The sequence below is a fragment of the Struthio camelus genome, chromosome 13, assembly GCF_040807025.1.
Source record: "Struthio camelus isolate bStrCam1 chromosome 13, bStrCam1.hap1, whole genome shotgun sequence".
Taxonomy (NCBI): domain Eukaryota; kingdom Metazoa; phylum Chordata; class Aves; order Struthioniformes; family Struthionidae; genus Struthio; species Struthio camelus.
The window spans coordinates 2,337,337-2,405,560 of NC_090954.1; the positions used below are offsets into that span (position 1 = coordinate 2,337,337).

The window sequence follows — 68,224 nt, forward strand, 5'->3', positions numbered from 1 at the left end:
CACTTGCAGATTTGCTTACTCGGCATCGTTAACTGCAGGCACCTGAAAGTCTGACGTGACGTAAGGCAAGAGCCAAAGAGGTCAGTTTTTGAGCGCTGTATGTCACCGGGGATTTTAACAGCCTTCCCACTTCTGGCAAGGGGAACGCCCGACCTCCGCACTGTCCGTGCTCGTGTTGTTCGTAACGAGCAAGGAAATCTTAAATATCTGATGAAAGAAGCTTTCATTTGGGAACGTTATTGAATTCTGAAAGAAAATTAATCAGATAACGGTTTGTTGTAGGTCGCTTTGAAAACTTCGGCTACTCTGCTGATTTGTAACACAGATGTTTTCCCCGGAAACGGGAAGCAAAAACAGGGAGGCAAGGGTTGCTGAAAAGCACCGCTTTTAACCCGCTGGGGCCAAGCCAGAAGCGTTGGTGCGCTGGTTCCTGTAGAAAAGCTCCAGCGCCGGGGTCGGTGCCCGGAGGGGGCCTGTGCTAGCAGGCAGGAGTCCTGGGGGGGGGGGGGGGCAGCAGGAAGGCTCCAGGTTTTACCGTTCCCGTTCCAGTGCTACTTCTTGCCCTCTGGCCCTTTTCTGGGAAGTCCTTCTGCACTGACTTCGTCTTTCAGACTGAAACCCCAATATAACGTATACTGCGAACGTTGACCACGCTGACCTGCAGAAGTTTTGAAAAGTAGGTTTGTTCATGGTTTTCAACAGGCGTTGTCCAGCTGCAGTGCAAGAAACTGCATACACAGGCTCAGAGACGGAGGTAAAGACGAGCTGCTGTGTGCACAGTAAGGTGGTACAAAGTTACAGCGTGTTAATGACTGTGTGTACAGTTTCTCTGCTAACAGTTTCATTGGCTCATGCAGCTGGTGAAGGTGTTCAAGATGGGGCATAAGAAAGGATGGGACGAAAACCAGAGCGACACATAACCTGCCGTCCTGCGAGGACCTTTGTGGGCATCAGCTTTCAGCTGGAGTCTTAAAGGAGCACGCTGAGAACACACGGACTGAGGTTACATTTTATTTAACGAAAACTACAAAAGACAACTTGCCTCCTCAGAAAATCAGGCAGTCAAGTCACAGCTTGTGATAGGAAAGGAAGGTGCCACACTGGAGGAGGGAAGAGCCCTACCACAAAATGAAAACCTTCCCTCCCGGACTTAGGCAGGATTAATAAATAGCATCCCAAGCACGCCACTGCCTGGCAGCGCGGATACCTTGTAAACCTCGTCTGGTCTGAACCAGCGCCGAGTCCTGCTCCCCGGCGCTCCGTGCGCGTGGCGCCGCGGCAGCGGCTCCCCCTCGCAGCACAGCATTCACAGTTTGCGGTAGCTCTGACTTTGCCTCACGGGACCTCCTTGGGTTTCAGCACTGATTCAGATCCCATCTGCTCACACCTGTAATTTGCACTTAAGTCTTTGATTTTTGGATGTTTCTTTTTGGAATACTTAAGCGCTGTCTTCTTTGCAGTTTAAAAAGAAAAGCATGGCTTTCTCCCTGCAGACATACAAAGCTCGCTCTTGTCTTGGTGCTGGGTCTGGCAACAGCTAGGTGTAATGCTTCGGGAAGTTGTCTCTGTTGACAGAGCTGCGCAGGACATCAGTCCTGCACAGCCCAAAGTTCAGGAATTGCTCTCCTATAAGGTAAGACAGCGAACTAGGAGAAGGAAGGCCCGTAACTTTCTTCCCGCGCTGATGTGTGCTGCTGTCTAGCAGAGCGAGGGTTAGGGGAGACCTTTATTAAAATGAGGCACTTTGGCATTTGAGTCCTTGCTCCTGTCTCCTCCCTGTCCTGTATTTATTTACCCTGTGTCATTAAGTGAGACGTCTGCTCAGCATTTAGCCTACGCAGTCTGTATGAAAACCTTTTCTGTTCTGTGACAGGACTTCCAGGTGTGGTGTTGTTACTCAGACAGTATTGTTTGGATTATACTGTCAAACTACTATCACAAAATTGCTTAAAAATGCCAGCTGTATTGTAAAAAAATATTCTTTTTAATTTAACCTTTATTTGAAAAAAAAATGTGAGGCTCATTTTAAAAGTGCAGTAGAGACTTTTTGTAGTCTGTAGAACTGTTTTGCTATGGAGATTAGCTGTTAACAAAAACTAATTTTGGGGGCAGGGGGAATTAGTTAAAGGCATTTTGCATGGTCCAATCTGGTAAGACGAAACAAAAAAACTGAACTGCACAAGCTGGTCTACGAGAGCCAGACAAAAAGGCTTTTCCCACAGCATGTAGGAATTTGTATTGGGTCTTTAATGGGTTAACCAGGAAGGAGCACAGCTCTCAGACCCTTGGACTCCAGGGTAAGGCCTTGAGAAAAACTGGAAGTTTTAGCTCCTGGTCTTTTCACTATTAAATCAAAACCTTGATCCCACCTGGGTCGTCTTTGTAGAACCAGCAGTGGGAGCTCCCCCTTCTTCGACGGCAGCGCCTCTTTCACTCTCCCATGAGTCAAGTCAGATTAGCTTTAATAGGAGAACAGTGGAATGAGCTGCATGAAATGCTGAATCTGTCACACTTCATCACAACTATTAAAAAAAAAAAAACACAACACCAACTCCAGGGCATTTGGTTCTCTCTGGTGCAGTGTGTAGCCCTCTGCTGAACTGATCCCTGAGTGGTAGGATTGTGAGTCCCTCCTCTCCCCAACTTTCTATACTTATATGATGTTAAAAACTGGGGCTTGCAAACACTATTTAGGAAGGATAGGAAAGATAACACCGTTTTGTCATTATCCTCTGAAAAACAAAGCCGTACTTTAGCTCTGTTGTGTCGGCTGTTCTGTTTGCTGGGGCGTCCTGGTCTGCAGTCGATGCTTGCAAGGCAGGAAGGCTTCCGCTAGTCCCTTTCAGGCGGCTGTAAGGCAGGACATGGGGAGCTGCCTTCGCCAGGCCTCAGATGAGGGCACACGCTACCCATGCTCACCCTCCCACTGTCTGCTCCCTCATCCTCACTGTACAGGTGCTTGAATCCATCATAGTATTCATCTGTCTCCATGGTGTCATCAGGAATTTGGGCTGCAGTAGGCGTGAAAACTGTTGAGACTGGCTGGCTTACAGAAACCCTCAGCCTCACTTGATGGGAATTCACCCATTCAGAAGAGTGACAGTAGGGTAACCTTGCCTTGGGGTGGGCCTGGATGGCTTGACTGATGGGATAAAAAATATAAACAGCATTGGATGGCTGCAAGCGCATTAGCTCTTGATCCACAAGCTCCTTGCAGTGGATGAATTTAGTGCTGTTAACCTGCAAGGAAAATACAGTTTCTTTGTAAGTTCATGATAAATTACTCTCTGTTCCGGCCAGTGCTCCCATGACTCTGCAACTGGAGGGAGGGGAGGGGCAGGCTATACTGGATTCAATAGCTCTGTCTTAGCCCTGATGCAAAACACTTCAGCAAGAGATCCTGAACTACTGCACAAAAGGTGGGCAAGCTCTCCCTCTCTTTTGATGATACTGTGACAGCCAGGAGTGATAGAGGAAGGCTCGGTTAAGACAAATTCAAGACCAGTAGATGAATCGATGGTAAGTGGGCAACCCAGGTCTTTTGCCTTCTAGGTATACAATCTATTAAAAAGCATGTGATTTATGAAACTGGAGAAAAGGTTAAAGAAACCAAGCTGACCTTTAAAATGTATATCATTAGAAGCCAAACTGATCACACTTTAAAGCAATGTAACTGCACTGAGAAGTCCTTGAAGTCCTCGGTGAGAACCTGAGGACAAAATGGGTGAGCAGATTTTTAGGTACTCTCAGACACTCCCATTGTGGAAGAACTCCTTCCTGTTTGGGAGACAGGGAGCCATCTGCGGCCATGCTCTTTTGGAAAACTCCCTTCCCTGCCAAAGGGAAGGCCCTTTCCTCAGTCCCAGCTCCTAACTGCAGTTTTATTCCCAACTGCAGCTTCATTCCCTCTTCTATTCGCACCAGCGAGGCCTGCAGCAAAGGCAGAACATGGACATGCTTCTCAGAAGTCAGCTAAAGTGCAATGTTGGTTGTAAATCCAGGTGCACTTTATTAATTTATCAATGTCCTGGCCTCAGATTTGTGATCAAAGGCCATTTTGACTCCTACCTGTGCTTTTTTTAGCAGATCAGTAATAACAGGAAACCAATCAGGAGTCAGCCTTTCCAACTCTAAGGTGATGATCACCAAAGCCAATGTGGAGCCCTTAAACTGCAATAGTTGGTGGCACGCCATACAGTGCTGTAGCTGTTTGGTCAAGAATGCAACATGGCGGGAAGGATTCATCTGAGGCAGCCCGTTTAGTAGATGGGGCCAGTTGGACATCACCATGGCATGGAACTGGAGAGAAGATAAACATTATATATATATATTTTAAAAAAGCAGAGGTCAGTGAACTTTGTATGTTTTCATATGTTGTCAACCAGAAGTACAGACTAATTTTGACTCATATCAGGAAGCCTAGAGGGTTTTCCCCCTCTTTTGTGTTTTGTGTTTGTACCTGCCCACCATTGAACTGTTTTTGAGCTTATAATGAATGTAAAAGGTCTGTGTTTCCTAACAATTTCTGAAGTTTCTACATTATCCAGATTGCTATCTAGAAGATTCAATTCAGGCCAGCAGATACAAATGGAGTAAACCCAATAATTATGATTGTACTCTGAATTTACTGAGGAAACAAGCACCTAAGAGAGGCAGTTCTCACAATCAGCAGCCTGAGATGGCTTAATATTTGCACATTACCATAGAAAGGGATCCAGGATGTGTTCATATCACATGATTTTTGCCTTACTAGCACATGATCGTTTCTCGAAGACGCAGTTTATTTCTATCAAATATTTAGCAACCGCAATGTGAACTAAGTGCCAGAATGGGATGGTCTAATTGCCTAAAACAAGGGCACTTTATTAGCGGGATGAAAAGGAAAATGGTTTTAAGACGACCTGTGTGTGAAATGTAGCAAAACTCTGACAGCTTTCTATGTACAGTATTAATAGAATGGAAAGAGTTAGAAATATTTTTGCAGTGTGTATTTAAAAAAAATGGCATATAGTTATGCGTTATGAGAACCTTTTTAACATCCACTTTAGTTGTCCTTTAAAAACGGGAGTAAATTTTTTGGAAAAAAAAAAGTTTTAAATATTAGTACATTTAAAGAAATTCACTGTAACATTCTTCAAAAGACTTGCAGATAGCTAAAAACAGGCAGCTTGCAAAGCATCTTGGGAAGAATGTGTATGTGCGTATGTGCTCACATCTATGTTTTCTAGTCTTATTTGATAAATGAGCTGTTTCTTTAAACAAAAAAATTAATTAAAACTTTGCAAAACTTAGTGCTTACAATGTTTAAGAAATCCATTGGTGTTGCTGTGTAAAGATCCCAGTGAAGCTTATCTAGTATAATTCTTTCCATTCTCAAGATCTCAGCTGGAGAGCGTTTACAACCACTCTGCGCTGCGAGCATCTTCACCGATGGTATTACCTGTATGAGAAAAAAAAAAAGAAAACCTTAAACAAAAATAAAGAAGACAACTTCCTACACAGTGCTGTGTGCGTTTATGTATTGCAAAGGGATCTAACAAGCCTGTATGTGTCCCAAAACGCTACGCAGAACGCTCATTCAGGAGTACCACTTTCCTAGGTAGCTCCCATCCTAACCAAAGATGGGCCACCCTCCTCAGGGCACCTGGCTGCAAACCTAGGCCCATGGGAAGAATGATGGCTGGTAGCTCCCAGGGTCACTGCGAGCCTCCGTAGCACTGCCTCTGTGATGCAGGTTCACCGCTAACAGTCTCGGTGCTTTTGCTTGTCTGACAAGCTGGGAGGAGGCTTCCTGTTGGCCTGTGTTACAGAGCTGTTCCTGCTTGTCTTGTTTCCTGTGGTCATTGTCTTAACTTCTCCTTTTTAGCAGAAGGGAAAAGAAGAATAACCTCAAGATAACACATCTTAAAAAAGGCTATGAAGAGCGTTTCACTGCAGCAGAAATTCAAGGAGAAATGCGTGTCTGACTCCAACTGGTTTCCAGCTGTTAACTCGCACCTCTTTTCTTTTTCAAAAAGGAATGAAGGAAAGAGGAGAAATGCAATCTGAAGTGCTTTTCAAGGGCTATTTGGCTCATGGAAGTCTATCAGTGCACTTCTGACACAAAGCTTTAGCTATAAGCACTGGATAATTATCCTATGCAATCTCACACTTACATGTGTAGTTGCTGATTCTACATGCTCACCTTGGAGGTGCAGACCTGAGTCATTTCCTCAACAGGTTCAGTAACAAGTCCTAACTGCAAGCAAACTCATCTATTTTTAAGCCTCCTCTGAAAAACCTCTGCTCTGTCTTCCCTACCTTACCCTCCCAGGACCTATCGCAACAGAATTACCAGTGCTGTGAGCACAAAGCTGTACGTGCACATCTTGACTCTACCCTCGGACGGAGCTTTACTGCAGCTGTGGATCCTGAAGAAGGGAAGGAAGAGGTGTAGGGGCAGAGGAGGGAAACAGATCCTCTACAGAAGTAGATACAAGTCTTTCATTCATACAAGTCACAGCTTTTCCAGACGATGATGAAAAGAGAACTGAAAATGTTGCTCTTATCCCCCTTAGGAATTACTTAGGGTAACCAAGTTCACATGTTCTCATTATGCCCAACTTGTTAAAATACTGGAACTACAAATAACTTGAAAACAACCAGAGATGAGTTTAGTGCATTTAAAATTAAACATACAGACCTCATCTTCTTCACTGGTTTTTGCTGCAAGGACAAGGCAGGAAATTGCTATGCACTCAAGATACTTTAATTGGGCCTGAAGGGAGAAGAAGAAAACACTGAGCAGAGAAGATAACAGTCTTGGGGGAAATAATTGTCATTCTACTACAGATACACAACTTTCAAACTTTCATTTAGGTTACAGTTACTTCTGAATTAGTTTAGCTGCATTGAGAGTCATTTGAAGCTGGAAACAGCAAGGAAATCCAAAGTGAAACAAAATAAATCCTCTTCTTGCTGCAAGTTTTATTGATGTACCCCACAGTTTGGACTATGCAATGCCAAATATCTACAATGCAGTATTATTCCTGCTAAGTAAGCTATTAACTAATATGCTTCTGCCAAATGCCAGTACAGATCTAAACAGAACTGAGCAGCAAGATTCAATTCTACTCGTAACTTTGCTGTCACTTCAATGGCAGAAAATGATGGGCCCACAGTTTGGGTAAAAACAGGGGTTTCAAAACTAAAATATTAAAAGCGGTAGTGAAAATGTTTTCTGTTTAGCAGAGACAACCAGGTTATAATGAGTTCTTTGTATTTATCACAGCATTTGGACTACATACAATTCATACAAACACCTCTACTAAGGACTGTAAATCAGTGGAACCTCAGCACACACTCGAGTCTGTGTGCTTAAAAGCTTCTCCAGTGAAGACCCTGACTGCTCCCTAAATCTGCTGCCAAACAGCAGTATGTGCTTTGGGTGTAAACAGATTACATATCTCTTATATGTCCAATCAGTAAGCTAGCCAGGAAAAAAAAAAAAAAAAAGCTGATAGAGATTTTCTACCTTTACTGATGCCAGTAACCGGTTAAGGATGCTGACAGCTAAGGCAAATGTTTCAGGGTAGAACTGGAACTGAGAGCTTATTTCTGCAATCCAGAGAACCGCTTTCTCGTAACACAACAGAGAGATATCGGTACCCTGAGGGGAAGAAACAAAGTTAAAAAAAAATACAGTGAGCCCTTTGATGATTTTGTTAACATATCTCCAAAGGAAGACTCAAATAATTAATTTTAAGTGCTGTAATTAACATTTCAGCTGTCTGGAGGCTTGGAATGAAGAAAGTTGTTGGCTGTGTGTACACAGCGAAGGAAAGACCAAGCTTCCGAGCAGTTTTAAACACTTGTCCGTGTTGTGCAGTCAGTCAGGCTCTAACTGTGCTGAGGACCGCCTAGGCACTGGAGGACTGGTCTGAGGTGCGCCCTGCCCTCCCCTTGCACAGTGTGACCGAACCACCAAACCGAGCTGTTATTCCCTAATAACAGCCCATGCTCATTACTTCCCCCTCCAGAAAAGATCGAAGCCTCTGCTGCAGCATGCGTTGCGTCCAGACAGCCTCGGTGGGGGGAGAAACTGGCATTAGGAGCAGATTTAGATTTGCTCTTTTAAGTTTGTTTTTTGTTTGCTTGTTTTTTACAGCCTTTGAAGTCAGGTTTATGACACCCCCCCCACCCCCGGCATAATGCAAAATATATTCAATTTTTTTATTTCTTATATCTTATTTGAAGATGCATTCAGGAGAGAGGAAAGACTTTAATCTTGCTGCCGTTACAATGCATAGATGTCCGTGGCATGCATTTGAACATTAATGTAGGAGTAGCTGAAAGGGCTGAGCACCTGCACAGAACAGCTAACATTTACCACTAGTTTGCTTAATGTTAGTTTTCACATTATGCATTTTGCTATTTTGCAAATAAAAATACCTTATAAAAATAGCATTTCTACACTACTGCGAAAAAGGGACAAGGCTTTCAGGGCAGTTTTGTGCCTTGTTCCATGGATCAGAAGCACCTTACAGAAGCAACTGAGCATCACCGTTTCCACTGTACATGGAAGAACCTTAAGTGTTGTAGCTTCCTACAGTAAGTGACTGACTCACTTGAACAGCCAGGAATGGGACTGGTTTCTGTTAGCCCTCAGTAAATTCTCTCTCCTGCCATTTGAACGCATGGAAAGATGGAGAGAAATACAAAGCAGTAGAGCACAATTAAGTATGATGTGACATTTTTATTTATGGCTAAAACCCTTGATTCAGAGCCTGCTCTTACCTGCCTGCTCCACCAGAGTTCCCAAAACTGGCTGAGTCAAAACAAAATGCAAAGCATCTCTAAATCATGGTTTAAACGGAGCATAAGATGTAAAATGAGACAAAGACAGACCCTCCCCGCTTCTGTTCCTTAAGCTCAGTCTACGTAAGATGACTTTTGCATTCAGGTGGACTAGATGGCAGGACTAGCACTGCATCCCGCACAGTCCCTTAGGTGCTTCCAAAGAGGATGAATACCTTCAGGAAGAGATCCTGGAAAACTGGCACTTTCCAAATCCTAGCCTCTCTGGCTATGGCGTTTTCCAGGAAGAGGGCAAGTCTCAGGCTCTCTGAAGGTCCAGGGCACTTCATAGCAACTCTGTGAGCCAGTTTCCCAGGTGGGAGCCGCTGTCAAAACCAAGAAAAGAATTATTAGGCAATGCTAATAACACTAGCGGAGCCCCCTGAGCTAGCTCCGATTTCCTGGCGCGGTGCCTCCCCGAGGCTGAGCGCGACACCCAGAACAGCCATGCTGCTGCTCGTCGGGTTGCAGAGGAGGAAAGCGCAGTTCTGTCATCCGCTTCCCCGGGCGGGGCGGGCGGGGGGGGGGGGGGAGAAAACATGTCAGAGGGCCGAACAGCAGCGCACTCCTTCCTCCGGGGCTGCGCGGAGCCACCCCCGCCGCGGCAGCCGCTGTCTCTCAGCTCACTTCGCTTCCGACCTTCCGCTGCCCCTTTGCAGAGCCGTTGCCCGTCCTTACCCGGGCATGGGGGGGGCCTGGCCCGACCCGGTCCGGTCTGGCCTGGCCCGGCTCGGTTCGGTTCGGCCCGATCGGCGGCTGCGCGCGGCGGGGCCCGCCCCGACGGCCGCTTCCCCCAGTGGTGGCGGAGGAGGGCGGCGTGGCGGCGCTGCCCGAGCCGTGCCGTGCTGTGCCGTGCCATGCCGTGCCGAGCCGTGCCGGGCCGAAACCCGCTGAGCCGGGCCAAAACCTGCTGAGCCGGGCCGGGCCGAAACCCACCGAGCCGTGCCAAGCCGAGCCGAGCTGTGCTGTGCCGTGCCGTGCCGAGCCTCGCCTCACTGCGCCCTGCCGTGCCGAGCTGTGCCCCACCGTGCTGTGCCGAGTCAAGCCGAGCCGAGCCCCGCTGAGCCCCACCGCCGGCCGGGGCAGGAGCTGCCTCCGGGCCTGCCCGCGGGACGCGACAAGCCTCAGCGCCCGAGCTCGGTGCCCTCGTAGGATTAAGTCGCCCCAGGGAAAAAAAAAAAAAGGCCCAAGCGGTGGAAAAGTCCGTTTCCGCTTTTCAGCCCCATCGGGGGCATAGGGCGTTGCGGCCTCCCACCGCCTAACACCGGCGCGCCTGCCCTGGGAAAGGCCGGCGTTGCCCGCTCTCGCTTCATATCGTAAGGAATGGTTTTACGGTATTCACAGCTTTCCGGGGCTAAGCTGTTTGGTACTTCCAGCATAAACGTTGTCTCGCCCCTGGGGGTTCATCTCACCCATGAACGGTTCAGAGATCCTCTGTCGGCCTGTTAGGCCAAGTGGTGCGCGCCCCGGGATCGGGCTGAAGGTCTCACACAGTGAAAACTGTGGTATCCTTCAGCATGTTCCCCAAATCCACCCCTTCCCTAGCGTCAATTATTGCCTTGGCAAAAAAAAAAAAAAAAAAAAACACACTGCCTCTTCCTGGTATGGCCCTAGCCAAAATACCATTTCGCTCCACCCACGCAGCACCCCCATACCTGCCAGGAGCGATTCCAGCTCCTAAAAGGGCGTCTTTGTTCCTGCTTTATAGAGCACATCCACCGCCACCCCCCTCCTACCTCCAGTTCTGCCAGAGTCTTTGCATTTTGTGCCATTTTTGTTTCCTATCAGGCCTCTCCATCTTTCGTGACTGCTCTCCTCAGCTCTCCCCTTCGTTGCTAGGATTTTTTCAGGCAGCATTTTCTACAGGGAGCTGGTTCCCGTGTTTTATGTTAAATCTTTTCTTATTCCTAGAGCTTAGTCTGCCCACACATAACTCCCTGTTCTCTTGTCAGGCCTTTGGGTTATACATTTTTGGTGCTAAATGACTCTCTTAGTCTAGGAATCTTTGCATACAGTAAAGCACTGAGTAACATTGTAGCAACATATAAATAGTAAAGCAGCTATATTTTGCTTAATACCTTGTCCTGGAGCTTTCTGACTCACTTGTTGACACTTCAGCTGGGGATGAGGAAACGGCAGTCCTGTCACGACCGGCATGTTCCCAGCCCTGCGGTACAGGATGGTGTGTTCCTTGTGTCATATTAGGAGCCCTTCTAAAACCTCACATCAATCCTGTCCACATTCTTACTTCCGCCCATAGCCCACCAGCTAAAATACACTGCAATTAAACTGTTACAACCTTCAGTTTATTTCTGTACTTGATGCTTATTGCTGATGATCGGTTTGGCTTTGGGATGCCAGCTCTCTGCGTTTGGACTAGAGGCAGTGTGGAGAGGAGAGGGACGTGAGCGAAGCCCTGTGCCCTGTCACGAGAAGGATTTGGGGGTGCAGAAATAGCTAAGGGGTAGTAAGAAATACATTACAGAAAGGAGAAAAAGATATGAATTCACCCCCCCAAGCCCCATCAGCCCCCCAAGGGACCTGTCAGCCCCCCGAGCCCCGTCACCTGCCCCCAAGCCCCATCACCTCCCCCAGAGCCCTGTCAGCTCCCCAAGGGACCCGTTAGCTCCCCCCAAGGGCCCCGTCAGCTCCCCCAGAGCCCCGTCAGCCCCCCAAGGGCCCCATCACCTGCCCCAGAGCCCTGTCAGCCCCCCAAGGGACCTGTCACCTGCCCCAGAGACCCATCAGCCCCTCAAGGGCCCCGCCACCTCCCCCAGAGCCCCGTCAGCCCCCCAAGCCCCATCACCTCCCCCAGAGCCCCGTCAGCTCCCCAAGCCCCATCACCTCCCCCAGAGCCCCGTCAGCTCCCCAAGGGACCCGTTAGCTCCCCCCAAGCCCCGTCAGCCCCCCAAGGGCCCCGTCACCTCTCCCAGAGCCCTGTCAGCCCCCCAAGCGCCCCATCACCTGCCCCTGAGCCCCGTCAGCCCCCCAAGGGACCTGTCACCTGCCCCCGAGCCCCGTCAGCCCCCCAAGGGTCCCGTCAGCTCCCCCGAGCCCCGTCAGCCCCCCAAGGGTCCCGTCAGCTCCCCCGAGCCCTGTGAGTTCCCCCGAGCCCTGGGACTCAGGGGCGAGCGGAGAGGGTGGCGGGGGCCGCTCCCCCGCCGCCCCCGAGAAACGCCAACGCGCCGCAATTAGCGCCAGTGACTAATCACCCCGCGCCCCCCCCGCGGTGCCCATGGCGACGCGACGCGCCCCGCCGCGCCCCGCCCCGCCGCGGCAGCCCGGTCCCTCCCGCCTCCGCCATTGGCTGGGCCGCGGCACCAATGGCGGCGAGCGGGCAGAGCGGGCCCCTCCTTTGCCCGCCATCCATTGGCTGCGCGGCCTCCGCAGAGCGCGGGGATTGGCTGCGCCGCCGGGGCCGCTCGGGAAGGGCGCGGGCGCAGGCGCGTTGCCGTTATTGTCCGGTTGTGCCGCCCGGCGGGTGCCTCGCGCCCCGCGCCGCTGCCGCCATGCCGGTGAGCCCCGCCGCGGGGAGGGGGGGGGGGAGCGGGCCCGACCCGGCCTGGCGCCGCCCCGGCGGGCGATGGCGGCGGCCCCGGAGCAGGCCGCGAGGGCTGGGCTCGCCTCACCTCACGGAGGGCCCCACCGTCATCCCAGAGCGGGGTTTTTTTTGGGGGGGGGGGGCAGTCCCGTTTGGGGGGCTGTCGAGGCGGGGGGGGGGGAGCCTCTGTCCGGCTCTGGCGGCCGCTCCCGCCCCTCCGCCGCGGCGGCCTCGGGCGGCGTCTCAGGGCCGCGCCGGTGCGGCCAGGCAGAGCGGGCCCCGCGGGCGGAGCGGGCGGCTCACCGTGACTCACCCGCTGCTTCGGGAACCTCGCTGGCTCCGGTGTGGAGGAGAGCGAGGGGCTGCGGGGTCCCCCCGCGGCGGCTCTCCGCCTCTGCCAGCCCGGAAACGCTTGGCTGTAGTGGCTGGGGCCAAAGGAGAGGTGTTTTAATAGTGTCTTGGGCTTCGCCAGGTGAAGTGCGTTGTGTGTGTGTTTAATCAGGAGAAACATCTGACATCAGACTAATTCATGGTGTCTTGGAGCTGATGTTTATAGCTACTTTGTGAAAGAATTTCACGGGTGAATTTCTTTGTGGAAGAACTTGATATATCCATATCTATCTCTCTAGATCTATATATGTATATAGAGAGAGATATATAGGTTTTTTTTTTAATTCACTGTTTGAATTTCCCAAGTGGTTAAACTTAAAATTCAACAAACACCCTAAAGCTTATAAGTTAATTGAATTACTTTCAGCCAATACTTATTGGCATCTTCCATCTTCTGAGGTGAGAGAACATGAACAGTATTAATCTAGAAGAATGGCACAAATGCACCTACTTCTAGCAAACTGCTTGCGGGTTGTTGGTGAGCAGGAAGTTATTCCCTGAAGAAATTCATAAATGTTCTTGAATGTGAAATTATAAAGCCTTATGTGATACTGTTTCCATGTTAATGGACAGAAGAAGGTTACATTAACTAAATAACCAAGCATTGTTCTCTCTGATTTAATTATAAACCAGTTCTGTTTTAAGTCCCTAAATCCATGATTTTTTAGGTGATGCGTGCGTCTACTTAGGTTGACCTAACGCTGTGTGTGCTTGAACACACAGGTAAGTCAAATGCAGTGCTAGGTGTGACTTTGTGTGTGTATGTTTTTAATAACTGTAGATCAACAAGCCTGAGAAGCTGGACAAGCCAGAGAGCTGTGATAACGTGAAGGTTGTTGTCCGATGCCGGCCTCTGAACGAACGAGAGAAAGCTACAGGCTACAAGATGGCAGTCAACGTAGATGAAATGAGAGGAACTATAACTGTTCATAAAACAGACTCATCCAATGAGCCTCCCAAGACGTTTACGTTTGACACTGTTTTTGGACCAGAGAGTAAACAGCTAGATGTCTATAACTTAACCGCAAGACCTATTATTGACTCTGTCCTAGAAGGATACAATGGTAAGTCCTGTGTTGTTTTAAGATGAAAATCCTGCCTTGTATTCTTTCTGTTATTAGTGTTCCTGCTGATCTTATTGGGAATTTCCCCATGCGAAGGCTGTAGCTCTGTGTTGTTTCTGTTATGGCCTCAGTAACTTAAAATAGCTTGACTGCTGAAGGTACTTGCAGGTCTGCGCCCACAGAGGTTGTACATGCTGTAATTGTTAACAGTGGGAGATCAGTGATGAGCGAGACTCGGCCAAGGTCAACTTGCTGTGTTTTTTCATTTTGTGTCTTCTGTTTGGAAAAGATACAGGTTTTATGTTTATTTTCAGTTTTCTCGGGGGCACTTCACTATTAAAATCTCAGTAGCCAAGCAGTTGCTGTTGTCATGCAATAACTAGGTATGCATGCCAGACTCGTACGTATAATTGATGCACGTTTTTCTCTAAGCTTTGCAGTTTTAAACTAAGATGACTAGATAGATACACCTGCTCTACCCCACAAATGATCAGTTGTTTATCACCACTGGGAAGAGTGTGACCGCTTTGTGTGTGTGTTTCGGTTTTGTATGTAAATGTACTTTCTAAGGGAAAGCAGATGATAAGGAAGTAAAATACTGCTTTTCATAACAGTATGCTATAAGCAACAATAAGTTACAAAATGTTTAAAGGTTTGTGTAAGATACATAATCTGCCCTTGTACTAGCATGCCCAGGTTTCAGCTGATGTAAAATTCAGCTTCTCTGAACCATAAATGCCTGTGCTTCATGAGCTGTATTTAAACTTGACACTCAAAAGAGAAATCTGCTTAGTTTTCAGCAGTGTTAGGCCAAATTTAAGAAGCAGTGTGTTGCTGGAGTACTTGGGCCTGGAATCTCAGTAGATTTCCTTAATGTCTTCCTACGCAGGTTGACTTTCTAGTCTGAATTGTAGCTGCACTTGCAGGTTCAGAACTGGTCTGCATTATAGAAGCCTCACATTGTGTCCACTGTGGCTTAATGTACTAGAAATAGTTGGCTTTGCAGTTGGCATATAAGGATCCTCCTCTAATTGAGTGTGTTATTAATTGGGCTTGCCTTAATTATGTGGGTGTAAAACCTAAGTGTACTTGCCCTCTATTCTTCAGTCACTCTGTACAGTTTTAAGAGGAGCAGACTTTGCTTCTTTCAAATGTCTTGCAGGCTGGAAAAGCAGTGACTCAGCCGTCTTTGCTGTGGTTGTCCAGCATTTTTTTTCTCCTAGCCTTTGTACGGTATCTACTAGAGAAGCTGCAAAGCTTTTAGCCCTATAAAACTAGAGGTTTAAGTGGTATCAGGCAAAGCAGTGATGAAGAAAAACAGCAAAATCAGCAGCCGCTAAGCGTTTTATATATACTTATATATATATATATATATATATATATATATTTTTTTTTTTTTGTATTTCAGGCACTATTTTTGCATATGGGCAGACTGGAACAGGCAAAACTTTCACCATGGAAGGGGTCCGAGCAGTTCCTGAGCTTAGAGGAATCATTCCCAATTCCTTTGCCCATATATTTGGTCACATTGCCAAGGCAGAGGGGGATACAAGGTAAATATTTTTCTCTTTACTGCTTCCATCTTTTGTTCATGCACCTGTGGCAGAATCCCTGACCATGACAACAGCAACTGAAACTTACTTCTGGCCCCAGCTGAAGGACCTCAGCGATTCTTGACTTGGTAGCATGACTAGATTGGTATACTGCTGCTTTTTCTTTGCACTATGTGTTTGTGTATGTTGGGCTTCAACAGCTGCTGAAGGTCTCCCACCCACCTATTTATCTTCAGGTTTTTGGTTCGTGTATCTTACCTGGAAATTTACAATGAAGAAGTGCGAGACCTGCTAGGAAAAGACCAGACACAGAGGTTAGAGGTGAGCCTGATGCTCTCGATCTCTGATGCTTGTCTGATTTAAGTCAGTGAGCAATATTACATTTTTAAAGACCAGAGACAGCCCTTGAAGGAAAAGGAGTAGGAGGTTGAGATCTTCAGAACTTTATTACTTTTTCAGAGATACAATAGCTGGATATCGCAATTGACTTCTCTGAATCCTTTCCCTTTCGTCAGTTGTATAGTGAGAAACTGTCTCTTTCATTTGAGTGAGCGTGGTGCATGCAGTTCCATCCCAGATGTCCCTGGCAATATTTCTAGAAAATAGAGGCTGAGATTTGAAGTCACTGTCTGCCACCAGGGGAAACCAGTGGAATATTGTCCTGCATGACTCTTCCTTAGCCACTCTGATTCAGAGCGCTGGCGTGTTATGTCCAAACCAGAACCTGGAGGAGTAAATTACTCTACTGTTACAGTGTCATTGAAAACTGCTATTCAGGGCTGTCCCAGGGATGTGCCATCTAAACTGTTTCTGTCTTAGGTTAAAGAGAGACCTGATGTGGGAGTTTATATCAAAGACCTATCAGCCTATGTCGTAAACAATGCAGATGATATGGACAGAATCATGACTCTGGGCCACAAAAACCGTACGTAGCATTGCTGTGGGCAGGGTTTCAGCTCCACTGTGTCAGACCGCATTACAGCGTGGAGAGTTGGTTATGAGACCCCAGTAAGAGGTTTTGTTCCTACTCCTAGTACAAGAGAGCTTTCTCAGCTGAGCAGAACAAAAAGGATCTCTCTGCCTGAATCGCTTTTGTGCAGGGACAGGTAAAGAAGGCTGGGGTCTCCCGCACCAGCCAGCCCCAGCAGGGGCATGGTGAAGGTGACTGCCATACAGTGATGTCATTGAGCATTGCTGGGCTAATAGTGTGTCTTGGTTCTTTTCCAGCTCTGATCAGGATGAACAACAGCTAGCCTAGTGTAGTGCTGTGCTTAGGAAGTGGTTTGTTTTCTGGAAGACTTCTTAGTTAAGCCCAGATCCTTTTACAGACTAAAGCTCTGACTTACTATTGCTCCTGGCATGGATTGCTTTGTCTCTTATTTCTCAAAATGCAGCTGTTTCCAGGGTTCAGCTGGGAACACCTTAGGCACCATTGGTCCTTGTAGTTTTAAGAAGAAACAAATGGGAACTCCCACTGCTTTTGGGACGGGAGCTTGCTGTATGTGTGAAACTACAGCAGGCAGCAACACTTCTACTCCAGACTGGAGAAGTGCTGCAGCTTCAAAGCCCAAGAATACGGTTTGCTGCTGTATGGCTGAGTCTGAGCAGCCATTTTTCCATCCCCTGAAAAACAGGATTGGGCAAAGAGGCAAGGTCAAGTGACTTTGACAGCAGTATTGTTAGGGGAGCGTGTGATTCTTTCTGCAGACATTGTTGCTCTTTCTCTTCCTCTCAATTAAAAGGTTCTGTTGGTGCCACAAACATGAACGAGCACAGCTCCCGTTCGCACGCTATCTTCACCATCACCATTGAGTGCAGCGAAAAGGGGGTTGATGGAAACATGCATGTTCGCATGGGCAAACTGCACCTCGTTGACCTTGCTGTAAGTAGGAGCAGTCAGATCTGCCGTAATGCTTGGTGGGCATGGCAGCTCACTTAATCATGCTACAAGGCTCTGGTCTTACAGGCCGAGTAAAGAGCATGTCTCCTGTCTCACTGGTAAAGCCCAAGACTTCTGTTTGATAGTTGACTTGTGGGGTACTCGGGGCTTTAAATCAGAACTGTACCAGGAAGAGCCTTTAGTGGAACTAGAGCTTTTCCTAATGAAAGGGCTCTCTTACTTTTACAACTTAAACATCAAACTACACTTAACAGAGCACTCCGGACAGCAGAACTGGCTCTACTCAGGAGGGTTTTTTGTCGTTGTAACCGTGTCGGAGAGGGGTTGTGACTCTGCAATTTTGTACTCCCAGGCTCACTCCCTCCCTCCTTCACTCACTTTGAACAAGTGCAACTGTGCTAGTGAAATGTGTCTCTGTAGCCCAAGGCTTACACCGGAGCATCCTTCCTTGGAGAAGGCACAGGAAAGGGGAAGCTAATGACACTGAATGCCTGCATCTTACCTATTATTTACATGATGTGCGTTCAGGTGGCCCTGTTAAACTCCCTATAAAAAAAAATTGCAGTGTTGCTTTTCTCTTCAGGTGCTGATAGGAAAGGTTGGAGACTGCATTCAGCAGCTGTAGCTGAGGTGTCTCTTAACAACTAACTTGTTTCTCATAACGTTTTCGCTTGTAGGGGCAATATAGCCCTCTTTCCAGTTGCATTAGTGTACTAAGAACAATATAGAATCTGCTGGAATTGAAAGCTTCATTTAAGACCTGATTGGCTTATCTCTTTAACCATATCTGATGTGGTTAGCTAGGTCCCTAATAAGAGATGAGGTGGTTGGTGACATGGCTGCCAGCAATACTTTAGGTATAGTTGATCTTGTTTGGAGGAAGGGGGATGAATTAGGGTGTCTTTTGCATTTTTCTCCTGGGCCTAATTCCTGTTATTCCCTTTCCAGGGTTCTGAAAGACAGGCAAAGACTGGAGCCACAGGACAGCGACTGAAAGAAGCTACTAAGATCAACCTTTCTCTTTCCACCCTGGGGAATGTCATCTCGGCACTGGTGGATGGCAAGAGCACTCACGTACCTTACCGTAACTCCAAACTTACACGGCTCCTTCAGGATTCTCTGGGGGGCAACTCCAAAACCATGATGGTAAGCTGAGATGCCCCTACCAGTGTCAGCTGTCAAGTTGTGTCCTTATAGGGAGAGTGAGATGAATTTGTCATGAAAAGAGCTTGGCGTTTGCCTGTTCATTTCAGAGCTCTTCACAGTTGAGAAAACCTTGTACGTGCTTTTTCCTGTCCTTTCTCTTTGCCTTTGTACAGAAGAGGCTCTCAACACAGTGCAAATAAACACATTTGCGTGACATCAAATGGAAAGCCTGCTTGGGTAGGTGAAAGCAACCTTAGTGTGGAGGCAACAGGAAAGTTTAGGAAAGAATGGCACTGAGACTTGCAGAGCTAAGGATGGGTCCCTCTTAAATTACTTATTCTGGGCTCTGACATTCATGTTGTCTAATAGTATCCTCTACCTCCCTGTGCTGTGTGTCACAGTGTGCAAACATTGGTCCAGCAGACTACAATTATGATGAGACTATCAGCACTCTCAGATACGCAAACCGAGCCAAGAACATCAAGAACAAGGCAAGGATTAATGAAGATCCCAAGGATGCTTTGCTCCGTCAGTTTCAAAAAGAAATTGAGGAGCTTAAAAAAAAACTGGAAGAAGGTGAGATTTTTTTTTTTTCCCCTGCTCTTAGTGTTTCTCTCTGTACCAGGGCTCATTTTGTTTGAGTGTGAAAAATCTTCTCTTTTTGAAGACATGCCCTGCAAGTTTGGTAGTTGGTTCAGATCCTCTTCTGGCTTTTATTTCGTGACTTGGTTCCAGGTGAGGTGTTCCTGTAGCTGAAGGGGAACACCGTATAGCTCTGTTCCCTCGCTCTGAGGGCGAGTATAGCCCTGTCCCGGCAGAGCCCTGGGTTTGCCCGCTAGGTGGCACTTGGCACTAGTGTAAGGTGATGGCTCCTGGGGTGGTGCAGCTGTGCCTGGGCTTTGCCTACTGAACAGGAGGGGTCTGGGCACAGCTGCACGCAGTATAGGGCTTTAAAAAGCACTGTAATAAAAGGTCAAACCTCTTGCTTGTTTGAGGAGGAAGGATGCATTTTTCAGGAGAAAAATGACCCAAATTTGTGGAGTTGATGTTTGAAGCACTGCACAGAGAAATAAGAGGATGCTTTAAGCTCTGGAACAACATGGGCTTGTGAGGCTATTAATCCATCAGCATGCAAAGGCTCTATGAGAGGGATTCTTTCTAAACAGTGTCCTTGGCCCAGCATCTCTTTCCAGGTTTTGCCTCTTCCCCTGCAAAAGCTTTTTCTCCCTGCTAACAGTGCAGAATAGCTATGGCAGGAACTCCTATCTGATTGCTTTGTAGGTTAGGAGCTGGGTGTTATCAGTTCACATCCCAGTGTGGTGAGGGTGGCTTGTTAATTTTAGGCTCCAAACTATAGAACAGATGGCTTTGTGGTTGCTAACGGCACTGGGAGGCCTGAGTGTTAAATGCTGGATTTTGCTCTGTTTGGCTTCCGAATTCAGCCTGAAACGTCTCAGCTTCGTGTCTGCAATAGCAACAATGATAAAAGCATTTATGAAAGTAGTTGGTTTCTCAGTTAGCAGCTATGCAGCTTTATGTATACAGCTGTATGTTTAAGTAGCAAGTCTGAGTGAACTTTGCTCATCTCACTGTCTTCTCTTGTGTCTCAGACCGAAATGAAGATTTCGGGAGATCTATTAGGAAAATTTTTTAGCTCAACCCTTCAGCAGTCAAAGGATGCTTTATTCGCAGCTAAAACTGCCCACTTGAGCTTTAACATATACATGCTGACTTCACAGCATTGTGTGGCTTGTCTGTCTTTTCCTGAGTCATTGCGAGCCCTTTGTCCTCTCAGCAGTTAGTGATTTCTGCAGCTGCTCAACAGCTAGTGGCAAACCCTGCTGGCTTTGGACAAATACTGCCGTCAGAATAGCAAGCTGATACATGGTGAAAGAAAATCCATTAAAAAGGACATTGTTCTGTTTTAGGGGAAGAGATTTCTGGTTCTGAGACCAGTGACTCTGAAGAAGAGGATGAAGATGACAATGGGGAGATTGGAGAGGATGGGGAAAAGAGGAAGAAACGACGGGGTAAGGCAATAGACACTCCTGGCAGCTTTCAGTGTCACCAGTCTCCTCCTATCCAGCAGCTGGTGTCAGAAACGGTAGCCAGAGCCAGGCAGGACAAAGTGCAGTTGGAGGGCTACCCTAGTGCCGCTGCAATTATCATGCCTCTTCCAGAAACGAAGTTATCTGCTGTCACTGTAGATGGGCAGCTCCAAGCCTGCGTAGTATCTGCTTCCACTTGGGTAGTTGTGCTTATGGTAACATCCTCTTATGTGGCAAAGCCCTGGTTGCTGCAGGGTGGCTGTATATGGTTTGTTACTTGAATTTCAAACGCTTATATTGTGGAACTTCCCCTGCCCACAGAGGTGGGAGGAGGAAGACACCAAAGATCAATGGTAGGCAGGTGTGGTTTTTATAACCATGGGAATGGCTGAAGGGGAATTTTAGCTGTGGTTTAGGCAAAGGATTCATTTGTCTTATGGATGTTCAGTAACTGACTCTTCATTTTTTTGTCTTATTTCATATTGATGGGGGAAAAACTTGACTTTTGTTTGTCTGTGTGCTAGCTGAAAAGCCATATGGGAGCTGCATGTACCTTTTTTGGGACCACTCTGAAAGTTCCCATGGGAAAGTTTGCTTTGTCCTACACCTGTGTTAAACTACTGTGTAGCATCTAGTCTACAAGGGATGCTGCTGAATCTGGAACTACAGGTCGCTATGGGCCGTGAAAATCCAGGAGAAGCTGTGGCTACCAAGGAGCCTGCTCTGCCCCTGGAACCTCTCTGGTCTCTCTTTACAGGCAGTAGAGAAGTTGTGCTCAGTGCTATGCCTCAACTTCCAGCTTCTTTACTGTGTTAACGTTGACAAACTGCCTTCTTGTCTTGAAGCACCTACACCTGTTTAAACAGCGTTCCCGTATTAGATGCAGTTTCTTCATTTTGGTATCTGTCCAAGCAGAGTTGTAAGTGACCTCTGCCAAAGGGTCCTTTGCTGGCCGCTGCCTATGGTATTAGTTGTAACACAACTTCTGCTACTTCCCCGCCCTCTGTTTTCTAGAAGCCGCAAGGTTGACTGCTCTCCATCAAGAAAACCCCCTCACCCAATCCTCCCGAGAACCGACCTTCCTCAAAATGGGGCTTGAAAGGAGTAGAGGACAGATAGTTCTGACTTACTCAACTTTCAAAGAAGCTTCTCTAGTCAAGTTCCCTAAGTAAGGGCACTGTTCAGCAGGAGTGTACTAAGTGTCCCTTTGTAAGCTGATTCTGCCTTCTAGAGGGAAAAGTGCATATTGCTGTGTACGTAGGACTGGAAAGGACTCCTGGTCACCAAATCCTCTGCTGCTAATGTCTATGATCTCTTCCAGTGTGGTTTGGTTTTCTGTGATGTTGTTGCTTACAGTGGAAACAGCTTTGGCATGTGTTCTTAAGTTGTAGGCTGGTTAAGATGGGTTTTAACTGAACTGTCTTTCTGAGCATGCCACTTTGTGCTGGTAAATGGTGGCTTTGCAAGCTGAGGCTGGGAGGGATCCTAGCAAATGGTTCCTTATGGAAACATGTGCCTTTTTGAACCAGTTTATTGCCTTTCTGGGTTTCTTTCCTTTAGAACTAACTTCCATCTGCATGTTTCTTCTTCTCTGGGAGTTTTTCTGTGGGGCTCATCTCTGTTTTCCAGGCAGTAGCAGCAGCAGTAGTTCAGACTCCACATGCTCTGTCATAGAGAAACCTCTGGATAAGTCCTTCACTAGTGAGTGGGAGCTCTTAAGTCCTTTAAGCTTTGGTCTTTTCATAATCTGCGCACTCCATTTTGCAATGCCACACTCTCTCCCTGCTGTGTCTGTTGGAAAGACAAACCTGAATTTATAACTTGGCTAAAGCATGCTTTTCCTTTGCTGCTTCCACACTTGAAACAGTAGTTTAACGTGCACATTGTTAGCTAAACACTTGAGAGAATAGGAAGCAATTTGGTATGTTGCTCAAACAAGATTTAAAGAAAGTGAATAGTATCTTTAAAAAAACACATACGCACACATCCCCCACACTGCTTGCAACTCCTGTGTTTTAAACATTCCCTCCTTTAAAATGTCAAGAAAGAAACCTGAGCTAACTTGTTCATGGGAGACACTGTAGTACAAGCATATAAGAAAGCACAACCCACTCTGTCTGGTTGTCAAAGTTATGTTAGACTCTATTTTCCCGATTAGGTTTGGAGAAAATGAGTGGAACAGTTGACGACAATAGAACTTCATTAGCTTTATACGTGCAGGGAAAACTCAAGTATGTTGTTCATTGGCTTTACTGTGGCTTTCTCCCCAAAGGGGAGAAAAAAGTTTAACTGCTCAACTACATTAAGTGCTTGGCCACTGTCAGGCTTAGTTCACAAGAGAACAAGGAATCTGGATTCTAGGCTACCTGTGAGGGAAGTCTAGGCTGCTTCTCCTCATAGATGAGGCCTTGTCCCTTTACAAGCCCTACAACTGATTAGGGATAGCTTTTGGAGAGAGGGAAAAAAAAAAAAGGTAAATCAAATCCCAGGCCTTGGCTTGTAGGAACTTCAGCCACTGTTGCAGTTCCCTTGTGTAGACACTATCCACCCTGCTCCCTGTGCTAGGTGTGGAGTCTGGAAAGTCTTACTGTTACACTTCAATAGAAGTTCTGCTGGCCTCATTAGTGGAAAGTGTCAGCTAAGAGAAAGTATGGTAGCAGTTAAGAAGCTTCACAGCTTAAGGGAGACCTTTGATGGGTCATATTGTTGTAAGTTTGGAATCCTGCTTGCTTCAAATTCGTTCTTTCTGAGTTTGCTTGAAACCTGAATATTTGGATGAGGACAGTTAATAGTAAACAGTTAATAGCTGGCTGATGTGGCAATGGGTGGATCAGTCCCTCTCCCACAAGTTGGTGGAGTGAGCTCTGTTGTGGAAATTGCATTGGGCTCTTGCTGACTAAGTACGGCTGTCCTATGTGCTTTGGGATATTAACTGTCCTCATGTGTGGCCCTTTTTGCATGTGGTGTCTTTCATCATCCTTTCCCTGTCCCCGCTGTGTTATTGCACTTGCTTGAATAACGAAAACTGGCTATATACCTCTATGGAAGCATCAGTTACTGCAAATTAACCTACTAATATCTTGTATAATTAAATAGAGAAATCTTGTACTGAGACTGTGTGTGTGCAGCTGTCCTATAACTGGAAAGAATTGGCTCGGAAACTTGCTTAACACTTAAAAACAAGTTCTCTGTATGCCAAGATTTGACAGGTAATGTAACAGAATTGGCTACTGTGGAGAAAACCCTAAGTCTCCTATTCAAGGAGAAATCTGCTGTCTTTGATTGTTTCTTAGGGCATGATCTTTGCGGCAGGCTCACGTGTTACGTTTAGATTCTGCATTGTATTGAATGGGTAGGAGAATGCAGGAGTGAACTGAAGATTATCCTGGATATGCAAAACACTTTTCTTTAGTACAGAAAGTTTCTCTGCTTGAGCATAAAATCATGATGCATTGTTTGCTGTAATGGAGTCTTGTTTCTTAGTGATGATGATTCTGTGTTTCTACTCTAGAAATATGCATATAAAATAATGGTGTTCTGGTGCTGATGATCTTTGAAGTGATTAAGCAATAACATATTTTCTCTTTCCTCCCCTTTTCATACATATGCTGCCTCTCTGCGATTTGCTTTCTACTTCCCCTTAATGCAAGATCAAGCAGGTTGGTGTTAATTGATTTCCACCTCTGTATAATATAGTTACAGAGCTTGATAAAGGGTCTTACAACTGTATCTAGTTCGCTCTTTTTCCCTTAAAATTAAGGACATATAGGGCTGTGTGCTGACAGGTAAGAAGCCTTCATCTAGGCTATGTCTTTATAGGAGGATCTCTGTACAGCTTCTTTTTTTTTTTTTTTTTCAGAAAGCCCAGACTTTAGAAGCTTCTTGTCCAAAGATGAACTAGTGAGATATCTTCACCACAGATCTAGAAATAAGTGCTTATTATCTGGCTTTGAAGTTCAGCAAATGGAAACTGAGACATTGTTTGCTGTAGTGCCGAAGTCCTTACTCTGCCCCAAAACTTGGTGTATTCTCTTGCATGGGTCCCTGAACAAACACATGTGTACAGGCACAAACCTGTTAACAAATACCAGTACACCTTTGACCCTCTGCTGAAGGTCATGTTTGTGTATAAATAAAGTTGAACATGATGAAGAAAATAGTGTAGAAGGAAGGGAGCATTTTATTGAACAAAACCTTTTTAAAGTACATTCTGAGCATGCTGCCTATGTCAATGTGAAAAACAGCCCCTTCATAGTAGATAACTTCTGTTAGCTTCTAGGCACTTGGATACTATGGGGTATTTTTCTCTAATCTGGGGAAGAGCAAGACAAAGGATTCATCCCTTTGTAGTGAATAAAGGGGAATTTGAGAAATCCACGTAAGCTATGCTCCCTCTCACTCCAAATAACCTCCGAGGAGCTCTGCGTTCACCTGCTCTGAGGACTTTTGTGATTACGGTAAAAGCCGATTTGAGACTTGTGGGATGATTTCTGAGAGGCAGCCTCACTTTGTTCCAAAGTCCCCGGTTGTTTGGAAGCAGCCCTTCAGGCTGATAGGTTCAGTGAGTTGCTCTGGCTGCTTCCATTGTAACCTCTATGAGATGTACCTCATTTGCTTCAACGGTAGTTGGATTTTAAAGATTCAGTTGATTAAGTCGCAGCAAATCTTGCTACTTTCAAATCTGTGGGTAGTCACTGTTACATAGATCAGATACTTTCTCCTATTGCCTGTCATTTCATAGGGCTTCTCTGAATTGCCCTTGTCCCTGTAGTTTCACAGTAATACTTAATAATTCATAAAATATCTACTTTCTGACCATGCAATAGATACTCTTGCTCATTGTCCTCCGTATGGGATTATTTGAAGGGGGGGGGGGGGAATGCTTATCTGAAACTTGAAGTAACCCTTGCTAGCCTAAATTTTTGTAGCTTTAAAACTCAAGGCACTATTTTATTTTCCTTCATGTGGCCCTAAACTATGCAGATTAGAACACTTGAATTTCCAGCTCAGGCTTCTTTTTAGGCAGTGTTCCTTCTCCACAAGTTTATTCTTCGTGTGCGACTGTTTTCGGGGGGGTGGGTTACAATCTATTATTAGTTATGTAGAAAAAAATATAATTTTTTTCTATTACTAGTTAGATTCATTTCTAGTTATAAGTATAAAACCAATAATTATATATAATGATTGTTACATAGCAAGAGTGTTTTATCTATTTATATAGAAATGAATAGAAGTTATATACTGTTCCTCCTGTGTAGGAACTGGTGACAATTGGGCGGAGTCATAATGGCATTTGAAAGACCCAAGGCTCCAAGCTGGGCAGACGTCAGAACTCTTGAGTTCTGACATCTAATTAAATTGTTGTTAAATGCAATTGTCAACTGTGAAATAAAAAGTTATTGTGATACAGAGGTTGTCTTATCTGTGAAGTAACTTATTTTCTGTATCCCTTTCAAAGGAAAAAAGAAGGTTTCCCCTGATAAGATGGTGGAGATGCAAGCAAAGATTGAAGAGGAGAGAAAAGCTCTTGAAACCAAGCTTGATATGGAAGAAGAAGAAAGAAATAAAGCCAGAGCTGAACTGGAGAAGAGAGAAAAAGATTTGCTTAAAGCTCAGTGAGTATCTTGCTCTGAGCAGTTTGTGCACTGTTGCAGATTTTTTTTCCCCCTTAATCTGCAACTTACTTATGGATATGGGGAGGTGCCTGTAATAATTGGTTTTTATAAACTGAACATCAGCACTTACTATTATCAGAGTGAAAGAAGAGCTTCCTCTGTGCTTCCAGAGATCAGAGCACATGTAAAAAGCTTTATTCTTCTGCCACAAACTTTGCCTAGTAGTGAGAAATGGCCTAAAAACTTAAATGAACCCTTTAAACTCGGGAGACCTGGAAAGAGTAGCAATACTATTTTATTGCTTGATCAGTGGACAACAGCTGTGTAGCAAGCCAGGCTTCCTGCAGCACGCTGTTGCAAGAGGGGGTTCATTTTATGTGTAGGAGTTCTCCATGCTGAAGCTGAAAAGCTGCAGGGATCCCGCTGTGGGCTATGTAGATGGGGCAGTCCTGTCAGCAGAGGTTTCCTCAAAGTGCAGCCGATGTTTCTGGTTTGCCCCTCAGCTGCCCTGCCTTGACCCTGTTCACTTGCTTCCCTGCCACTAAGTCCTGATGCAGCCTGTGTGGCTGCCTCTGAGCTTTGCTGTGCTGGTTGGGCCCTAGCAGGGGGAGTCCTGGGGAGGAGGCGCCCCGTGTAACCTGATGATAATGCCGGTGCCTGGCAGCCCCTCACAGAGTGGAACGGCAGAAGGAGAGACTTGTCTTCTGCTGACCTGGTTGCATAAAAGTGATGGGAGCTGGAGCTCAGGGAACTTCCTGCACTTGCTTGCACTGCCTCACCCCACTTAAGCCCTTGGCAGCAAGACAAGCTTTTCCAGCCCTGTGAATAGCGTCTGCTTTGTAAAACTGAGCTGGACCTGGCTGCCTTGGAAGCACCATAGGATAGGAGGCGTTTGGCTTTAACTTACCTTTCTCTCTCCAGACAAGAGCACCAGACCCTGCTAGAGAAACTGTCTGCACTGGAGAAGAAGGTGATTGTAGGAGGTGTGGACTTGCTCGCAAAAGCAGAGGAACAAGAGAAACTTCTAGAAGAATCAAATATGGAGCTGGAAGAACGAAGGAAGAGAGCAGAGCAGCTTCGCAAGGAGCTTGAGGAGAAGGAGGTGGGGTGTGCATTGTAGCTGTTTGCAAACAGCAGTGATGGCAGGGTGCACCATCTTGTGTGTCGGCGTTGTTCACGTGGGCAAATGTGGCTCTGCAAGCATAGCAGAAGCTAACTACTTTGGAGGCCACCGAGATCTGGGAGGGCATTGGTAGTGCTCACGTGTAGGTCAGGGACTCGTAGCAGTAAGATTGCTGTGGGTGTGAGCCAGCCTGGCTAAGACAGGTCTCTGTGCCTTGGCAAAGGCTTTTTCAAGTCTTTCTCTTCCTTTATGCTATTGCATATAGCTTTTTAGGTTGTGTTAACGTGTGGATGTTTATGCTAAATCTTGCACGCAGCAAGAACGCTTGGACATAGAGGAGAAGTACACCAGCCTCCAGGAAGAAGCACAGGGAAAAACTAAAAAGCTGAAGAAGGTTTGGACCATGCTTATGGCTGCAAAATCAGAGGTCAGTATCTGAAGTGCTCAGCTCATGCTGACCTGAGTTGACTAAAGCTGGGAAGAGTTAAGCCCTTGGCTTTAACTCTGCAAAAGAGTGTCTTAGGGTTAGAAATGTCTCTGCTTTCCCTTTAGTTTACTTATTTCAAAAGGGCTAATTGAGCCTGGTATCAGAGCTGTACAGGGGCACATTGTGGAGCTTTTCGCCAATAGGCAGTACAGGGGTGTATGTGGGAGACCCTGGGACATTCAGAACTTCAGGGAGAAACGGTGGTTATTTCTACACCAAGTAGCAGACAACTGTCTGCTAGCAGCCTGATCTCCTGCTCTGTGCAACTGCCCAAACGCTCCTCTGTTCTTAACTCTCCTTCCTGCCTGCCTATTGCCCTCTTTCTCTCTTCCTTTATGACACTGGATCACTGTCCTTTGGCTAATATCTGATATCCCTGTTTTATTTAAAAAGTGCATTTGATCTTTGACTTGCCTTGATCTTGCCAGGGACATAACTTCTCTTAATGCTCTTGAGCTGTTCTTAGCTGGTGCAGAGCTTGGGTTGGCAGAAGGCCAATTATTTTTAATGAAACCAAGAACATCATGCTAATTTTAACCTTCTTTCAGCTGGAATGTTTCAGGTGGTTTATTTTTTCAGAGGCAAATATTTTGGTGCTTATAGCCAAACTTTATTTTTATTTCACCAAAGCCTCATGCAAGCAAAAGACTTTTCATGCTGTTGCCATATCTTAAGCTAGCTCTGACTCTGCCTAAAGGCCTGGTTTGTTACCTGCAGATGGCAGATCTGCAACAAGAGCATCAGAGAGAGATCGAAGGGTTACTGGAGAATATTCGGCAGCTGAGCAGGGAACTTCGTCTTCAGATGCTTATCATAGACAACTTCATTCCTCAAGACTACCAGGTAAAGATGAGAGGAAGAATATAAGCCTTTGTGCTATGGTTTGTGCTATGTGCACTGAGCCCTCTGGCCTTTATTTTGTCCAGCAAAAAATGGAATGAGTCAGATTCCTTCCTCTTCCTTGAGATGCTGGCAGGGAACTGAGTCTGCTGTGTTGCAGCCCACGAAGTGAGTTGGTGTCAATCTGTGAGCCTTCATTTGCTATGGCTCAGCTGAGCAGGTGCAACTGTTAAGCAACGTTAACCTGGTGGCTGTTGTCTGTGTTTGTGCAACCACCCAAATGCTCCTCTGCTCTTAGCTCTCCTTCCTTCCTGCCTGTTGCCCTCTTTCTCTCTTCCTTTATGACACTGGCTCGCTGTCCTTTGGCTAGTGGCTAGTATCTAGTACCCCTGTTTTACTAAAAAGTGCGTTTTATCTTTGGCATCATAGATTTTCCTTGATCTTGCCAAGGGCATAACTTGTCTTGCACTCTTGAGCTGTTCTTAACTGGTGCAGAGCTTGGGTTGGCAGAAGGCCAATTATTTCTAATGAAACCAAGAACATTATGCTATTTTTAAACCTTCTTTCAGCTGGAATGTTTCAGATGGTTTGTTTTTTTCAGAGGGAAGTATTCTATGTTCGTGCTATTTGGTTGGTTAGAACTGGATGATGATGTTAAAGTAGCAGAAGGTGTGTTTGCCAAGTGACTTTCATAAGACCTGGCAGACTTCTGATTGAAATGCAAATGGAAGATTACCAGAGTTAATGAATGTTTTTGGCTCCAAAACTAGCATGATTATGTGAATAGTGAATATCACATTTCTCAGAGGTTTTGATAACTCTGGCTCTTACAATTCCATGGTTGTGGAAGCTGCTTTAGGGAAATAATGCATTATGTGTCAGGGCTTCTGCAATTACAGTGATATACTAATCCCTGTTCTCTCACTGCTTATTCCTCTGATGGTTTAAAAAGTCTATTCAGATACTAAAAATGTAAGTGGTATATTCACTGTGCCCTTGTTCTAGATCTGTTCAAAACTTTTTAAATTTTTACTTAATGTTTACTATGCTTGAAGCTGTGGTTGCTAACGTCTGATATTAGTCCAAAGTAGAGCTTTTGCTTGTTTTCTTTAGTCTATACATATCCAAAGTTCATAAAATCTATGATGTGCTAAAACATAATGCACACTATTAGAAAATATAAAATCTATTTTCCTTAATTTTTGTTTTTACGTATTACAGCACCTTAGTACTATGCTGATGGCATTGGCCTAACTGGAAACCCATGCTTCAGTGGGAACTACAACACATACTATTCGGGGGTGGTGGTGGTGGTGGGGGGGTTAGTGTTTTCTCTTCTGTTGCCTTTAGAGCGCGTATAGGGGTTTTGAACACAGTGTGGTAAAAATAACTTGGAGCGGTCAAAGCTGTTCTTGAGCAGTTTGTCCAGGCTTTTGGGGATGTATTTTTCAGATGCATTTGGAGTGTAGATAGTGCAAGTGTTAAGAATTACTCTCTAAACTCCTTCCTAGGAAATGATTGAAAACTACGTTCACTGGAACGAAGACATTGGGGAATGGCAGCTGGTAAGCTAGCTGATTGAATCACGTACAAGTTAATGTGAGCCCCAACTTTTGAGGAATTTAACTGAGGCCAAAAATACGTTCATACAGCTGTGTGCTGAGTTGTAATATGCACAATGGATTTTAATAACAGGTCTTTTTTCTTCAAGAAATGTGTTGCATATACAGGAAACAACATGAGGAAGCAGACTCCTGTCCTGGATAAAAAGGAAAAAGATGTAAGTGACTATTCCTAAGCATGTATTGGACTGTGGAGGTCTAAGTTCTGCTCTCAGGTGTGCCTATTTAAATATTTATGCCTATTTACAGGAAATTTGTCTAACTTGAATTTTTCTTCTTTTAAAGAGATGAGTTTTCTAGTGTTACAGAAGAACTGTTGCTTGCAGTGTGTAAAATGGTTCTGACGTTTTCTTTCCCTTAGCCCTTTGAAGTGGACCTTTCCCATGTTTACCTAGCTTACACAGAAGAAAGCCTGAGGCAGTCTTTGATGAAGCTGGAGAGACCGAGGACTTCAAAAGGAAGATCCAGGCCCAAAACCGGTAGAAGGTGAAGAACTCTGGAGTATCAGTATATAATGGGAGACTTAAACTGGGGATAGCTTAGGTTTGCACCTGAAAACTTAACAAGTGTTTGAAGGCTTATGATTGATCAGAAGACAAAATGCTAAAGTGCTGAACGATGTGAAGTTTACTAATGCCAAGTATAACAAACCAAGCTGAAATGTCTTTCTAGACCTCAGTAAAAACTTGTCTGTGGGAGTCTTGTGATGTCCTTTGCCACATTCCCCTCTTCTGGCTTCTTGTTCGCTGGATTAGTTTAACAAGTGACACATTGACAGTGTATATATGGTAATTATAGGAAAGTAATATGCTGTTGGGGGAGACTTCATTGTGGCTTTTTGGTTTTGTTTTTGGTCAGTGCTTATTTAAAAGTTAATACTGTATGGTTTTGATTTGGAATCTGTCTGGTCCCTGTTTTTCTTGGACAGCCTAGTGATGTGCATGCTTATTTTTTTCCTTTTCTTTCTGCTCTCCAAACAGAAAACGTTCTGCAAAGCCAGGAGCCGTCATTGACTCCCTGCTGCAGTAGGTGTTATGGATTCAGGATTGCTGTAAAAATCAGTGAGTGTATAAGACTTGGCCAGAATGTGGAACCCAAAAGAGTTGGCAGAGTTTGACAAAGTGGCTATGAAATCCATGCCTTACTGGTATGGAGCTTTATTTAAAACATGTCCTTTTCCTTAGTTGCCCATATACTGTATGTTATATTAACATAACGTTAAACTGGTACATACGGTGGTTGTGAAATTCTGTGTTAAACAATTTTGTGTTGTGCAGGGAAACGATTGTTGGCAACCCTTGCTGAAGTGTATAGAAAGCAAGGTTCTAGATGTGTGTTTTAAGTGCTAGACATGTTAGCCCAAAGTGGTTGGTTAAACTTTAAAGCTGGTGAATCTGATTTATGTTCTGCTTTGCACATAGAAACTGACAGCTTTCACTGTTTTTTTTTCTGTTGCACTGTTTTGTGTGTTTGAATGTGGTTACCGCAAACCTACGAGGTAACTTGATTTGAGCATCAAACCCTTTTATTTAAATAATTCTCATTGTAGCTATTAACCTGATCATTTCGTGTATGACACGCATGCTGCTTTTTTACCCCTTCATCTGCAGTCTTGGTATACAAAGTAGTGTTGGGGAAACCTGAACTACACAAGTCAGATGTCTGGGAAGAGACCGTGTTCTGTTTAAGGGCAACAAAAAACAAGTATGTCAAGCTGTGCTTTTTATTTTTTATTTTCTTGCCTGCTTGTGTGTAATCTCCTGGCACTGCAGAGAACGGCCTTTGAGGCAAAGGCAAGAGAACACGTCTTGTTTGTCTCTTCGCTTGAAGACTGTGGTGCAGCATTGCTCTGGCTGCTTTTCATGCTTCTGACTGAGCTGGGAAATTTTTAATTTACATGAATTGCTTTGTTGTAATCTGGACAGCAGAGCTTATTTAAAGGGAATGCCCTGTTGCTAAAGTCTAGCTTTGTCTTGGGGACACTGAGCATTACAGTTCCATTTTCTCATCCCTGCTGCAAAGAGCATTGGACCCGTGCTCTATAAACTGAGGATGAATTTGATTCTCTTATTTTAAAATAGACATGAATTGCCTCTTTCTCCCAGAACAGTAACATTCCCTGAAATAACTGATGCTGTGCTTGTCCCTTTGTAGGCTGCATCATCTATTTCTGGCTGTGCTTTGAGAAAATAATTCTGATCTCCGATAGTCATCTATCTGTGGTGGCTGCTCATGTTTTTATTTTATATTTATGCTGCTACTACACATAACACTTTGACACATTACTCTTATGTCGTGGAGAAAATGCATCTCCTTTGGATTGTGTGTTAAATAACTAATGCTAGAACATATCAGGTGCAGGTATCCTAATGGTTCCCATGGCAGTGTGATGTTAATTAGCTATAACTTCCACGTAGTCTTAATGTTACCTAGAGTTCAAAAAGCTATGATTACTGACATGAGAGATTGAGTCATTAAGCATGACATGATGAAGAGCAAGACATGGCCTTGGGTGTACTGAGTTTGGCTAGTAGCCACACCTGCAGTTACTGGTACACTCTTGTGAAGTACTTACGGTAGTTAAAATCCGTATCCCCTTCTTACCATTATGATGCTTAATGAGACGTACCTTGTGGATCTATGACAGCTGTGAAATGTCATTTGACAGGTAAAGCTGTTCTTTCAATAGCACACTTCACTCAGGAGATACCTTCAGTGCTATTCTAAGCAATTTCTAGACTTTTTGTTTTTTAAAATACATATTTTTTTCAGGGTTGTAAGCAAGGAGGAGAACATCTGCTCCCTCTTGTGGAGAGGACAAAAGATCTGGCTTTATCACCTAAAATCATAAAAGATGCAAATACAAACACTAGCTTTTTTGTAGCCCAGCATTTAAGACGAGATACTCGGTTTCTGTTTAATCTAAAGTGCAGTTGATTTTACTCTGGAAGAGCTGATCTTATTTTGAAAGTGCTTGGATAAGGTTAAGATATCAAATGTTATGTGTTTCATAAACAAGACAGACTGAAAATGACTCACTGTTCTTTGTCTTAGCAGTTTCTTATGTGGGTTTGTGGTCCAAGCAGATAAACGCATAATTTTGGTCCGTATCAGTTCTGAGAACTAGAGATAGTTGTTGTATTTCGTTGTGTTATGCCTTGCTATTTTAAGACCCCTTGCTGAAGGATCTGTTTTTAAGGGGGTGTCTCCTGAGCTGTGCTTTCAAAAACCAAACCCTGTAGTAAATTGCCCTTTTACTTGACAGACTATCAATGACTTAGATGTCACTGTGAAGCATGACACTGAGTTCAGATTATTTAAAACTGAATTACAAAGGCATATCCTGATCTTCTGATTTAATTCATGTTGCTCCTGAAAGCAATAGTCCTCTAGGTATAACTGAGAGGGCCTTGGGCAGAGAAAATGTGCTTAAACGAAAAAGCTTGCTTGCGCACACTTGTAACTGACACGTTGGAGAGACTGCCTGGGGTTTCATATTAGACGTTTGTTTTGGCGAGCACATCATCTGCTCTTGCAAGAGTATACTTTCTTTAAGTGGAACACTAGCATGGCCATGGTGAAGACTATCAGCTTTGGCTTATCTTTTAACTGTGTTTTTGTTATTGCTTTCTTTTTCCTGGGAATTTTCTTTTAAAATCAGAGCGCCTGGCTTGGAGGTTTACTTTAAGGGCTTCTCTGTAGCCCTGGATAATCTGTGAATGTCTAATGTGCCCATAACATGTTTTAAAAAGGAGTGGCTTTGGTTTGTTTGGGTTTTTTAATGACTTGGCAAACACAGCCGTTCTGATTTCAGCTCAGTAGTTGCTCTATAGTATTTCTCAATATCATATTAACTTATATACACACATACATATATACACACACACACACACATATGTGATGTATACCCACCTTCCCATCTTGCTACCAGAAGTTCCCTTTCATTCCAGAGCATCAACCTTGAATTGAATTTTTCTGGCTTTATGTTATTTAATGTTGTTTTAAATGAATTATTTCAGATTTAACTTGTTCCTGATTCTCTCTTTGTTTAAGAGGAAGGGAAAATTGTCCTTAGTGCCTTTCCCTAACTTGCATTGTCTGCACACATCCTAATTTCCACCTTTCTCAACAACTCTGTTTAGCCGGTTCTGTATATAGGAAAAAACTACTAATCTGTTTGTATAATTTGTCTTCCTATTTATTGGCTTTCTAACTGTTTATTTCTGATTATTCTTAGTTTTCTGATAAATTCATTATACTGTGTATATATATAATGTGTTGTGTCCCTGGAGCATGTTCATACCATAAAATAAAATTCTTGATTCCTAGTTCCATCTCTCCATGTTCTTTGTTTTTATGCATACAGCTTCTTTCTAACTTGCTGAAAGTTGGGAGAAATGTTAAGATGGGTAGCTAAAATTGTCTCTGTAGCTCTGACGTGTAGCACTTACTGGAGAAGTGCAGTTACCTTCATCCAAGGATCTGAATGTTTTCCAGATATTAGTGGAGCTGGTTGTCTCTGGAGAGAAGATGCAATGCGTTCATATTTTTTACAGATGCAAGTACAGTCATCGCACTTGTATAGTCTGATGTCCTGCACAGATGAAAGTATATAAACTTCAAGTGGTGGTTGGCACCTCAAGTTTAAATCCTGGGTGCACTTCCTCTCTGGGGTAGGCTTCTCGCATGCTGCTGAAACAAATCCGTTGTCAGCTGGGTGAGTTTGAGGAGCATGGGACCCTGTGGCAAAGCCCCAGAGCAGTGGGGCTCCGTGCCCCAGCTGGGTGGCTGCGTGCCCCACAGTGGCAGAGGGAGAGGTGGGCTGGGCAGAGCAGGATTGGGTTTTTGCAGGACTCCAGACAGGATCAGTGAGGTGAGGCCAGGAGCCAGGTTAGCTGAAGGTGATTTTGTTCAAGCTCTGTCCTGCACCAGGATAGTCCTGAGCAAGTCTTGGGTAACGGTGTGCAAGTCTGCGGAGACTGTGTGGCTCGAGAGAGCCCAACGGAGCCAGAGCACTGAGAGCAACTTCTTGTCCACTGAAACGCAGCCAGTGCTGCGTGTGTTCCTGCTTCTTACGTATGTGCCCTGCATAGGTGGGTACTGCTAATGGAGAGAGGATTTTTCACGCAGTTTTGGTTTTTAATTGTCTTTGTGGTACTTAGCAGGCCTGTCACATCCTGTATTAGCGCAGATGCTGTGAAGTTGCCTGGGTTGATTAGAAATGCTCAGCTCTTGTTTCCTCTGCTGCATAACCTGTATTGATCTGCATTGCATTTGTTCCTTTGGAAGGTGTCTCAGCCTGTTCATCAGTAGGTAACAGGTTTTTTTTGCGGTCTGTGGATAATTTTGCAGCTCCCTTGAGAGTACTCTGACTCAGTTGATGCACTAACCAAACCCTGCACAGTTCTGGGACTTTCCAAACCCCTCTCCTACGCAATGCCAAATAAGTTGCAAACTGATAAACACCTCAATACCTGTAAGACTCCAGTCACCTATTGTTGGCGACTGACTTAAACCGTAACCCAGCTCTGATGAAGGCTAGAATTGCCTTTTCAAACAGGCAGCTTTGCTCCCTGTTGCTATTTCTCTTTAACTGTCATTGTTGCTGGAGCCTCTTTACTCCTGGCTGGGAACTGCCATGCCAGGCTGTAAACTGAGGGGCTACCGGCAGCCTGCTTAGCTACGGACTCCCTAAACCTGTGCCACTTGCAGCTTGTCAGAACTGGCATCTCCCTTCTTTAGCGCATACATTTTTTCAAATGCGCAGCATTACGTTTTTCATACTTCGGCACATGGTTCTGAGCTGGTGGTGTGAAAAAGCAGGTCCTAGTCTTGGGCCCTGTTTGAGGCCTGCCTTCTCCCAGATGGCCACAGCTGGCTTCTCCTGGGCTTTCTCTCCGCATGGTCCTGGTCTCCTTGTCTTAATATGAGCCAGCTCACAGAGCAGGACAAATTCCTCCTTCCTGCGGCGCAGGACTCCTTCACCTAGGCCATTCACATTTCTTGCAACTTACATCACAAAATAACAAAATCGTGAGGTTTATTTTCTGACTTCATAGTTTCAAAACTGCTAATTTCTAAGGCCCCAGTTGCCCAGTCCCTGTAGGAAATTATGGCTGCTCAATTCTCTGGTGCCGGCATTGACTGCATGCGCCGTGGTTTCAAACCTGGTTGCAAACTTGTCCCTGTCCACCAAAGGGGATAGAAAACGCTCATTCTTTCTTCCCTGCCCTGCAGTTTCCCTCTTCTGTAATCAGCCTGTCCCCCCCTGGTTCTGGACTGGCCTCTGTCCCAGCTTTGTCCCGGCTGCTGCTTCCCCTGGGACCCTAAGCAACTGCCTTCTTCACGAGGCCTCCAGATGTGCAGCTTTCCCTGGTCCCACAAGGGATTGGGGGGGGGAGGTGAGAGAGGGCAGAGCGTGTGTGTCGGGGAGGCCAGGGGCTCCTTGGCTCTCTGGGGCTGCTGTCTGCCAGCTCCTGCCTTCTTGTGCTGCGCGCTCCATCCGGCGCCTTTGAGCTCACAAAGGCTTGCTCATACTTTACAGACGCTGTCCAAGAAACATCATATGCAATATTAGCAAATTTAGTCCAAAAATACATTTATTTAAAAATAGATATAAATAATCTCTGAAAAGACAGTGTCATTACAGTAGGAAGCAAGGTGTTTTCACTTCAGATTCTATAGTCTTTTGCTAATCGTTGGAGGACTCTGTTGAGGTCCAGCAGAAAATCTTTCAGTGAAGTAGTGTTGCCTGCTGCCACTGGACAAGGTGCCTGTAATAGGGGGAAAAAAAAAAAAAAAAAAGACGATAGGACCATTAATAAGCTTGCTGAGGGATTTGATTTACTAGCATGATCTTGACTGCTAACTGGTGGCAAGGTAGAGACCTTTATGGAGCTGCTGTGAAGAGGACTGAGTGGTGCAAAGCTGTGAAATGCTGAGTAATTCACTGAAAATGCAGTGTGCTCAAAACTGAGTTGTTGAGAAGTAGCAGCTTGCAGAGTCCAAGCAAATAGCAAAATGCCTGTATGAGCGGTGTTTGTGTGAAATTCCCATGAAAATGAAAATGGTGACAAAGGGAAAAGTTAAATGTGCAGGAAGGTGTGAAACACCAGGGCTGTATGGCCTGGTTTGGTTTCTATTGCAAAGGAAGATCCGAGCTGAGATCCCACGGGGCTGAGTGCCGCAGATGGTGCCCAGCAGCGTGCCTTACCTTGAAGTCTTTGCTCGCCCTTGTTACAAGCTGGTGTAAGTTAATGAAAATGCCTTCTAACTGCCTGTAGCAGCTTTGGCCCTCCCGAGCAACTGTTGCAGCTTTGCATAAGAGCTCAACTTCGTCGTCTTTCTGGAAGAAGATAAACGTGGCTTTTATAGACGCTTCCCAGGAAATAAGACTATCTATTGGTGTAGTACAGACACAGCTTCGTTAGCAATAGATTAAAACAGCGCAAATAATCCACTTCAGAATGGCAGGTGGCGAGTACAGACCTCGATGTCAAAACCTAGCCTAAAACTTCCTAGGTGGGGGGGTGTGCACATGAAGGCTGCTCCTGTCTGCTGACCTGCGATTCCTGGGCTCCAGAACCAAGGAGGAGGGTGCTGCCAGGCCTCAGCTGTTGTGGAAAAAAGTTGAGACCAAGCTCAGTGCCAGAGGTGAGCATCCATGTGTTTCATTACGGGCACTGCAAGAACGAATGTCCTCCCTGGCCCCTGGGGGAGCCAGGAACTGCAGAAGCAGACCTTGTGCTGGGAGAAACTATTTCCTTTGGGGTCTTGGGCAGATTAACCTGCCCTCACCTTTCATTGGATGCTGAGAGGCCAGGCTTGGCTTTGTGCAGCCTGTAGCTGCAGGTGGTGGCGGCTCTGTGCAGCTGGCCAAATGGACTACACGTGTGCTGCGCCAGTGGGCATCCTTGCCCCTGGTGTGAGTGCAAACGGGTGATAAGCTGGCAGATTTCTCTGCCTTACTTCTCATAGGAGAATAATAAAAAATCCACAGGAAGTTTTGCCTCCTTCAAGTGCTTTGAACTGATGAAGTCCCGTACCAGCATTACGTCAAAGTTGAGGTAGTAAGAAAAGTGCCTTCAGTAGTCAAACAAACAAACAAAAAACTACTTAGTTTTCTTCTCTGCTAGGGCATTTCAGGTGCAGTTCTCCAGAAAAAAGAATTAGCAGATAATTACTATGTCTGGTCAGATTTCTTCAGCTTTCACCCAAATGACACCTTTAAGCAGTTTGCTGGTCTGTTCTCCTGGCAGCTCTTGCTAGCTACTGTGTTCCTTAGCCTAGCTGCTTGCCTGCCTCTTGGGGCCGTGCGTGGGACTGCCGAGAGCTGCTGGAGATGGTACTTACTAAGTTCAGGGATGTGGAGTGTGACGCCACGTGTGCTTTTTCTTGGCTGCTGGTGGCATCCAGCTGGATATGAAAGAGAAGTAGGTTGGTTTGTTAGCTCATTCTGCATCTTTGGGAGCACGGCAGGTGACTGGCGGTTATCACCAGAGCCATCCAAGCGTTCGTCCTGGTGGAAGTGGTTATTTTATGCTACTAAAAGATAAAGGGAACCTCACACAACACAGTGCGGAGGTGCTAAGCTGAAAAGTGCAATGACTGAGTACAGGCAGACTTCAGAAAAAGCATCCCCTTCTGTATCAAGCTTGCCTGCTGTATCCCTGCTCTGCTCTGGGGGGCCTTGGCTGTCCCCCTTTCCGCATTCCTCGTCGGGGGAGCCATCCAGTGCCTTCCCGGGGGCCTGCCCCTGCTCGCCTCCCCACGGCACGGAGGCCAGGCCACGTGGGGCCGGGGCCCCTCAGCACCCCGCACCTCCCTGCATCAGCTTTCTGTGAAAACAGGAACTGTAGTGCTGGGGAGCTTGGCTTAGGCAGCAATTTTCAGAGCAGAAATCGGCTGTATTATCTGCTATTAGATCTTCTGCTAGCTGAAGAGCCTTCCTTCAGATAAGTAGGGCTAAAGAGGGATAGTATGTCTAACCAGAACTTGAGATGCAGTGATAGGCATGCGTGGGTGTCTGTGAGACAGCGTGACACACAGCTCCAAGGCAAAGGAAGAATTTCCTCTCTTCCTTTGTGAAAAGCTTTAAAAAAAAAAAAAAAAAAAGCTAAAATAGATGCCTATCCCTGCACACCTCCCTGAGCTCCATCTTCCCTGTGAACGGGGTCACCTGGGCTATCCCAGGCGCGGCTGGGAACAGAAGCAGCCGCTGGCATTTAGCACCAGGTGCTTTTGGCCTGAGGGTGAGGTGTGCGCGGAGAAAGGAGCACGGGCTCCTCCTGTCCCGGGGCTGGGGCACCCTGCCCGCGTGTGACCCGAGCGTGGCCAACAGGCGCTGGCAGACCGCGCTGCCTCGGCTGGGCAGAGCCTCGTGGAGGGTTGTGCGAGAGCAGGGAGGACTGGCGGCTCAAGGACCTGCCTCTCGTGCTGAACGTCTCTCCAGCAAAGCGATAAGCAGATGCGTCTGTGATTGTCCTCTGGGGTTTGGTGATGGGGTTTTTTGTTTGTTAATCCAGTTCCCCACCCCCAGAAGAAGGGGGATAGAAGGCTTCAGTTCTGCGGTCTTGTTGTCCCGTGCTTTCCCCTGGCCCTGAGCGGAGCCTCCCCCCAATACCTCTAACGGCCGTTTATTGTTTCTGAACAAAGATGACTGAGTTTTTCTTTCTTACCTTGTGATCGGCAAAAATATTTGTCACGTTCATCTTGTCACAGGAAGCCTTTATCAAGGAACAAAACAGAGGAGAAATCAGACTAGAGAAATCGGTACCTCGGATCCACCCCGACATGCGTGTTTGTGCTCCTTCCACCCTGCCCGGGGCTGTCGGCTCACCTCGCGGCGTTACTGCGAGATGCAAAGCGGCTCGCGAAGGAGAGCTGTTGACATGCCGCTGCCAGCTCAGCCCCTTTCTTTGACTCAGCATGGCTTTTACCGAGCCTGGTAAAGCAATCCGTCCCTCCCATCAGTCAGCGAAAGGCTGAGCTGCACGAATAGGTACGTACCTTCGTCCTTAAGATTTTGTTCAGCAGCAGGATGTTCTCGTTCAGGAAGTTTGAGCTCCTCAGGAGTGCGGCCTTGTGGCTGTGGCAGGCTAACAAACACAAGAAGGTTAGCAGGACCGGGAACTTAATACTCATGGCCTGGTTATGTTGAACCGCCTCAGTTCACAATTTCTGGATATTTTGGTGATCTGTACCTGTATGTGCTTTTCTGGAAGGAACATCTCTATTTATGGCTGTAAAATTGCTGAACCCACGGGAAAAACTTATTGTTCCTTTATCTGCACTTTCCAAAGTTGCTACTATCCAATTAGGACAACAGTTCTTTTTGTAGAAGTCAAGATTTTCTTCTGATCTTGCATTACGTTTCAACATAGGAAATTTCCACCCTTCAGATAACGCTGGTAGGAGTCAGCTCACATACAAAGAAAAAGTATGTAAAGTACCAGTTATTGCTTCTCCATTTCTCTGCATTCCAAGACTTTTTCTAAATTATGAGGTTAGTGGAACGAGTCCGGATTAGGACCATGGATCTGACAGCACCTAAATGATGGAACTTCACTTTGTCTCTAAATACCCTGTGAGTTCTTCCATTGCTCAGTTGTCATTTCATTTGAATATCTCCAAATCATGCAAAGCGTTGTTCATCTGCATACCATTTTCTGTCTACAAAGTTATCTTAACCTGTGCGCAGAGGGAAACGGAAAGCTGTGCTACAATGCCATGGCTGGGGCCCTCACCTGCAGCATGGGCAACTTCTTTGGTACAAACGGGGACATCACTGTCGCTCCTGGGCTGTGTAGATTTATGGAAACCAGGGGCCCTTCTGGCCAGGTGGGCTCCCCGAAAAAGATGGTGTAAAATTGCTCTTGTGAATCCTGCGGGGACTTAAGTGCGAGGCAGGGAGAAGCTCAGAGCTAACGGCGGTCCTGTGCGTACCCAGCCCCGAAGCCTGTGGTGGCCGGGGAGCTCAGATGCTTGCAGCATGCAATGGCGTTGTGTGACGCTACGTTGCACCATCAGGTGTCTCAAGGCCCTGGAGGCCGCCCTGGTCCTTCCTGCCCGATTTGTGAAAGAGGCTATTAGAGATGAACGCAATGGTCTCTGCTGGCATCACCAGCCAGCGCTGTCTCAGGAAATAACACTGAGAAATTAGCTGAGCTGGGAAAGTTTGGAGTTTTGTAATAACTAATAGGTATTTTTCTAACTCAAATAGCAACTTGCAATCAGATGCTTGATAAGAGTTTGAGAGTACTTTATTAATTCAGGAGCAACCAGGCTGAGAGTAATTTTGTTTGTCTAATGATGAAATGCCCCAGATGAAGTTAGTGCCACTGACTCAGAAAGACCTTTGAAAGGGATTTGCCACCGGAATGCTGCGAGGTTTCCTCCTTGCATCTTTCTCGACGGAAAGTAGATAAGCGCGTGTGTTACGGCTCAGCAGGAGACGGCTGCCGTGTCAGTGTTTCTGTTGATCGCGGGGACGGAGATGGGGTTGAGCTGTAACCCTTGCTGTTGGCCGCGCTCCCGGCGGGGCGGCTGCAGGCGGAGGGGGCCGGGCGAGGGCTGCGCCGAGCTCCTCGCCCCGACGCCCGGAGCTGCAGTGTGGTCCTCCCCGCCCAGAGGCGCCTCGGGCCCGCGGCCCTTCCTGAGCTGCGCCGAGGGGCCGGGCTCGGCCCCGGGAGCGAGCCGAGACGACCGGAGCGGGCGGGCAGGGCTGTAGGGCAACCGGAGCGCCCGACCCCGGACGGCTCGTGCAAAGAGGGCGATGAGGTGCAGCGGGGGCCGTGGGGCCCCTGGGCAGGTGCTGAGCGCCCGGCGCGCACGCAGTAATTTCCCTGGTGATGGCAGCGGAAAGCTCTGAACCTGGGACGTACGTCTCTGCTAAACTAACAGAAAAACGTAACCTTTGACGCGAGGCAGGTTGATTCACAGCGGAAAACTGCATCGCTCGCGCGGTGGCCAAGTCAGCGGCCCGCGAGCGATTCCCGCGTCCTTTCCCGTGAGCAGGACGTGGCGGCGGCTGGGACGGATGGCGGTGGTGCACGGTGAGGCTCGGCCGCTAGCGGGCTCCTGGCGCCGCGCAAAGCCCTGCTGCTGCAGGTGAGCCCGTCGCACTGCCCGCTCGCGCGCTAATCCGGCCCCCTTGCCCAGGCCGCCGCTCTCCCGTCCCGCTGGTGCCCTGCTCCAGCCCCTTCGTCCGGCCTGGCCCTTCCCCTCGTTACCCGCCTCTGCCCATCGGGGCGCCTGTGCTAATGTTAAACGAGCTTCCCTCTCTCTTGCGTTTTCCCTTCCTCCGTTTTCCTCCCCCCGAGCGGCGGGAGCGCCTCCTGGGGCCGCTCGCCCTCCCGGGCTTTGCAAAGCTCGGGCCCTGCCGCCCTCAGCCCTTGTGGAAGACCTTGGTGGCCTTGACCTTCCTCCTGCCTCCTGGAAGGCCTTCGCCTGGGAAAAGCGCCCGGCGTTTTCGCAGCCGGCCGGCAGAGCGGTGGCCCTGCGCGTGGGCCTCGCTCGCCCCGTCCCCTCTCGCTGCTGCCAGCACCTCGTCTTCAGCCGGGGGGCAGGCGGAGGCTGGCGCGGACGCCCCGCCGCCCTGATCTCGTACCCTTTCCAGCAGCGCCCGGCGCGCCTCCCCGCCGAGCCCTGCAGCTCTTCCGCCCTCCGCCTTCTCCCGCTCCGTCCTTCGCTCCCGGGATCGCCCCAAACCAGCCTGCTCGCTGTGCCGCTCTCCTCCGGGGCGGCCCCTCTGCCCGAGAGCATCTCTCCGGGGCAGGGCTCTCATCCAGCCCCGCGCTCCTTCCCCGCCCTCCGCCTCTCCCTCGTCTCCTGGCTCGAAAGGCTGCGCCGGGGCGCAGTGGGGGCCGCCGGCGTCACCCACCACCCATGGTCGCCTCGGGCCGGAGCCGGAGCAGTCACCCGCCGGGGCCCTGCGCTGCCTTCCCGTCCCCGAGAAGCAGCCCACAGCGAGGACGTCGGGCGGTCGCTGCGCGTCACCCCAGGAAACACTGGCCCGGCCTCTCCTTGCCCCTTGTCCCACGCCACCAGGAGCAGGGCAATACCAGGACTCTGGTGTTTTTATTTAGGTAGGACCCTGGTATTTAGCTTCTGCAAGTAAGAGGGGAATCGACAGCGCAGACCACTGACTCGGAGAACACATCGGTCGTAGTTTATTGCTTAAGCCCGGAGACAGCTTCACGATATCAGTGCAAAGTTGACATGAAAAAAATATTAAGATATCCAAATACATGATAACTTGAATATATTAACTCTATTTTAATACAAATATTTTAAATATATGGAAGAACAATAAATTAGGAGTCAGCACGCGTTCCTTTGTTGTCTTGGAAAGGCAATCGGGCCATAACAGTTCTCTAAGAATGAGGTAGCAGTATTTTAAATACGGACTACGTTTCATAGACCTACTATTATATAAGTTAAAAATAAAACACGTGTTCTGAATCGCGGCTTTGTCTTTTTGTTTGAGCCCAGCTGAAGAAAAGCAGACGTTCGAACGCTTTCTGCAGCTAGGGCTTGTTGGTCTGGACTCTCTAGGTTACGCGATATAAAAATAAGTTATTTAAATAAAACACGATAATAAATAAACTGGAGCAGTAAGGTGCCACGGAGCAGCTGTTCCATTGAAAGTTGTCCTACGAGCTGTCACCTGTGCTGTACAGTCCTGGTCTTCACCAGCAATAATTTAAAAGCCGGCTGACAACGTGGAGGACATGTTGCGTTGACAGTTAGAGATGCCAGATACGGACCCCCCCCCTCCCACCCCCCTTCCCCTTTCGTCCCTCGGGCCGTTTGGGCTGCCGGGCGGCGGCGGCGGCCCTTCCTCGGCGCGGAGCCCTCCGTGGAGGAGCCCCGGCCTCGCGGGCCGCCAGCGCGCCTTCGGGAAGGCGAGGTAACGACGAAGGAAGCTTACTCCGTTAAGAGGAGCAGGAAGCAGATAGTTTGGCTGGGCTTTTGCTAGTCTGGGCACCGGGAGGGGGGCGGGCGCGGGGGGCTGCGGCGAAGCGGGGGGCGCGCGTGCGACCCTGACCTCGGTATCTCTGCCAGCCGTACGCTAAGAGCAAGGCGAGGATCTCTCGTTTCCAGCCTTTACTGGGAGGAGCGCTCGTCCCGTCTGGCGGCGGCCGTGGCCAGGCGTCTGTACATGCCCTGGGTGAAGTTCCCCAGCTCCGGCAGGAAATGCCGCAGGTAGAGCTCGTTCTCGCTGGCCAGGGAGCAGCTCTGAGGGAGGGGAAGCGTCACCGCGTTAGAGCTCCTCGCGCTGCCGGAAAGCTTCAAAAGAAGCCGGCCGGGCGGCGAGCCGCCGGCCCAGGTGCTTTCTTTCCGCTAGGCAAAGGCAACGCTGCGGGAGAGCGTCACGGCGCCCAGGGGCCGAGCGGCACCCGGCCGGGCGCGCGGCCGCCGGCTACGTGCCCTGAGGCTGCTGACCCCGGGGGCCGGCAGTTGTTTCCTTTCCCGGAAAGGATTATTTGGGAAAAATCTCCAGCAGCGGCCCAGCCCCGTGCGCGGTGCTTGCTGGCCGGGCTCGATGCCGAAGTGGGCGCTGAGCGGGGCTGGACCCGGCGCCACGGCACCGGAGGTGGGCGGTGGCAGGGCGCTGGGCAGCTCTGCGAAGCCATCTGCCCAGCTTTAGCCCTCGTGGAGAGATAATTAGCGTGGCTACAACCGCGTGATTAATTCTGCCGGTGCGTGCGAGGCCCTGGCTTTAAAGCTGGTGCAAGTTCAGCGCACGAGAGTCTCGCAACTAAATTGTTAAGTGAGACTGTTAAAAAGAAAAAAGGTCACTTTTGCTCTCCGAGCCGCAGCGCTGCAAAGGGAGGTGCTCCTGGCGGGGCCGGCGCGGCGCGGGGCGCTTACCGTCCGGCCGTGCAGGCTCTGCAGGTTGGCGATGAACGGCTCGTAGTCCTTCTTGCACTTGGTGACCCTGAGGAGAGCTTTCGCCGCTTGGCACAGTAGCTCCTGCTCGGACCGCTGGTAAACACCAAGGCGACATGAAAGCGTCATTGGGACCGTGCAGCTGTTTTACATTGGTGCTACTTATCCGACTTCTTGGGCTGGACGGGAGATTTCACAGTGACTTCCTCAACTGTGATCATCTTAGCTGCCCTTCATTCAGCCTTCCTGCTCCCCGCCGTGTTACGCGACTCAGGCCCATCGCTGCGCGCAAGAACTGACGCGTGACAGCGGGTCCAGCGGGCCAAAGGCACAAGCGCTGGGAGGTTCTCGGTGACGAGAAGACTGATGAAAGCGGAAAAGACTGGAGGCAGCTAGAAGACTGCTTAGGTAGCGAGACACCAAGTCGTACTAAGCTAGTTAGATTCGATCAATTCCTGCTTAGTGACTAAGAAAAACACCTCCGTGACGCGGCCTGCGTGCAATGTCAGTGAGAGCTCTAGCTATGCCCACATTTACTATAAATACCCTTTTTTTTTTTTTCCCCCCACGTGTCTCCACATCGTGTTTTACCTTTCGGTCCGTGAAGACGACCTGGGCCACCCTGGTGTCATTGCAAGGGATCTGGCGAAGCAAGACAGGCGATGAGCGTCATGACGGGCGCCCCGGCCCGAGCCCAGCCCGGATCACCCCGCGCCGTCGGCAGCCGGGGTCGTCACGGCGTGACAAACCCCCGCTCGCCGGTCGCCTCCCCCCCGAAAGCGCCCGGCCCCGTCCCGCTCCGGGGGCCGGGGACACCCGGGGGTGGTGGTGGTGGTGGGGGGGGGGGGCGGCTTTGGGGGCGGCTGGTTTCCTTTCTGAGCTCTGCTCGGGACGGGCCCCCGGCGGCGGAGCGGCGCTGCTGGCGCCCTTCGTCCCCCCCAGCCCGGCCCGAGCAGCCTCTTCCTCCGCCGAGGCAGGAGGCTTCCAGCGAGGGGCACGAGCGTGGCCACGCAAGCGCCTCTATGCCCGGCCTTGAGCACCATGGAGAGACCAGAAAGGAAAAAAAAATATATAACCAAACCCCACGCTGTTTGCCCAAAATAGCGGTAGCTGGACAAAGGCGGCAGCGGGGAGAAGGCGGCAGCGGCCTGGCCCACGTGGCCCCGTGCACGGGAACAGCGGCCAGGCACCGGCCAGCACCCACGGGTGCAGGGGGGGGCTCGCTGGCGGCTCCCCGCGAAGGAAGGACGGTACGAGACCCCCCCCCGGGCCAAAGCTAGCTGTCGTCGGCTGCCGGTTGCTGCAAGCCGTTGAGAAAGTCCCCGTGAGCTGCGGGCGAGGGAGAAGCTCCGGCAGAAGCGCTGCTCTTTACCTGTGCTCCTGAGCTGAACTGCTGGATGCGCTGGGTGATCTCTGACAGCTTTAGTTTGGGAGAGGTAGTTGCCGGTGGTCTGGAAGAAATTAAATCTATCAGATAGAAAAGAGCGAGAAGCGTCTTCAGGGGAGCGAACATCCTGTCTCGCCTGGTGAGAACTCGTCGCGCGCCGGGTGAGACCTGGTAGTTAAAGTCCTCACTGGGTCTGTGCTTGGCAGAGCATTATTTTTATAGTGCAAACAAGGAAAGACATCGCCATTGACTACCAAATATAGGTGTCTTCCTGTTGTGATCTGGCGATACAGCTACAAGTGGCGTTCGCCCCAAAGAAGGGCATTATGTAATGACAGCTGCGAAGTCTTTCCCCCCTTAGCCAGCCTTATCTTGTCTTTGCCTACCTAGCAGATCTTAATCAGCTAATTGATAGATTAAGAGGTATTGAAATGAAGAATGTGGAGTTTCTGTCTGGTGCCACGTTTGCTGTCGACTCGGGTTGTGACGTGCTGTCGACGGCGCCGCGCGGACACGCGGCGCGGCAGCGGGGAGCCGGAGGTGCCGGGACCTTGAATTGGGCGACGTCGGGGGGCTGCCAGGGCTTCGGGGCGCTGCGTCGCCGCTGCTGCCGCCCGGGGCCGCCGGCTGCCCCGGCACCCCCAGCCATCGCCCTGCCAGGAATACCCGAACCAGGCGTACGGGGAAAAACAACAACAACAAAAAACCCCAAAAAAACTAAAAAACAAAGAACAAAACCCCCCCTGCATCCTTCGGCCATCGTGGCGGCACGTTCGAGCGCCCTCAAGTAGCCAAAATCGGATTTGAAGGGAAGACAGAAACCTCAAGAGTTTTATCAAGGTGTTAAACATCTGCAAAGAACCACACAAACCGAAGAGGGCGCGTGCACATCAGGGAAGGCTTTTGGGGGGGGGGTTTCTGGGCTGTTTGGCTCACCGGCCCCGCGTCCCACCAGCCTGCCCCAAAGCGAGAGTCCTGTTGCCTCTGCCGGCTCGATCATCGCTGGCCGTTTCGCAACTTGGCTCTTTAGGGAGAATTGGGGGGGGGGGGCTTTGATGTGCCAAAACTGCTTCTTTCCTCCCCAAATTCACCAACACGTCTTTTCCCGCCGCTTCCCGGCCTGAGACAGCCCAGCAGCTGGCAACCAAGCTCGGGCCGGCCGGAGCCCTACGAGCCACCTTATACTTGGTTGGAAGCTTGCAAACATTTGCAGAATGTTTAATTTATTTTAGAAAAATGGTAGGAAAGTTCAATTTTAACAAATTTGTTTGTTTGTGTTTTTCTTTCTTTTGAGCTCAGCAAAGTGAGGGTGTTGCGTGGTCTGGACAAGCGTTGGCGTTCGCATCGCGAGTCAACGCCGTCTCGCTGGACCGCGCTGTTTCTACAGTAGAGAACAGAAACGCAGCACGGCAGAACGGGGCTGCGGCATCCCGGTTTCACGGGCCGCCGTTGCTTCCGGGAGCCCGAAAACCATGTTTTTTTTTTTTTTCCGGGCAGCCCCGAAGACGGTGGCAGAGCCCAGTCACAGGGTTTCCCGTGGCACAGCCATGGCGAGGTCGGAGCCGGGGGCCCTGCGGGTTTCCCAGGCTGGAGCCGGAGCGGCCGGCGGCTGGTGGACCCTCAGCGAGAAGCCTTAATTCCCCCAATTCCTCCCCCCGGCTGCTTGCTCATGGGTGCTGGTCCTTGCGGCTAGAAGAGGGTGCAGGGCTTAAAGAAAACATTTAAAAAAAAAAAAAAAGCCCAAATGTGGGTCACTGTATAACGTCTCGCATCAGCACATGCAGTATCTCTTGCATCAGCGGTCGGGTTTGCGAGCCGGTGGCGTTTCAGCGCGCGGCAGCCCCAGGCGCTCCCGGCGCCGGCCGGGCCCCTCCGAGCCGGACGTGTGTGTTAGAGATGCTCCGAAAGCAGAAGTGTTTTGGTTTTTTTTTTTTTTCCTACATACATGGTTGCATAGAATAGGATGAAGCAGGATTAAGGAGAATTTGCATCACATTTCCTGACGCCGCAGCCTTGCAGTACACGCGAACAGGCGCTGGCAGCCTCCCAGGGGTAGTAAACAAACTGTCATACTGAAATAGATGAGAGGTGATAGTTAGTGTGACATTTAGATGCTAACAAAGTTGCATGGAGACATTGCAAATGTTGCTTTCAAAAGCATCATCTATATTTATTGGTTTAGACTGTGGTATTTATTTTTAGATAATTGCATCGCTTCTTTTTTTTGTTTTTAATTATTTTTTTTCATTTTTAGGCCATGTGAAAGCTTCTTACCTACAACCATGCATGCAGGAAGGAACGGGAACTGCCACATTTGAAGCTTTGGCAAACGTTCGCTCAGAGACGAAACATGGTTCTTCTGTAAGTCCCCATTTTATTTCAGCAAGTCAGACAATAATTTGGGGAGCAAAGAAGACTTTTCAGCCACTCTGGGTTTTTAAGCACCCGAGGTGCTCTGGGCAACGCTGCTGCCTTCGCCGCAGTCGCACGTGGGCTGCACTGCCCACCGCACACTAAGGCCACCCGGGAAAACAAACGAGTGAGATGAGAGGATGCCACAGATGGAGGCATTTTACTTTAGTTTAGTTTAGTTTAACCTGCTCTTGACTCCGTTAGCATTGTCTCTACATTCAGTGTCTCCGGTCGCCTGCTCCGGACTGAGGAAGCAACTCATGGCGGCGGCAGGTCTTCCTCGGCCGCGTGGCCAGCAGGGCTGCATCATCTTGCTTAATCGTGCTTGCTTGCGTGGCCGGCGGCAGCGGCGAGCCGCCTGCCCAGGCGGGTTCCCGGCTCGGCCAGCCTTGGCCCCAGCCCCGGGGCAGCGGGCCGGGCGCCCTCCAGCCCCAAACGACTCCGGCTGCAGCTCCGTGGCCGCCACCACCAGCCTGGGCAGCTGAAGAAGACAAAAAGCCCGGGGAAGGCGGCGTGCAAGAGGGTCCCACAGCAGCGCCGCTGCAGAGCCCACCCTGCCGGCCCCAGAGCTGCCAGTGGGGCCGGGGACAGGGACCGGGATGGGACCGGGATGGGGACTGGGATGGGGACTGCAATGGGACTGGGATGAGGACCAGGACGAGGACTGGGATGGGGACCAGGACAGGGACCGGGATGGGGACTGGGATAGGGACAAGGACGGGCAACCAGGATGGGGACCGGGATGGGGACCGGGACGGGGACCAGGATGGGGACTGGGGTCTCCGCCTGCGCCAGCAGGCCAAGGCGGATGCGGACTGGGGACGTTTTCCCAGGTTTTGGCACGCAGTGGCTTGGGGACTGCCTGAGCCAGCCGGCTTGTCCAGCCCGTCAGCCGCAGTGGACGCTGAGGAATCCAGCCCGTTGCTTTGTTTAGTCTTGTTTAAAACCCATTCATAATATTTCCCCTTAGGATTAACCTTTTTAATTTTATATATATATATATATATTTTTTATTTTTTATTTTTCCAGGCTGCTGCCGCTCTCCGGAGGTGTTGGGCGCTCTCGGCAGTGCCTGCCGGCCGGGCTCAGCTGCCACACTGCTCTCTTTCCTTCCCAGCCTCGAGTCCGGCCCTGCCGGCAGGCGCCGCACTGCAGGGCAGGAAATCGCTGGCAGCGCCGGGATCCCCTTGACGCAGCGCCGGGGGTGGCTGACTGCGCCGATCGCTAACAGCGCCTGTTTCCTGTGCGTAGCGCGGAGGAAAGAGGCAGAGACGGCAGAGCTGGAACGCAGCAGCCCCCAGCCGCAGCAATCTGTGTCTGAGCACTGCCGTGCTCGGTGCATGTCAGCAGTCAGGCCCCGGGGGTGGGGGGTGGGGGGGGCGGGAGGGCAGGGAGCACTTCCATCATTCACATGGAAGTTGTGAAAAAGATCATAATGTGGCTTGCTTTGTTTCATTTTAATACAGACACTTTATGTATGGGGGCAACAGTTCCCCACTGGACTTTGTGTATTTTCCCAAGTTTTGGTAAGAAGTTTAATTCCCAAGGTTGGGGGGGGGGGGGGCGGGGTGGAAATAAAACCCTGTGCAGCTGGGGAAGGGAGACGAAGGGCTGGCTTGGGCAAAAAATGTACCTGAGGCGTTTTATGGAGGGGGAGGAAACGCAAGGAAGGCATCTGGGTACGGGAGTTGAGTCTGAAGATAACGTAATTCTGCTTGAACTCAGATGTATGTGTCATGTTAAAATAAGCAGGTAGTACAGGAAATTTTGAAAATTCAAAGTCTATTTTTTGCTGTTGATTATATCTTTTAAGAAAATTCCCCTTCAGGAAGTAGTACTAGAGTCAGTGAAGCTGCTGCAGCATTTTCCTGCTCTTCGCTCTTGCCCTCCCCCAGCTCGGGGCTGGCGGCCTTTGCAGGGCGCCGCGGCCAGGCGCTCCCCAGCAGGCCGCTTACCTGGAGACTGGAGCAGCTTCGATCCCTTACGTCTTTAGAAAATGCAGGTGGGAGTACTTATTTCAAGCGCTCAGTTTCTGGCATTACCCCTGAAGGCACCTACTGCCAGTCCGCGTGCGTCCCTGGTCCCTGGTCGCACGGTAGGCTCAGGCACACGAGCTACGAGGTAGAGCTGGGGTACTGCCTTCGCTTTTTCACACCGTTTTACTTTTAGTGCAGGCTTTATCTAGCCACTTCAAACAGGTGGTGTCTGTGGCATTGCTTTACAGAGGGAAGAGCTCTACAGAGGCAGGAAGGAGCCGCAGCAGAGCCAAGCGAAGGCCTCGGCGGTGCGTGTCACCAGCCGCCTCTGGCCGCGGCCAGGCCCTGTCCATGGTGCTTATCCCGCGGCCGCCCGCGCCGGGGCCCGCTCGCCCTCGCCACCAACGCGGCTTCACCAGCAGTCCTACTACTGCCCTGCCGCGGTGACCTGGCTGGCTTCTGGGAACTGCCCGCAGTCCCTGGTGACACGCACGGGAAAGAGTCCAGCGCAAAAGGAAAGCAGAGTGACGTTCCCAGGCGCCTTGATTTTCTGGGATTACCAAGAATAACTTTGGTTCATAGATAGCGGTTTAAAGATTTTTCCTCGGGAATCAATCTTTGGTGATAGATTGCCTGCTAGGATGTAAAGAGCTGTAAGATCATCTCTCGTTTGTGGACTTGCATCCACAGTTCCAGGTAGAATAGGTGCCCCCTTACTTGGTTACCAAGTAACAGAAGCCCAGAAACTGCATCCATCGGGGTTTGCCTGACTTCAGAGGTGGCTTGTTGCTGATGTCTTATCTGACATCTCAGGATTTGTGATGGCCAGGTCCTCTGCATTTTTACACAGAATCACAGAATGGCCAAGGTTGGAAGGGACCTCTGGAGATCATCTAGTCCAACCTCCCTGCTCCAGCACGGTCGCCTAGGGCACGCTGCACAGGACTGTGGCCAGACAGCTTTGGAGTATCTCCAGGGAAGGAGGCTCCACAACCCCCCGGGCAACCTGCTCCAGGGCTCTGTCACCCTCACAGGAAAGGAGTTTTTCCTCATGTTCAGACGGAACTGCCTGTGGTTCACGTTGTGCCCGTTGCCTCTCGTCCTGTCACTGGGCACCACGGAGAAGAGTCTGGCCCCATCCTCTCGACACCCTCCCTTCAGAGACACATACACATTGATCAGATCCCCCCTGAGCCTTCTCTGCTCCGGGCTGAATAGTCCCAGCTCCCTCAGCCTTTCCTCATCTTAGGAGAGATGCTCCAGGCCCTTCATCATTTTAGTAGCCCTTCGCTGGACTTGCTCCATGACCGCCATGTCTCTCTTGTACTGGGGAGCCAAAACTGTCTCTCTTGCACTGTGCCTTCCCGGTTGGCTTTCTGCTGCAATTCTAATTAGAGTGGCAGGTTCCCTTTGCTCTGCAGGGCCATGAGCTGCTGCTGTGCCAAAGGAAAGGGTTCACAAAGAGTTGTAGGATGCACAGCTGTTCAGCAAGCATTATCACAATTCCTTATTTGACACACAAATTAAGACTCTAAGGCATTTTCGCATCATTTTTACAGAGCTTGATTATCTCATGTAGGATAAAAATATGACCCTGAGTATTCTAAATTTTGGTATTAATTCCATAAATGCCATCATCTTAAAGTGACAGATAGGTAGATGACATTTCCCCTTGCCCCTGTCTCTGGTTAAAATATGCTTCCCTCATCTAGTCAGAGACAAGATTTCTTTCCTCTCAAGGAAGCTGTTACAGTATGCTTACATTTTTGTGAAGATTTTGTCTTTGAAAAGTCGGAGTAATGGTACCTTGCAGAGAAAAGTAGTAAAAATCCTCTTCAAATCTTGTGCGTTTTGTGTAGACGAGATGGATAGCTGCATACATCCCTATTATCCTGACGCAGATAGAGCTGTTCCAAATAATCTTCACTTGAGGTCACCTCAGTACATACTCAAAGTAAATCACAACTTTATTTTCACTTTAAAGCATAAACTACATCTAAAACTTAACTGCTTTGTATTCATTTACAGTCTTCCAAAGTGCAGTGATTTTCAAACTCATGCACAGAAATACGTGCAAAGATACAAAGTTTAAAAGTGAATAGCTTCAGATCCTAGCTAAAATTGTTACAAATCTTCACAACAGTACATGATATGAAGGAACTATATTTCCAAATGTCTTCATTCTAGCTCTATTAAGTAATGCGACTAAGCCAGTCTATAATACCTAATTACTTGAACTTCTAATGAACATATGAACCTAGGGAGCTGACACTGCACTTCATAATTTCAGAGCACTGCTCAATGTTCTTCTTTATCCTGTAGAATGTTTCCACATATTCAGAACGGCCCAGAAGTTCAACAAAATCTTCATCATGAGTTATCACCAGAAGCTGAAAGTTGCGCTGCTGTGAGCGGCTTTTTATTATCCTACAAAAGAAATGCTGCTTAGTACACAGTGATCTAAATCACATCCTAGCTTTAAATAACTTGTAAATATATAGTGCATAAATAGTTAACTGTTGACACAAATGATATGAACTGTCAAGCAATCTAAAGAAGATTAGTATCTCTTCTCACCCTCATTAAAAAAAAAAGGAAATATGTAAGATATACTTTTCTTTTTCCGGAAAAAAGGAGAAGGAATCGAAAGCTACTACTTTGCGCTTATAATACTACACATCAACAGAGATATACAAGCTTAAAATAAACTTCACTTCTGCCAATTACTACTAACTTTTGAAAAGAAAAACATCTTTAGGCTTCACAAGAAGAGATCACTTACTCCACCAAGGCATGTGCAAGAGACTCTATGTTTTCTCGATCAAGATTGGTAGTAGGCTCATCTAGTGCCAGGATGCCACAGTTGAGACAGAATGTTTCTGCTAGAGCAAGACGAATAATAAGAGAAGCAAGCACCTTAGGGGAAAAAAAACAAAATCTCACTCTTCAAAGTGCTTAGAGAGGCATGATTATGTGTATCACACTATTTTTAATGCCATTACAAACTATAAAACTGAGTAAAGTTTACAAGACAACGTGCTGATAGTTTGCAAAATGCCAGTAACTGACTACCTTGCAGCTGAAAAAATACATAAACATTTCACATTTTAAATGAAAGAGCCACTCTACAAAGTACTGTTGGAAAAATATCACAGTGAAATACTCAAAATTCAGGAAATACCGGAAATAAGAATGACTACTACATTGTGATCTGCATCACCACTGTACTTTTTTCAACCCCATCCTATTGTAGCAAAGAGGGTGGAAATGTGTTATTTCTATCACTCGGTTTGGATTACTGAACTCTTGACTACTTACTAAAACTGAGGTCAGGAGGATTTATCACCTTACATATCAGTTCTACACTAATCTGCCTAATCATATTTTTATTTGACCTCATGAGGTAGTGAAAATCACAGAGCACTTGATGGAAACTTTAGGAGAACATGCTACTAAAGAATACTTTCCAATGATCATGACTGCTGGCATCATAGTTCACGATCAAAGAAGAATTCTCAGAATATAAGCTAAGAAACTGTGAATAAGTTTCACTCTCATTTCCATAGGACTCTTAAAGTAACACCCTAGACTACTATAGGAGAAGGCACATTTTTTGCTTACTCTGCTGTTTTGTAAGTTTTGGATTTCCCCCATAATGAGTATGGAATAATAAAAGTATACAAAATAAGTATACATCCACATTCAGGTGGGAATTAATATGACGGCATTTCTCATACTCGAGTAACAATACGGCATACGTCTTTTCACGGAATACCTTTTAACAATTCTATTGCTATGTGCAGCAAAAAAGACTGGGTACCGTTTTGTTCTATTCCTTACTGCATTTTTCTTTTACCAGTGTCAGTATCATCTGGTCAGGGAAAAGTAAAAAGAGGAGGGAGCTGAAGGCCTGGCTGCTGATGAAACACTGACCTAGCAAGCGGCACAGTGGAAATTGCTACTCTGGAAGTAAGCAGTTTGTTACTTCAGATAACGGCAATTCTTCCTCAGCATCAAGGAGATGGAAACCTGTTGCCCTTCCAGCTGTTGCAGAAGAAGGGAGCCCAAAGTAAAGTTCCAGCTCCCGCTGCAGAAGAAGAAGGGGAAAGTACCTCCTTCCTAAGATTTCAGTGTCCTCAGGCTAGGCTGTCATGGGCACTTTGGGTAGAGACAACAGATTGCTAGACCCTAAACTGTGAGGGAAGGCACTCCAGGTCTTCCATTTACAAAGGACAGGCAGAAAGCGTTCCTGTAGAGAAGAAATAAGAACAGCCCTGGCTGCACGTTTGTCCCTTCATGCTATCTCTGCATTTAGGAGGACCACTCGTTCCAGTGGAAATGCTTCACCCCTAAGGAAGAAGCAGAGATCCATGCTGTAATACTGCAGGTAGCTGTGGATGCTTAAGGGTATCATAACTACCTTTTCTCTTGCCTCTAAGCAGTTTAGATGCTGTGTCACAATGTAACAGACAGGTGGAAACAACATCTCTCAAGCCTCAATATGTGAAAGAGAGATGGGGCTATCTATGATGAATCTCTGGATATTGCATAATCCCAGCAAAATCCAGATACAGTAAAAGAAAGACGCGCAGAATTATAAATTAGAATTGGAGCCACCTCTTCTTCAGGGTCACTTCAGAATGTGTCACTTTTTTGCATTCACCTGTATCAGTTCTCAGAATCTTATTTACTCTGTACTAAAAATAAAAGGCCAAATACCTTTTGCCCCGCACTACATCTTCCTCGCATATCCAGAGCCGTATCTCCTTTTATCATTACTACTCTGTAGTTGTAACTTCTTCTTTTATCAGATGCTGAAACACTCTCATCTGCATCAGAACGAATTTCTATATATTCAATATCTGAAAATGCGAAGGAAACAATTTTTCCATTATCAAAAAGGTTTAACAATATTAGAATTGAACAGACTTGCGAGTTACAACACACAGTGTAACTCTAAATTCTATTCAGATTTCCCACTGACAGATACATCTTGACATAAATTTTTTCAAAAACTGAAGAAACCAAGTGGTGTAGTTTCTCTCTCTCAAGGAAATGTTAACTTTGGAAAACATGGAATAAGGAAAACTACTTCTATTTATCCAAAAACTACATAATATTTAATAAAGAGGTGGTTAATAATGGTGACCAACAGATGTAGCTTTCAGAATGGAATCAACTTTTTTCCAAACCTGGAGCTTCAGTATTTTGAGCAAATAATTCTCAGGATGCACTGCTCAACATCAAACTGATATATATGTGAAAAAACTACAACCAAACGATGTACCTTGTCCTCTGTAGGTGCTTCGCCAAAGATCACGAATTATTTTGTTGATTTCTTCCATTTTCATGCTATGAAATGTCATTATTGCTCTAGGGACAACAAAAAAATTAAAGCTGTTACAGATGCAGCCAGGGACTGCTACAGACTACAGGAAACTTTACGGAAGGTAACAGCTCCCTTCCCATTTTCTAAATATTTATACTAAAAATATAACAAATAGTAGTTCATTACTTTGAACGCAGACGTGGATAAAGACCAAACACACTGTACTATGTACGTACTTCTACTCTCATGAACACAGCCTTCTTGCACCCTGCAATACAGATAACTGGGTTTCAAAAGAAAAGGAGAGCCTACAAAGTTTCCTCAGAGTACAGAATTCTCTATCACGAAAATAATTTGTCATTACCCGAATGGACATTATGACTGGAGCTACCTTCCTCTTTAGCAGCAAGAGCAACGTAGAATATCATCTGCTTAATATATCAAGCATGTATGTCTTTAGTGTGCAATAATATCTTATAAAATCGTAAACGAAAGGAAACTATGCTACATTTCTAACTTGGCTTTTTAAACAAAAAGTGCTCTGTTATCAAAAAATTAATTGCTCAATTTACAATGTCTTCTTTCAAAAAAGATATATGGCGGAAGTTAAATACATGTCTGCAAGGGACTTTTCACATATTTTCTTCCCACCTCCCCTCTTCTAAGAATTCTTTTCACCTCTCCTGGGGCAAAAAAGAAAGAAGAAAGTATTCTCAATTATTAACTGAATTAAACACAAAAATGCCTTACACATCAATATTTATCACAAACCTTCAAATATAAATCAATAAAGATCAACTGAGTGCACAGAGAACATACAAAACGCCGGTTTTCCCAGCCTACATATACAGCTTTCAATCTCTGGCCATTAGAGGTAACATTTTGTCTCACTGATTTTTTAAGATGATTACCAATAAGTGATGCTTATCTATTTTTCTTGAAATTACACGACTAATTTCCTGCTTTGCCTTAAATAGAAACAATAGATGATTCGATACCATACAAAAAGATTCTGAAGTCTAAAAGGGAAATTCTTGGAGTGCATTTTCATTTAAAGCTGCGAAGCAAAGAATTATACATGCTCTTAATAGTGTAAGTCTTCACAAAACAAATTCTGGATTACATTCAAACATTAAACATATTTTATTATTAAAATTGCTTAAAACAGGGTTTCTCTAGACCACTGTGTTTAATAGCCACTGAGACCTGTCTTCCTGACTTCATCCAGTCTTTCTGAAACCATTTTATACTTTTACCCTCCCAATATAGCAGTGAGCTATGGGGTCCAAGATTTTATTACACGTTGCAAGAAAAAGTACTTCCTTCTATTTCAAGCTACTACAGGGTAACTTTATAATCATTCCCTTTTCACCTTGTCTACACCACTTAAAACTTAATAAATGTTGATCAACCTCTTTCAGTCACTCCTTTTCAACTTGGAAAGCTCTCATCTATTTAGTTTCTCCTTATGATTGTCGTGCTGTACCTCCAACCACGTTACTGTCAAAATGACCAAAATTCCATACTATATATTCAAGACATGGGTGTACTGTGAGTTTACACAGTGGCCAAAATGTTTTTTTTCTCTTTCGTTCTCTATCTTGTTCCTCATGTTCAATTTACCTTCTTAATTATCACTGAGGACCAACCTCTGATTTCCTGAGGCATACCCACAAGATTCTTCCCCATGGTCCTCCAAGTTTCAATAGCTCACTGCAATTCCATCACTGTATATGAACACACGGGTTTTTCTGGGAGGGTCGTTTGTTAGTTTGCCTTTGTTTACAACGCCTGAGATGCTATTTTTGGCCAGTCAGTCCAAGACTATAAAGCAAGCTTCCAGATAAAGTAGAAACAAACACAAACTTTACTGCACTTTTCATCTAAGGCAAGACATGCTTCTTTTGAGCTTGTCTGCTCTAATAGAAACACAAACCCAGCCATACTGGAAAAAGAAGAAAAATACTTCTATATTGCAACATTCTTTACTGAAGATAGTTATTTACTTGAGGAGAAGATGCTAAGATATACCACTAAAAGTGATATGAAAGCCTGTGCAAGAAAGGCTGGGTTTAACAACCAAGTATTTAAACAGAGATTTCCCCTTTCCTAAATTGTTACTGTGAATTCATAAATTTTGGGGTAACACGTGAGACAGACTTTACATTCTCCCAATTATCCATTGTGTACCCCAGAACTGTTTCTTCTATTTCCCTCCAGAAATAAAATTACAGGAAGCCTGCCTCTTGGAGGGGGAGGAAAAAAAAAAAAAGGGGGGGGAAAGGAAAACCATCAGCAGCTTTGGGAGAAACACTTACAAAAGCTTCCTAAAAATGCCTTCAAGAAGAAAGGAAACAGAGGAATAAGGCTATATGTACAGAGACCCTGTGGCTCCACCCAAGCTTTGGTTCTTCTACCTGTTGTCACTTGAAAAACAAAGCTGAATGCATCTGACGTCTGGACGTTCTCTCACCACCACGAGCAAACTCACAGCATGTAAAGAACTTAGCACAGAAGTCAAAGATGGATGATGTATTGGGTTCATTCACTGTTACCTCCCTGAACTTGAACTGTTCCACTGCAAACGTAAGTCCTAGCATGTACAACCAGAACCCAAAAAGGCTCCTACAGAGATTTGGGAATAAAATGATGATTATCACTGGACTTGTCTATGGCTATATTCAACTTCAACGATAACTATCAATGTGTTTATTATATGCACGTTGTATATCTTAACTTATGGTTTCCTATATACTACCAACCTTGTGCAAGTTTTTGCACAAGTGCAAGCTGCATATTTTCATTAATTCACCATGCTTTTAGGAACTGGTTTTCTTCTAGAGGTAAACAAGAATGCTACTGGAATTGTTTTTTTAAGATATAGAAAAAAATTGAAATAAAAAGTTGCACTTTGCTATGTTCTCTTAATGTTTAAATGACTGATTTTATGAAGAGAAATAATTACACATCTCAAATAATTATATCCATTCACTACTTCTAATTTATCCTGGAAGCTGGATAGCTTATAAAGCTGGAAATTGAAAGCTGCTTTTGCATCAAACATGTCAATAGTAATTAAGCCTAAAATATTCAAGAATTACCATCATATCACAGTACTTACTTATCAAGAGCCTTATAATAAATGTCCAGATCTTTGTTCACCAGCTCTGTCGTTCTCATAACAATCATCATTTCCCTGTATTTTTCCTCCGCATCTTTGAACTGTGACTCTCGAAGTTCCTTTTTAAATCGAACAATCTCTTCCTCAAATCCACGCTGCCGGCCCAGCGCAACATGATGGTTTCTTTTCAGATCTTCTATTTTCTCCTCCAAACGTTTTTGTTCACTGTCAAAGCAGATGTGATGTACAAGCCTTTTGTATTTACTGTTTCGTAATTCTTTAGCCAAGGTTTAAATTGTGAGTTTATGCCAGATAGTAGCTTCTTTTAGCTATTAAGCTAAATATAAAATATTATTTAATATGAATATAATATTAAATATATATAATGTATAGTGTATAGTAAAATACATTATATGCAATATTAAATACTATATTAATATAATATTAATATTAAATAATAAGTTTGCCAAAAATATATTCAAATCACTATTCTAACTAGGAAAAGTAAGTTATCAAGTTTGAAGACCAAAGTGATATAGGTAAAAATACATAAAATAGTGTGATAGAAGGAATTACATTATTTAGGATGCTGAGCAAAAATAAGAGGAATGACTGGATAACTTGTAGAAAGGTAAATAAACAGCTGGCACACGAGAACCAGTAGAGAGAAAACTCCTGTTGAAAAGTGTTTGTCATCTAGGCAATTAATATTAAACTTCTGAAATACATACAAAATTTGCTGCTGAGATATGTACGAACAGACCGAAAATGAAAACAAAATATTCTTACCCAGAGACAGGTGTTATTATTTACATGAGACTCCATAAGTGGAAGTCATTAAAATGAAAGGATTAAACTGGAACAGGTATATACACACTTTTAGCTAGAAGCGCTATATAATTTCACTAAGTCATTTATGCTGTTGTTGTCATAGGGATATTACACAAACATGAGCTTGAAGGAGGAAGTGGTCTACATCAATGGGAAGAAAGGTGGGCCCGGAAACACATAATACATAGAGAATATTACATTCAAATATTCCATGAATTCTTGTGCGAAATATGCAATTTTGTTTTGAAGATCATATGATGTGCTTACTTTTTCATCTGCAGAACTTTCATTTCTCCCATCTCCTTTACAAGCTGTTTGATATCATCTTCAACTTCTTTTAGCTCTTCACTTCTTTTCCTCAAAGTAAGATTATCCTCTAGCCATCTCTCTTGTATCTAACTCCACAGAAAGTAAGAAGTTGTATAATGGGCTACTAAGCTTTATTAACTCCATGTTTCAGTATAGACTTTTAATGACAAAGTATGAATTCTCCACAACTCTAAAACATACTACAAACATAATATCATTGATAGCACTGAGAATTAGCAAACATATTTTAGGAACTTATTTTGTGCCAGAAACAGGGTACAATTGAAGGAGGTAGTAGTATTGCATGTTTCAATCTGAAACAACACTTACAAAATTGTTTGTGACAGGTGACCTGTATGTGAAATTTTAATCAGTGTTTCAAATTGGGTAAGTCATTTGAGATAATGGTTGGATAGAAAGGGGAGTTTCACCTTTCCTATAAAGAATGTAAACAGTATTTGAGAAATATATACAAGAATTTAAAGTACACGACAAAATCTGGAGTGACTAGCAACTTCTGGTACTCGCAAGCAACTTCTGGTACTCGCAATCAGATACACCTTACAGCAGTCCTCTTCCAGAAAGTAGGTGTTGCGTTCTCCACAAAAAGCTAGTTTTGACAATATCGGCCATTCTCACAACAGACTTGCCCTTTTTGGAAATATCACAAGATGATTATCAGAGATAAAAATCTTCAGAAATGCATCTACTTGTGCATATCTAAATCTCTTTTGAGCCTAATGCATGTACAGCAGCTATTCTGACTAACAACTGATTAACTAGAAATCAACAACAGGAGAAGAACTTTGCGCCAGTATGAACCTATGCAGACTTAAGCCAACAGCAGGAACTATTTCAACTAGGCAAAATGCTCTTTACTAGAAGATAACGCATCTACCTTTTGGGTATCAATATCTTGTCGAATCATTTCCATCTCTTTACTTATCTTTTCCTTCTGTTTCTCACAGGCAGCTAACTGAGAATTCACTTCCTCAAGTTCAGACTCCTTTTGCTAAAGAAATAAAATGGTATTAGTTAAACATAAAAAGTTGACATTAAACTCACTTTTTTACCTGGTTTTAGGTTACCTTTTTATAGTCTTCTTTTCCATGTTGAATATAGTTTTCAATTTCTTTCATGTAGTTGTTTATATTTTTAACTTTCTCTTTTATATCATTTATCTGCAGGGAAAAGATTTCTAGTGAAATATAGTCTTCTGTCCAAGAACTGACATTCTATGTATCAAAAGCTAGGTATTAGACTAAAATATTTTCAAAGTACAATTCCTTATCATAACTCCCTTTGTTGTATTAATGAAAGCCCTTAGCTTTTGAAATTATCATGAAAATGTTCTCCTAAACAAATAGCAAATCACTCATTCACGCTTATACAAGAGGGCCACTTCACCTGAGAAAAAGAGTTTTGCCTCTTGGCAAGAACAGGTTTCGTTTATCCTCGCTGCTCCTCTTATTTCTATTAGGAAGGATTTTTTTGGTCATTAAATATTGCCAAACGTCCCTAGAAGCCCATTGACAAGACTGCCAAAAGGATAAATGCCATGGAGCTTGTTCTCCCTGACTTAATCACGCTTCCTTTTTTCTCTAAAAGTTCTGGAAATAGAAAGCATTAGCTAAAGTCACTGCTACTCCCTAAGAGGCAGATTCATCACCATGGCCTTCCTTCCATGTCTGAAAAACAATATCTAATCGTATCTCCCAACTATGTCAAAAGCAAACTAACCTTCTCTTGTGTTTCCTTATTACTCGCAGTCTTTTTATTAATTAGCTCCTCCTTCTCCTGCTGCAATTTTTCTAAAGTTGCATTCAAAGGAAAAACCTGTTCTTTTGCTTCCTGAAAAGCAGTTGGAAAAAAGTCTTTTTTATTTTCTCAGCATGTTAAAGATCAACAATTTTCAAGTGAAAAGGAAAGGATGCATGTATTTCATTTTTTTTCAGTGTTAAAAACAAGATATAAAAACACATATTAATAAGCTGCTGGAAGTTACCAAAGATATGCAAAACAGGACAAACATTTAAAAATATAACATAATTTCTCAGATTACAGACAATGTTAAATACAAGAAGATTTTTTTCCAGTACAACAAAGCTGAGGGTTAATAATTAAGAGTGCTCCCTACCTTGATCTCTCTACATAAGGACTGAACCTCAGTGGTTAACTCCACTGTTTGTTCCTCCAGTTGTCGACGACGTTGCATACTGCTGGAAATCTGAAGTTTCTCTGCTTTAAGCTCATTAACTGTGCTCTTAAGCTGCTGGATCTGATTTTGCTGGTCTTGCTTAAGCTTTTGATTTAGCTCAATTTTACCAGTAACTGCAGATGAAAGCAAACCCATGGTGATAGATTCAAGCTGCTATTAATAACATTTACTGTCTTCTTTATGAAAATCTAGCTGTAAATTAAGCTATTATAATGAAAAACTCTAACCAAACAAAAACTACTAGAATACAGTTATCTTAGAATGTATAATAAGTAAACTAAAAAGTTGAAATTTTTATGATAGCAAGTTTTGAACATTATTTTCTATATACAAATGAAATACATTACCAATTTTCTATGGCCTACCTGTATCCCACAAGTGTTTTTTTTCTTGTTTTTCTTGGCTTACTTGTAGAACAGTTCTACTTAAATCAACCCCAAGTAGCTTAGCAGCCTGCTGAGCTATTTTTCTTTCAACGTCCCTAATATCAGTCTGAAAATAAGAGGAAAAGTACTATTATTATTATACTATTGTTTAACAACTAGTTAATATATTTTCAATACAACAACTAGCTAATAATGTTTATTATCAGCTTTGGCACAGAGGAACAAGCTTGGGGCTTGAGGCACATGTGACTCAAGACCTCCAAATTTATCTCCTCTGCTGGAGCGATGTCACATCGTTAGTAGTAAAGTTATGTTAGCCTATAGGCTGCTAGAACCTGAAAGAACGGGCTTCTGACATCCCCAGAACAGTTACGTGCCCCATCTGTCTCTATGACAGCAGAACTTTTGGAGCTTCAGGGCCTGTTGCCGTCTCCCACCTGTGAAACGCTCTCAGCCTCCCCAAGTTTCCTGAGTAATTGTCTCATTTTGGCCATCAGTTGAGCAAAGATTTTGCTATATTGGCAATAAAGGTGCAAAGGCTGTTCAAAACAGTCTCCTACTTCAGAGTAATAAAAAAAACGGGGGATATCCATCCTGCTTTACCATATATTCAGATGGCCCAGAACAAGGGAACAAGGTGACAAGACTTAAGAAAGTACACAGGGTACATGCAGAGACTGTACTGAACTAGAAGAACGGAAGGCTGGACCATGCGAACTGAGAAACAATTCAGTGTACTTGCTTTCCTGCTTAAGTTCTGGATTATACCCATTTTCCTGGTTACTATAGCACAGAACTGAGTCAGAACTCGAGAGAGACTGCGACCTTCAAAAGCAGAAATCATTATGCAAAACTTCACATTTTATTAGTACCAAGATCATCTATGTCATGCTGTTTATTTAAAATGTTTTCACCAGCTTTGAAAAGTCTTAAAACCTCAAAGTTTTGTGATACTATTGAAAAACTACATATTTAGATGGCAGCAAATGAGTATCATTTTATATATTGAAAGAAATTACCAAAGCATACCTGGTACCTTTCCATAAGTGTTATATCCTGTAAACATGCCTTGGCACCTTCCTCCTCAGACAGAACTGTGTGCAAGAGTGTTTCCTGTTCTTCTATCTCATTCTTCAAGCGTGTAAAATCCCTGTTTACAGTCTGCAGCTTGTTCCTCAAGTCCGGTATGTCCCTTTCTTGGAGTTCAATTATGGTTTGCCTTAAATAAAACACAAATTCATAAAACTCCGTCAAAGAAAACAGCATAAGTTCAAGACATTCCATAGAACAAAATCTGTGATATGATTTAACAGTGGAAGACTAGATTTGGACATCACCCTAACCTTGCTCATGTTTGAGCTTATCTTATTTCCTCAACTAAGATAACATATCCCTCACTTTAGACAGGTGAGAGAAGTTCAAATCCAGAAGAGTTTATGAAGTTCAGCAAATGCTTATGAGAGGGCTGAAAAGCCTACTATACAAGACTGCCCTCTTGCGAAGGAAAGGTGTACCCTTAATATACATTTTCTCTCTCTTGCAACACAAGTCCCAAGTAACATCAGACAAATCAAATTCTCTCAAAACAATGAGAGAATGGTCTGCAATGGTCTGCAAATTTCTTGAGACTAGACCCTCCTTACCTACCCGCAAGGACTTGCGCTCTCTACTCTCACTCTAAATCCTGTTTGTATAAATAACACCCCCCCCCCCGCCTCCCCAGATTCTGGCAGAAGTTCATTAGGGTTATCATTATTTGGTTTTGTTTCAAAGGGAAGTGATAGGAAGAGCAAAGGGAGGCAACAGCAAAACGGCCTGCCTGATGTTTTCATAGCTTAAAAAATACAGACAAACTCAGCCTCTTAGAAAGTACCTGAGATACTTTTTCTGAATGCGTTAATATTGCCTACATTTGTATTATCGCGCAAGTTCAAAAAAAAAAAAAACCACCACCAACAACCCAGCAACAAAAGGTATCCTAAATAACTAACACAAAGGATTAAATTCCATCTGATCTAATATGGGTTAACAGTGTCAGAGAGAGTGATGGATTCCAAAATGATGGAATTGCACATGACTGACCCCAGGGAAATATAGACGGCATTGGGGATCCACTGGAAAATCCAGAGATCCCTTTCTAGAAGATCATAATTAATACAACATTCTCAGCAACAGGAAAAGATTGTTAAAGGACTAACAAACATGATTATATCGAAGTGTTTAGCATAGATTCAGTACCCACTCTGTCAAAACAGCTTCCATTTCAGCATTTGTAAGAGACACATTAATGTGATGCAGTGTGAAAACGCTTCAGTAACAACAACCACCTGTCCATTTTAAATTACAATGATAAGAAATAAGCAGGAAACTGTTCTTGTATAGTGTAAACGGTCTGGAGAAAAAAAAGCACATAACCCACTTTTTCTGCTTCACCTTCATGAGAAGCCCAAAAGGACCAGAAATACCAAAAACATAAAACAGTTTAACATTAAAGTCTAAATGAGCAGGGAACAAATGCTGGCAAAATATTCATCTCAACGATTATATTTTTGAACGAATTACCCAATTCTAAAACAGAACTTCCTTGATTTCAGTATAATAATCAGAAAACCATTTGAAAGAAAATAGCTTGCAACAAAATGTTTTGGTCAGTACTTTACCTAATTGGTTTAAGCCCCATCATTTCATCCCGTTTCTTCTCTCTTCTTTTAAGCTCAGACTCCGTTGACTTCAGTTTGTCCGGAGCAAGACGCAACTTAGACTGCAGATCACTAATTACATCTTGCAGTTCTGCCTCCGTTTGAAAAACCCTTTGACAAACTGGACAACACGACTGGTTCTCTTCTGTCAGTTGTGTAATGAACTGTGAATAAACTGCTGTGGCTCCAGCAAGCACAGCTGGTTTAAAAAGAATCAAAAAACTTTATGTTAACTAAGCAGTGCATAACAAGATCTAAGATAGGTATGTATTATCATACACGAGACAAAATTATAATCTGCAAAATCACTAAGATAGGAAGCCGAAATAGCCCTGAAGCAGCTGGTATGAACCAGCTCAACGCTGACCCTGCTTTCAGCAGGTTGGCCTAGATGACCTCCTGAGGTCTCCTCCCACCTGAATTACTCTATGAATCTATTTCATTAAACACTGCTCCTTCTATAATTTACTGTGGAAGCGAGTACCTCCTTCATAAATTGCTTGCTTTCTGCTACTATAAGGCCTTATAGACCAAAACCATGCCATACCATTGGCTGTGTACTTGTCTTTACACTTGGCAGACCTAAGCACTCAAACATTTCATTAGTTTTGAAAAGACTGCTACGTATACACCAAAGCAAAGCAGACACAGTAAGAGAGTTAACTGAAAGAATTAAAATGACTGATCCTGATCAAATGTAAAACAGAAATAGTAGCAAAGATAAAAGAGACTCCTTATAAATATTCGGTAATAACATTACTTAGGTCAGTTTCTATATTGATTGTTCTACAATAGTAGAACCCACAAGCAACAGTATGTCTCGATATCTGTAGCTTACACTTGAAACAAGCTTTAGAGCAGAAAACTAGAGACACAGTTAAACTTACCTCGCTGTTTTGAGCTCTTTTCAATTTCATCTTGAAGTTTGTTTAGATCACTGTCAAAATCTTGGCTTCCACAAACATCAAAAAGTTTTGTTTCATAACTAGACAATTGCTCTTCTTTTTTTTTTAGTTCAATGCTGATATAATTTTTATGTTGTTCTGCTGAAGCTAGTTGTTTGCTGAAACATCAACGCATAAACTCTTGTATTATGGAAAACCAAAAAAGATTGCAAACTATGGTAAATAAATACAAAAACATGGGATGTTAATCTAAAGCTGACATTCCAGAGCTATCCACCAGTTTTTCTGCAATGATTTTTCAGGAAATCCTCAGGGTACACTTTCAATTCATCTAAACACTGCATTAAGCATTACCTTTTAATCCCCCTCTGATACCACAGGTTTTTGTTTTCTAGATGCTTAACCATGAGCAACTCATTTCTAACAACAAATCCATACAAAAGACTTTCTATAGTAATACAATCTCAAATTTTTTTCTCCCACTGTACTAATCACAGTATTTATGTGGTACTACTGAGTGAGTTAGGCACAGAGCATTAGCACCCTTCCGCTATGTTCCACATTTCTGAAATAGGCAGTATTTTTAGGCTCCACATTCTGTAATCAGATCTACAAGAAGGTAGGCTTATGCCTACTAACAGCTCTTATAAGTGGCACCCACAATACATTGTCTTCAACAAAACAAATGTGACCCTGCACTTGAAAACAGAAAGAGGACTTGAGTTACACAGAAGAAAAATAACAAACCCTCTCCCAAACCATTAAAGTTGGAAGGGAAACAAGACAGTAGCAACTGAGACATACGTAGGGTTTTTTGGTGTTGCAGAAGCAGTATATGCATCACTGTATAGCATACTGACGTTACTTACTCTTTCTGACAAACTATTTGATATACTCAAATGAAATCAGGGACATTTAATCACACATGGGCTCATGACATTTTCAGCAACCATTCTGTGACTTATAAGAAAGCCAGAAGGCCAGCATCTTTTCTTCCCAAAGAAGATTCATTCAGCTAGGATTAGTATAAAGAATTAAGGATGTTCGAGAACAGTATTTTGCTAACTACTTTCAGTGCTGTCTTTGACATACTACAAATGTAAGTGATTTATTAATTGGCACAAAATATACTGGCTATATATTAAGTGAACTTCGCAGTATGCATTTTTTCATCCTGCAAATGCCCAAATAAACAAGAATGAATTAAAATATCAATTGCAGTATATTACATTTTCTAATATTGAAATCAATATTTTTAAAATACTTCTGGAGATACCATTAATTAATTTAATACCTACTTAAGCCTGGCAAGTCTATCCCTTGTCTGATTTATGTCTTTATTTTTACCATGAAGCCAATCTTCAAGCTGTTTTTTATTCGGAAAGTATCCCAGCAGTAATGTCAGCTCATCAGAATGTCTTGATTTTACTTTTCTAATCTGCTCCTCTTTGTCTGCCTTGGGAAACAAAAAATTTTAAATTAATATTTTCATATGCACAAGCTTATTTCACTCCATGGATTCAAGGAGTTAACGGTTTTTATAAAATCAGATAGAAGCTTTATATACTATTGTGGAAAAACATAAATAAAAATAC

General features: G+C 45.6%; 4 protein-coding genes and 1 long non-coding RNA gene across 15 annotated transcripts in view; 2 read left to right on the forward strand and 3 right to left on the reverse strand.

Annotated features, from left to right (window-relative positions):
• Positions 1 to 997: 997 nt before the first annotated feature.
• Positions 998 to 12,105, reverse strand: CCNI2 (cyclin I family member 2). 6 transcript variants are annotated; one of them, XM_068960131.1, is made up of 9 exons: positions 12,048 to 12,105; positions 11,135 to 11,258; positions 10,914 to 11,002; positions 9,012 to 9,161; positions 7,514 to 7,648; positions 6,683 to 6,757; positions 5,300 to 5,440; positions 4,069 to 4,299; positions 1,000 to 3,240 (listed from the first exon to the last, which is right to left on the reverse strand). In XM_068960131.1, exons 4-9 carry the CDS (start codon positions 9,123 to 9,125, stop codon positions 2,833 to 2,835), a joined length of 1,104 nt encoding a protein of 367 aa, XP_068816232.1. In that variant the 5' UTR covers positions 9,126 to 9,161; positions 10,914 to 11,002; positions 11,135 to 11,258; positions 12,048 to 12,105; the 3' UTR covers positions 1,000 to 2,832. The 6 variants fall into 6 exon arrangements, 5 of the variants coding, with proteins under 5 accessions (XP_068816233.1, XP_068816232.1, XP_068816231.1 ...); XR_011144009.1 differs by lacking the exon at positions 12,048 to 12,105 and having other exon boundaries at positions 2,322 to 2,459; positions 2,752 to 3,240; positions 10,939 to 11,002; positions 11,135 to 11,270; XM_068960130.1 differs by lacking the exon at positions 12,048 to 12,105 and having other exon boundaries at positions 11,135 to 11,292.
• Positions 12,106 to 12,257: 152 nt separating this feature from the next.
• Positions 12,258 to 34,492, forward strand: KIF3A (kinesin family member 3A). Of its 4 annotated transcripts, XM_068960133.1 has the most exons (18): positions 12,258 to 12,350; positions 13,548 to 13,830; positions 15,239 to 15,383; positions 15,620 to 15,704; positions 16,203 to 16,308; positions 17,126 to 17,265; positions 18,232 to 18,429; positions 18,831 to 19,005; positions 20,358 to 20,459; positions 24,128 to 24,136; positions 25,936 to 26,092; positions 27,014 to 27,194; positions 27,532 to 27,642; positions 28,420 to 28,545; positions 30,054 to 30,107; positions 30,254 to 30,322; positions 30,526 to 30,650; positions 31,145 to 34,492. In XM_068960133.1, the coding sequence occupies exons 1-18, from the start codon at positions 12,345 to 12,347 to the stop codon at positions 31,191 to 31,193; spliced, it is 2,121 nt and encodes a 706-aa protein (XP_068816234.1). In that variant the 5' UTR covers positions 12,258 to 12,344; the 3' UTR covers positions 31,194 to 34,492. The 4 variants fall into 4 exon arrangements, with proteins under 4 accessions (XP_068816234.1, XP_068816237.1, XP_068816235.1 ...); XM_068960136.1 differs by lacking the exon at positions 28,420 to 28,545; XM_068960134.1 differs by lacking the exon at positions 24,128 to 24,136.
• Positions 34,493 to 36,801: 2,309 nt separating this feature from the next.
• Positions 36,802 to 40,894, reverse strand: IL4 (interleukin 4). The gene is made up of 4 exons (XM_009679367.2): positions 40,173 to 40,894; positions 39,842 to 39,889; positions 37,378 to 37,509; positions 36,802 to 36,937 (listed from the first exon to the last, which is right to left on the reverse strand). The coding sequence occupies exons 1-4, from the start codon at positions 40,305 to 40,307 to the stop codon at positions 36,836 to 36,838; spliced, it is 417 nt and encodes a 138-aa protein (XP_009677662.2). The 5' UTR covers positions 40,308 to 40,894; the 3' UTR covers positions 36,802 to 36,835.
• On the forward strand, positions 39,997 to 50,203 carry LOC138069127 (uncharacterized). Its single transcript, XR_011143934.1, has 3 exons — positions 39,997 to 40,164; positions 48,698 to 48,804; positions 49,885 to 50,203. It is a non-coding gene; the product is annotated as an uncharacterized lncRNA (long non-coding RNA).
• Positions 50,204 to 52,773: 2,570 nt separating this feature from the next.
• Positions 52,774 to 68,224, reverse strand: part of RAD50 (RAD50 double strand break repair protein) — a 25,735-nt gene continuing 10,284 nt past the window's right edge. For all 3 annotated transcript variants that reach the window (XM_068959508.1, XM_068959507.1, XM_068959509.1), the window contains exons 12-26: positions 67,928 to 68,085; positions 66,612 to 66,787; positions 65,686 to 65,923; positions 64,055 to 64,244; positions 63,005 to 63,131; positions 62,559 to 62,752; positions 62,162 to 62,272; positions 61,510 to 61,602; positions 61,320 to 61,433; positions 60,380 to 60,507; positions 59,282 to 59,506; positions 56,119 to 56,204; positions 55,551 to 55,693; positions 53,614 to 53,747; positions 52,774 to 53,258 (exon numbers count right to left, since the gene is read on the reverse strand). In XM_068959508.1, coding sequence (XP_068815609.1) covers positions 53,072 to 53,258; positions 53,614 to 53,747; positions 55,551 to 55,693; positions 56,119 to 56,204; positions 59,282 to 59,506; positions 60,380 to 60,507; positions 61,320 to 61,433; positions 61,510 to 61,602; positions 62,162 to 62,272; positions 62,559 to 62,752; positions 63,005 to 63,131; positions 64,055 to 64,244; positions 65,686 to 65,923; positions 66,612 to 66,787; positions 67,928 to 68,085 — 2,304 coding nt within the window. In that variant the 3' untranslated portion in view covers positions 52,774 to 53,071. The remainder of the gene's footprint in view (positions 53,259 to 53,613; positions 53,748 to 55,550; positions 55,694 to 56,118; positions 56,205 to 59,281; positions 59,507 to 60,379; positions 60,508 to 61,319; positions 61,434 to 61,509; positions 61,603 to 62,161; positions 62,273 to 62,558; positions 62,753 to 63,004; positions 63,132 to 64,054; positions 64,245 to 65,685; positions 65,924 to 66,611; positions 66,788 to 67,927; positions 68,086 to 68,224) is intronic.

Excerpts from the sequence above, each read along its gene's own strand:
- KIF3A (XM_068960133.1), top strand. Across the intron at positions 16,309-17,125 it reads GACTCTGGGCCACAAAAACC|GTTCTGTTGGTGCCACAAAC; the intron begins GTACGTAGCATT and ends CTCAATTAAAAG. Across the intron at positions 26,093-27,013 it reads AAAGATTTGCTTAAAGCTCA|ACAAGAGCACCAGACCCTGC; the intron begins GTGAGTATCTTG and ends TTCTCTCTCCAG.
- IL4 (XM_009679367.2), bottom strand. The coding sequence starts at position 40,307 with ATGAGTATTAAGTTCCCGGTCCTGCTAACCTTCTTGTGTTTGTTAGCC. Across the intron at positions 39,890-40,172 it reads ACAAAATCTTAAGGACGAAG|GCTTCCTGTGACAAGATGAA; the intron begins GTACGTACCTAT and ends TCCTTGATAAAG. Across the intron at positions 37,510-39,841 it reads ATATTTTTGCCGATCACAAG|AAAGACGACGAAGTTGAGCT; the intron begins GTAAGAAAGAAA and ends ATCTTCTTCCAG.
- CCNI2 (XM_068960128.1), bottom strand. The coding sequence starts at position 10,992 with ATGCCGGTCGTGACAGGACTGCCGTTTCCTCATCCCCAGCTGAAGTGT. Across the intron at positions 4,300-5,299 it reads CAATGGATTTCTTAAACATT|TTCCATGCCATGGTGATGTC; the intron begins GTAAGCACTAAG and ends TCTTCTCTCCAG. Across the intron at positions 3,241-4,068 it reads ATCTGCTAAAAAAAGCACAG|GTTAACAGCACTAAATTCAT; the intron begins GTAGGAGTCAAA and ends TTTTCCTTGCAG.